Source organism: Capricornis sumatraensis, chromosome 9, assembly GCF_032405125.1.
Source record: "Capricornis sumatraensis isolate serow.1 chromosome 9, serow.2, whole genome shotgun sequence".
Classification (NCBI taxonomy): Eukaryota; Metazoa; Chordata; class Mammalia; order Artiodactyla; family Bovidae; genus Capricornis; species Capricornis sumatraensis.
Window position 1 is genome coordinate 61,913,383 of NC_091077.1, and position 60,948 is coordinate 61,974,330.

Sequence of the window (60,948 nt, forward strand, 5' to 3'; positions counted from 1 at the left end):
GAAAGTTTCAGACTGTATCCAGCCCAGGTGTGACTCTTTATTTACTGTGGGATACTGGACAAATCATTCGGCCTTTCAGAACCTCAGCCTCTTAAATGAGAGGGTTGAATAAGATGGTTTTTAGGGACCCTTTTCCATAACTCTCCCCACAAATGAAGTGAGTTTTAGAGGAAGTGAGAGTCAGTAACTCCATTTCAGATAAACTCAATAAACCTAGTATTTGTCAGGCCAGGTCCTGTTGAAGTTTAATTGGGAGATCTGAGGAATAGAGTTAACACAGCAGGCCTCAGACTGCTATCCTTAGAAAGATCTGTTTGCACAATTGGCCCTGGGTTGACATTCTGGAACTTTGATGTCAAAGGACTTCCACAGTTCCCAGAACTGATAACGGTGGCTCACTTAAGCCTAGACTATTTGGATAAACAATGTGGCTCGTGCTGAACACATGTTTTTCTTCTGGGAGTCTGGCATTTTGGTACATGCTAGGCAGAGGATGCCTACAAGGCCAGCCCCCAATAAAAACTGAGCCCTGGGCTTCCCTGGTAGCCCAGTGGTTGGGTATCTGCCTGCTAATGCAGAGAACATGGGTTCAATCCCTAGTCTCGGAGGATTGCCCATGATGAGGGGCAACTGAGCCCACACGCCCCAACTATTGAGCCAGCACTCTAGAGCCCACGAGCTGCAACTACTGAAGCTTGGCACCTAGAGCCCATGCTCTGCAACCAGAAAGCCACCACAATGAGAAGCCCCTGCTCACCGCAACTAGAGAAAGCCTGCACACAGCAACAAAGACCCAGCGCCACCAAAAATAAATACATAAAGCCGATCACCGAGTCTAATGGGGTTCCTCAGAGGACCCTTTACAGGTATTGTCATAGTCTGCTGCTAGAGAATTAAGTGCATCCTGTGTGATTCAACTGGAGAGGCCTCTCGGAAGTTTGTGCCTGGTTTCCCTGAGTCTTTTTCCCATGCACCTTTTCCTTTTGCTGATTTATTCTGTAATCTTTTGCTGTAATAAATCAGAGTGTGAGTATGATTGTATGCTGAGTTCTGTGAGTCCTGATAGCAAATCATTGAACTGGTAGGTGGTCTTGGGAACCTCAGACAGGGGGTAAGTCTAGATTTCACAGAAACAACTATAATCCTAGCAATCTTTTAGGAATATACAGTTTAAAACTAGCACTATCCAACAGAAATATAGTATCAGTTGCATGTGTAATTCAAAATTTTCTATCAGTCACATTTTACAAAGCCAAAAGACACAAGTGAAATCAATTTCAATATAATTTCTTTAACCCAAATATAAAAATATTAAATGTTATCATGTAATGATATAAAATTTTATTGAGATATTTTAATTCTTTTTTTTCCTTACTAAGTCTTCAAAAACCAATGTATACTTTATACTCATAGCACATCTCCATTTGGACTAGACACATTCCAAGTGCTCACTAGCCACACCCAGCTAATGGCTGACAAGTGGGATAGCACACAGTTAGAGATTAATGACAAGGACTCCAGAGATCAACATCTTGTCAGAATCTTGGTTTTGCCACCTACCAACTGGATGGCCTTAGGCAAAGTCATTTAACTAATCTATTAGTTTCTTCTCTAAAATGGGAATAATGTTAGCTACCTCATGAAGTTACAGGAATTCCAAAAATATGGGGTCGCAAAGAGTTGGACACGACTCAGCGACTGAACTGAGCGCCTGGTATGCATAGGATGTTGGGTGAATGCTGACTGTTACTCTTATCATCCAAAAGGTTGGCCTCTGAGATTAATTTGCTCATCTCCTCATTCCATAGATAAAGAAACTGAGGCCCAGAGTTGGGAAGGCACTGATTTCAAAAGCAGAGGCTCCAGCCACCTCTTTTCCTGTCCTCTGGCTAGCTCTAAAGACTGCATCTGCAGATTATTTAGGAATCCAGCAGCTTCAGGGCCCTACCTGGATTCTGCCATCCCTTCTTGATTCTAAAAATGGGCCACCATTGGAGTTGGCACGAAGTGGTGGGGCCTGGGCCTCCCTTCTGCTGCCTCCCCATCTGGGTTGGGCTGGCTGACCTCATCACTGGGTCCAGTTATTACTCAGCACTGATAGGGTTGGCTTCCATTGTTTTCCCTTTCACTGCCCTTCTTGTTTATTAACTCATGTTCTATCTCCCTCTAAGACACAGAGCATCAGCACTTTTTTTTTAAAACCTCCTTTTAATAATCTACAGTCCCTCTTCACCCACCAAGCAGGTTGGTAGTGAATGTGCCTAAAAAAGAGAAAATGAAGAGGGACTTGGTGCTCACTTATCTGAGATTCAGTAGAGCAGCTTCTCAGGCTGGAAACAAAACTGGCTTATGATTCCTCTGCACATCTGTCTCCACCCTTCCTTTCCTGAAACCCAAATGCAAATCATCTACTCTCCTCTGACAAGCTCACTCAGCATAACTCATGTGTCCCAAATCGTCCCAGCAGCTGGAATCAGACCAGTTTTGTGGGCTCAGAGCTAGACTAAAATTCTACTTATTCAATTTGCCAAATAGTGTTTATTTGGCATTCATTTATTTAATATTTACTGAGCATCTACTGTGTATTAAGCCCTCTGCAAAGCGGTGAGAATGAGACCAACGTGGACCTTATGATTTAGTGTGAAAAGGGGACAAATAAGAAATAATGGTAAAGTAAATGGTAAACAAAAGGTTAATGCATAAAATGTCAAATGCTCTAGGAGGTAGAATAAATCAAGGGGACCTGAACGAAACTGTTTCCTTAAGAAACGACATCTGCACGGAGACCTGAAAATGGTAGGAGAGAACCAGTAAAAGAGAACAGAGAGAGTTCCAGGTAGAGGCAACAACATAGCTGGAGGTGAGAGAGAATGGCCTGTTGGAACAACTGGAGAACAGTCAGTACAGCTGGGTAGAGAGAGCAAGAGGAGTGTGGTGAGAGACAAGGAAGTGGCCAGATTTGGAGGATATTGTCCCAGGGCTAAGGAATTTGGACTTTAACCTGAAGGCCAGGGGAAACAGCCTGGTGCAGAATAACATCTTTCAAAACAGGATTCCAGGGAACAAATCAACCAAATGTGCTAAAAAGGCTGATGGTGAAAAAGTTAGCAAGTATGATATTCATCCTTGTCTTCATGATCTTTGTACTGAGGCTCGAACTGCCTTTGAAAGGAGTACACAACACAAAGGCCCAATCCAATGGCAGGCTATCCTCCTTAACCTCCCACCCACTGTTCATGAGATCAGTACTCTCAAGTCTGGTTCAGCCCAGGTTTTCCTTAGACCCTTGGAGCTGCAGAGCCCACCACGGAGAGATTGTCAAGGGCCCTTGTTTAACAGATGGACCAGAGGGAAAGTCATTTGTCTGTGGCCCTACTGCAAGCCTAAGGCTCTGACTCCTTGTTTTCCCCAAAGAAATTGAACACAAGGGCTAGGATTAGGGTAAGGCAATTCAGGCACTCACTCACGGGTGCCATCTCTGCACTCGCCTCACCCTAGTCCTGGCTCTGCTGGACTCACTTCGAAGGCGGGGATTGTAACTTCCAGAAAACTCTCTGGCATCTTTCATGGTTTTCATTTGTTTAACATTTTTTGTTTCGATGTGGACCATTTTTAAAGTCTTTATTGAACTTGTTACAGTACTGCTTCTGTTGTTTATGTTCTGGTTTGTGGCTGTGAGGCACATGGGATCTTAGCTCCCTGACCAGGGATCGAACCCATGCCTTCTACATTAGAAGGTGAAGTCTTAACCACTGGACCACCAGGGAAGTCCCCTCTTTCATGGTGTTGACAAGGTGCTAGGCACATATTATGAGGAATCCTAGATGCCTACTGATGCAAATGAATACTGCATTTCTGACAAACTATGTATACAGATGTTTGTATCTTTGGGTAAATATGACCTTCAAGATACAACAGAACAAAGTCCAGAGAGCCCAAGAATGTACTCTAGGCCTGGATTCTGGTCCGCTCTCGGCCACCAATTTGCTGTGGGTGAATTGTTCCCCATGTCTAGGCTTCAGCAAAATGAGGCAATTGAATAAATAGTATTTGTTGACTACATACTCTGTGTCAGACACTGTTCAAATGCTTTTGTGCTTTAACTCATTTAAAGTTAAAGGCCTTTGAGACTCTCTTCACTTCAATAGGCTGTGGTTTGAGATAAGGAAGGAGTCATAGAGAATGTGAGATCAAGACAACCCTTCCAAATTCCCACAGGGATCATACCATCTTAAACCATGATAAAGGCATGGTATCTCAAGGCACTTGTCCATCAGAAGACAGAATCACCTGCCTCAGAGTCAGCTCTGGAACATGGCTGAAGGTGGAGTCTCAGCCTTTGCCCCTAGAGATCGTAATGCAGTGATTCTGAAGGGGGGCCTAGTTATCTGTATGAAAAGCTTCTCAGATGACTCTTTTATTTTTTTTTTTTATTTTTTTTTTTAATTTTAAAATCTTTAATTTTTACATGTGTTCCCAAACATGAACCCCCCTCCCACCTCCCTCCCCATAACATCTCAGTGAGTCATCCCCATGCACCAACCCCAAGCATGCTGTATCCTGCGTCAGACATAGACTGGCAATTCAATTCTTACATGATAATATACATGATAGAATGCCATTCTCCAAAATCATCCCACCCTCTCCCTCTCCCTCTGAGTCCAAAAGTCCGTTATACACAGCTGTGTCTTTTTTCCTGTCTTGCATACAGTCAGATGACTCTTTTAGTCTGATTTGTGAAGCACTGACTGCAACACATACTGCTGTCTGTGGATAGAATCATGCATGGACCTCGAACTCCCTGACCTGGTCATCAGCATCTCAAAGCAAAGAAACAAATTGATTTTTTTTTTTTTTTTTTGCATGTGAGATCTTAGTTCTCTGACCAGGGATTGAACCTGCACCCCCTGCACTGGACATACAGACTTTAAACCACTGAAAAAGAAACTGCAGTCACTCAGTCATGTGACCCCATGCACTGTGGCCCGCCAGGCTCCTCTGTTCATGGAATTTTCCAGGTCAAAATACTGGAGTGGGTTGCCGTTTCCTTCTCCAGGGGATCTTCCCAACCCAGGATCGAACCTGGGTCTCCAATTGCAGGCTGATTCTTTACCATCTGAGCCACCAAGGAAGCCTTAAACCACTGAACTATAGGGAAATCCCCAAATCCGTTGCCTGACTAATACCACAAATACTAAGCACCTGATGTGTCCTAGGCCCTGTGCCAGCTGGTGATTATGGTCCCTGCTCTTAAGGGACTCCTGATCTAGGTCTGTCACTTATTTTTAGAAGCAAGTCATCTATCCGGAACCAGAAGGGCCTTAGACAGCATCAACCAATCCCATCATGCAGTTCAGGAAACTGAGACCCAGAGAGGGAAAGCAGTATGTTCAAGACTATACAGGGAGTAAATGTATTTTCTGCTCTCAAACCAGCTGAGGAATCCCAATGTTCTTCTAGGGAATGGGGCTGCATTCAAAAATTCTAGAGCAGTCAACTCGTTGCTTTTTAAGCACTAAGCCTACATAGAGTAAATATTCCTGGAGGTCTCACTCCAGATCTTGCTGACATTTTAAGTCTTTGATATCCCTTCTACCAGATCGGAGGCAGGAGGAAACGGAACACTAGGGGAAGTTCCATCAATTCTTCGGTGCTTTTTAAGCCCCTTCTCTGGCTGGGCTGAGGACACGGCGCTTGCCACTTCCAGCACTTTGGAGTCGAAAGAAGAGGGGGCTGCCTCACGGGTTCACAAGCACCTGGCGCCCATCTCTCTGCCCACACTTGCTTATGTCACTGTCGCCCAGCAGGGGAAGCGGAGGGGAAGTCATGCCCGCCCCTGAAATGCCAGGCGCCTTGCAATTGGCTACAGAGACTCCGGCCCGGCAGCGGATTGGTCATTGCTGAGGGCTTGAAAGGTGGATGAAAGCAGACGACACCTCAGACGGACCGTGGCCCAGGATCAGACAGCGTCTGCGGCGAGCCGAGACGCGTCCCCAGCCCATCATGGCCCGGCTCCTCCGGGCATCCTGCCTTCTCTCCCTGCTCCTGGCCGGCTTCATTCCTCCGAGCCAGGGACAGGAGAAGTCGAAGGTGAGTGAGCCTCGGGGGTGGGGGGCCAGGGGAAAGAACACAGCCCGCAGGTGTCACCATCTCTCGGTGAGGGCTTCCCTCTAGAAGGGTGACACCTAGGTGCGAGAGACGCCCTTAACTCCCCTTGCCTCCGTCTTTGGCGCACTCAGACTGTCGTCAGACTCTTCGCAGTTTCATCTGCTGGAGACCTGGGTGCTCCTGGTGGGCGGAATGAATGAGGGAGGAAGGTTTGTCTCTCCAGAGTTCACACTTTCTTCCCCACCACTACCTCCGGGCCGCCTTGCTACATCCAAACCACCGTCTGTTTCTGAGACCCTTCCCTTCCAGCGGACCCTGAAGAGGGTAGGGGGCCCAGAAAATGGCCTGGAGACTCGGGGTCTGGGTGGCTGCAGAGTTCCCAGGGAGAATGGCAGGCAATATGTGGTGCCCAAATAGCCCAAGCATAAATGCAGGTAGGATTCTGGGACACTGGTAAAAGAGGCTGACAGAACGAGCTCTGGGCTGGCAGCAAAGAATGCCCAGGACACTGACTAGACCTCTCATCCTTTGTGGACCTCAGTTTCTCCATCCGCTGAAGGTGAGAGCACAGGGCACAAAGAGACTGATGACTTCAGAGGAAAAGCTGCAAAGCTTGGAGAAACTGAAAAATCCACACATCATTCTCTGAAGGGTTTCCTATTTGGGGGCAACCTCAGTACCCACCAGCCACAGCCCTTATTGGCCTGCCAGCTCCATAGGAGAGGCAGAATTCTCTTGAGCCTGAGTCTATCCTCAGTAGAGCGTGTGGTCCTTAGCTAGAGTGGGGATGCTGAGGTCAGGAGCAGGGGTGACCTGACATGCTTAGACCTCTCCTCTTCCCCGGGGTGGGGAGTCAGGAGCCAGGCATAGACCCAAAGAGAGAGATTTTTGTTTCCAGCCTCCCAATACACACACACACCGACACACACACACCGACACACACCCCTCACCTGTATAAAATGAAGAAGCTTTGTGCTTCTGTTGTTTCTCAAATCTTCCATTCTAAGATCTTATGACTCCACAATTCTATTTCCATAATCCTATCTATTGTTCAGGAAGCCCATTAAAAATGCAAGGCTACTTCTGCTTGTTTCTATCTCGTCCTGTCCTCAGCCTAAATTCTAATCGGTCTGCCTCTCCTGGGAGTCAGCCTAGAGACTGGATGGTTATGGGGCCACTTCCTCCTAGCCTCTGGCTTTGTATCCAGTCTTGTTCATAATCTCCAATTCAGAAGGTATTTTCCTGGGCAGGGATGGGTCTGAGTTTCGATATTAGGGTGTGGAACTGAAGTGAGGGCAGGCCATGGGTAGGGCAGCATCATGGAGTCAGTCCTATAACCTCAGTTTGCAGAGAAGCAGAGACGGGAAGATGGGGCCCTGTTTCAAGAAGGTGGAGGTAAGAACATGGATCCTATGAATAGCTCATCATAGTCATGTGTTCTCTGTAGAACTCTGGGGAGGAATAGATGGATTCAGAGAAAACAGGATGGGTATGGGCTAGAAAAGCCTTAGAGTGGGGTGTGATCATATCAGATGCAACCAGTTAGGATTTGCTAGCCAATGACAATCTGGTCCTGCCCCATCTTTCCTCCCAGGTCTTGAGAGGGTTGAAATCTCATAGCCTCCATTTCTAGGACTCAATCACTACTTATCTTACCCCCAGCTCCAGGGCCAAGGCAGGGGCCCAGGGGCAAGTGGAGGAAAGGATGGACAAAAGGCAACAGCCCCACAGGAATATTTGCCTCCACCCATTTCAAAGGGAGGGGCTGGGGAACAAAGCCTTTCCTCGCTGTCCCCTCTCCAGTCCATCTTAAGGCTGCCCAGGCTCCCTGTCCTTCCCCTACAAAAGGACTTCAGAGAGGCTAAAGAGAATAACAGCTGCTGACGTGTGTGGGCTCCTAGTAACCGCTGGTTTCTAGGTGACTAAATCAGGCAGATAGAATGAAGGAACCACCGGCTGACAGTCAGAGCTGAAGAGCCCTCTAGACAGCCTTGAATCTGACCCCTTCTCATAATCAAGGAGCCAGAGCCCCAGAGAAGGGACAGGATAGTCACATGTAGTCACATGGGAGGCCCGGCCAGGCCTAGAACTCAGGTCTCCTGCCCCCAGTCCAGCTCTCCTCTCATACCTTCACACTGTTGGGAGTGGTAAGATGAGTGAGGAGAGAGACACAGGACCAGCAATGCAAGCCAGCCGGGGTCCTGGCAGGGTCTCCCCTCCCACTCTCAAGCCGTCTGAACTCTCCCGTCTTATGCAATTGTGGGAGGATTGAGGTAACCTCCCCACCCCCCACCTCCATCTCCTCTGACCTCCTGGTTCAGGTGCAGGGTTCTGGGACTCCAGGGACCCACAAGAGGAGGGGCGGGGCCTAGAAGGAGGTGGGGAGCATGCTCAGTACTGAGAGCAGGCTGTAAATCTTTCCCCTACCATTGTCACTCTCCGACCCCTCTCAGTCTGAACCCACAGCACCAGCATTGCAGGCCCAGTAGGAAGCAGGAGGCTTTGTCACAGGTCCCTTTTCCTGGAAATACTCTGCCCAGTGCATCAGCTTCCTCATACCGACTGGGGAACACCCAAGTCTTCTTCACAGAAACACAGCAACGTCAGGACCCTTTACCCTACCGCTTGATGAGGGGACAGGGGCTGGGTTTCTTTCCAAGAGGCTTTCAAGATGGTTTTAATCTACCAGCAAATTCCCACAGCCATTTTGGGAGACAGGTGGTTTTTCCCTCACCCATCAACAGATGGAAACTCAGATTGAAAGTGACTTGCTCAGGGACACACAGCCAGCAAGACTCAACTCTAATGAGGGGAGATTCCCCTTGCCCCACCCCACCCTGAAAATGGGCTTAAAAGCTGAACCTCCCGCTGTTTTCAAGCTTCTCTTATTTAGACAACCTCTTCGCTTTTTTTTTTTTCCTCCCCATTTCACAGTTTGTTTTTGGGCCAGGGCAGAGTGGAGAGGCAGACAGGAGGCCTGGCTAGGGTGTGTTTGTTGTGTCCTGGCTGTTTGCGTTTGGAGCTGGGGCTGACCGCAGCTGGGGCCCAAGAGGCCCAGGGGCTGGAGGAATGTCAAGCTTAGGTCTCAGGCCTGCCTCTGGCACCCACTAGAAGTCACGGGGCATGGAATATTAGACTCACGTGAAGCAGGGAATTCATACCCGAGCCAAGAAGATCGCTTGCAGCAGTCAGGGAATGGCCATGTGGAAGGAGTCCAGCTCCCCCAGCTCAGCAGGCCTACGGAGTCTCCAAGACAGAGTGGCTTTCTTACACCCCCCCCGGGCTACGCCCTACCAGCCCAGACGGCTCTCTTCACTCGGTTGGGCCCAGGTGCACCTCACCTTAACAGCCAGTCTTCCAGGACTGGCCAGAACAGAGTGCGTGAAGTTGCTTCTCTTAACTCCAACCACCTGTCTCTGGTCTATAATGCTAGCTTGCATTCAGTTTTATTGTCTTCCCGCCTCTCCTCAGATGTCCAGGCCAGGACTGCCAGCCCACCTGCTAATTGTGGTAGTGATGCCATGATGCTCTCTCAAGAGTAAACCCAGATTTTTATAGTCTGCATCAAAAAATGGTAGAGATGAGATGAGGATAGGGTGGGGGGTGGGGTGGATGTAAATTCAGCATCCCACTTGCTGGCAGTAATCCTTTCCCTCTTCTCCCACCGAAAGCAATACTGTCAAGCCATCGTGATTCAGAACAGCTGGTCCAGTGCAAGGTTCTCACTTTATAAATGAGGAAACTGAGGCCCAGAGAAGAAAAAGGGCAAGTCCAAGACCACACAGGGAGTTAGAGGCAGAGCTGGTTCCCCAACTCACAGCCCACTGTTCACTGACTCTACTAGTCTGGAGGCGGACTGCAGAGAGGCAACTGGGCAAAGAGGAAGGCCTTAAGGTCATTGCCACACTGCTCAACGCAGGGAACATCGGATCTATGCCAGGCACTGGTCTTTATCCTGACCATGCCATTTAATCCTCCCAGCAGGCCTGGCCCCATTCCTGGCCCCCATCCTACTTCCCTATTTCTGAACAACAGCCTCAGCTTTCCAGTTCTCCAGATTGGAAACGTCTGAATCACCATTTTCCACACTGATGTTTCCTCATTTCTGAGGAAATTTCAGCTCTTCCTTCACGACGATCTACTTCTGGCTCTCATCACCACTTGCCTGCGTTATTCTAACAGCTTCCCAGTCTCCACCATCCCATCCAATAACACCGGCACGGGGGTAGTCTCCCTCACAGCCTGCCTGGTGGCTGTCTAAACTGACAAGTGATGCAGAAGTAATGACCATAGTTATTTCTCCAAGTTTCCGTAGCACTCACCAGCTTATTCAATGCTCTTAATATTATCTTGTATAATGAATTAGGAGACTTCAGTTCTAGTCCAGTTTGAATTCTTGGGCAAGTCAAGAACACGTGGGCAAAAGTGTTCCGCCACTCCCTGGTATCTTGAAAATGGTGGTGTCCGAGTTCCCTTCAGGCTCTAACTGCTTCCTGGTGCTGGTCTCTTGCAGATGGACTGCCATGCTGGTGTGGGCGGCACCATCTATGAGTACGGGGCCCTCACCATCGATGGGGAGGAGTACATCCCCTTTAAGCGGTATGCTGGCAAATACATCCTCTTCGTCAACGTGGCCAGCTACTGAGGCCTGACGGGCCAGTATGTTGGTAAGAGCCACCTGCTCTTCCCCTGCTGTGTTTGGGGCTGTTTCTGCTAGTTGGGCACATTCCAATCACAGGAGCTTTTCTGGTGCAAGAAGAATGGGGGTGATGGTCATCATGACATTTTAAACCCTGTACCTGAATCCTACTGTTTCGTGGTTCTGTGAAAATAATTATATAACCTGAGGTCTGATCCCCTACAAATATGTTCTAGAAGATTCTCAGTTATCCTTCATCCCTGAGTATCTCAATTGCCCTAAAAGAAGAAGGATGGAGGAGATTGGGTTTGTGCCTGGAACTTCCTTTCATTGGAGTAACAACAGTAGGTTCCTCTTGCTGAGAAATTCTCCCCTGTCCTCAGCCCATCTGCCTCAGTGCTTCTTTTGGCCCCTGGCCTGAGTTCCCAGAGTTTGTGTGTTAGTGACAGAACCAGGTTTCATGATCCCTGGTACCCTCTACTTCTCCTTAGCTGGGTCAGAGTCAAAAGCCAGGGGACAGGCAAGCCCAAGGCATCTGACAGCACCCACCAGAAAATGCTTTGGGGGTGTGGGAGGGAAGCAAGGGCAATCTAACTTAGAATGTTCTGCCTGAGAGTCATGGGCAGATTCCTGGAAGTACAATGACAGTGAACTGGATGGCCCAGTGGGTAGTGAGCGCTCCGTCTAGAATGCTTCCATGTAGCCCTTGGAATAGAGCAGAGTGCGTTTGGGCAAGAGGTGGGCTGACCATGGATGCTGCACCAGAGGCCAGGAGGCACTGAGCGGGGTGAGAGCTGGGCCAGGCTCTCCCCTGGGCCCCTGAATACCCAGAGTATAGGCGGGGTGTGAGGGCTCCATCCCACCCCAGGGACGTCATCTGCCTTCTGCCCAGGGATGGATGGTTCTCACTCCAGGACACTCAGTCCTGACAGTCCTGAAGGAGCCCACAGCCTACAGGCCCAGGTGGTGGGTTTAGGCAGTGGGTATCTGATTATTAATTTGAGAAAGCACATTGCTCTCTTCTCCCCCAGACCTCCAACCCATCCAGGTTGGACTCCATAGGACGGGGCTTGAATGCCAGCAATGCCACACTCAATGGATTATCTTGGGCAAGTTCCTTCCCATCAGGCCTCAGTGATTTCAGCTATACAATGGGGCGGGCAGGTGGATGGTACACGGAAGGTGGGGCTCCTCACCAGGCTATCCCCATCTCTGCTCTCTCCCTGTTCCAGAACTGAATGCACTGCAGGAAGAGCTTGAACCATTCGGTCTGGTCATTCTGGGCTTCCCCTGCAACCAATTTGGAAAACAAGAACCAGGAGAGAACTCGGAGATCCTAGCCACCCTCAAGTGAGTGCTGACTCAGTGTCCTGAGAAAGCTCCTCCAGCACGTCCCTCCCACCGTGCCCCGGCCCAGGCGCCAGGCATCTTTTATGCTGGCCCCTACTCATGAGGGATATTTATCAGCCACCAAGAACTACTCTCTCCTTGCAGGAACTCTGTTTAGTGGAACAAGTGGAAGAGGTACCAGGAGAGACAGGGTCAGGGATGATGGCAGTCAGCCACGTTGGGGTAAGGGGAGGACAGGTTGAGGGCAGGGGTTATTGAGCAGTTACCAAATTGAAGGAAGACTGCTGACCCACATTATACCTGTGCCCATTTAACAGTCACTGGCTCCCACTGCCCATCATAGCATAAAATCCCGATTCCCAACCCCCCTTCCCCAGTTCTGTCCCCTCCTCTTATTTCTGAGCCCATGTCCCTGGGACCCACACAAAAATATTCCTTAGGTATGTTCGACCAGGTGGGGGCTTCACCCCCAACTTCCAGCTGTTTGAGAAAGGCGATGTGAACGGGGAGAAAGAGCAGAAGTTCTACACATTCCTGAAGGTGAGTACACAGCCAAGCCACATTGCTGAAGAGCCTCTCTGCCTGGCTGATGCTGGCTCTGGACGGGGCTGCAGCCGCTCCTGGCCCCAGGCCACATAGACAAGGCCTGTGACACCCTCCTTTCTTCCTGGGCTCTTGGGGAGTTTCCTGGCATCTGATTATTATTCCAACTAGAGGGCTTTGTAGACCCTAGGGGCTCATCAACTCATTTTACAGATAGGCCCCAGAAGGGACAGGCTTAGGGTCTCACAATCTGCTAGAACCAAAGCTGGTGCTGGGATTCAGTTTTCTAACTCCCAACCTGGTACTCTTTTCTCAGTGCCGGGCTATTCTCCTTCCCCCGAAAAGTCCTGGGAAGGAGGAGGGATTACAGAGTGGGAAGGGCCCCAAGCAGAGTTAACACTTCTCTCGTCTCTGCTCCAGAACTCCTGTCCTCCTACCTCGGAGCTCCTAGGCTCACCCGGCCGCCTTTTCTGGGAACCCATGAAGGTCCATGACATCCGGTGGAACTTTGAGAAGTTCCTGGTGGGGCCAGACGGCATCCCCATCATGCGCTGGTACCACCGCACCACGGTCAACTCTGTCAAGATGGACATCCTGACCTACATGCGGCGGCGGGCACTCCTGGAGGCCAAGTGGAAGTAACTGAGGCCCACCCCCCTCCATGTCCACCACACGGGCTAGGGAGGGCTCTGTTCAGGAAGGAACCCATTTCTCCAACTATGCCACACTCCCACGCTAGACCCTTTACTGTGACACAAGGCCCCAGCCTGAGATGAACATTTGTGTCTGTACTGCTCTGCACATGGGTGTTTGCACACATGCCTACAGGCGTGTGTACACACGAGTACAGGGCCACACGTGTCAACCTGCACAAGTGCATGTGTGGCAACAGCTGTGTGCCGTGAAGAATGCCAGAGAGGAACTTCCCTTTCCTTCTAGTTCTCTGTTCCAGTGATAACCATCCACTTTCAGCTGAGTCCAAACTGAAAACCCAGCTCTAGATTCAATTGTTCTGCTTTAACCAGGACCTCACCCTACCGGGCTGGCATCTCTCACTGCCTCCAAACACCACCCACAAGTGCCCGGAAGTTTCTGGGTCCACCGCGCTGCCTGACCCCCTCCTCCACCACACAGCCTCGCTCCTTCCTGAGGGCCCTCCCCCGCCCCCCACCCCACCACCCCCACAGCGTTCCCTGAGAGTCACCAAGGCAGACGTGAGAGCAGGGGCCACGCTCCCCGTGTCAGGGGGCGGCATCGCCATGAAGGAGGGGCCCGAAGCCCGCGTGGGCGGACCTCCCTTGAGCCTGTCTGAGGGGCCAGCCTTTAGTGCATTCAGGCTGAGGCCCCCGGCCAGGGATGCCACCCCACTCCCTCGGGGGGTGTGTCCTCTCCCCTCACCCTGACCTGCTGGCATGAGGCTCACCCCTGTCTGCCTAGTAAAGGCCTTTCTGCAGCAGCTGAGCCTACTGTCGTGCTTCTTCCATGGGGCTGCCCCAGCGCGGGGGCAGGAAAGCTGGAGGTGGCGGGAAGGAATAAACGGAGGGCTCCAGGGCCTTGCTTTATGGTTTCCACCTAGGCCCGCTCTGCTTCCTCACTCAGCATTTGGAGTCTATAAAACCAGCTCCATCTACTGTCACCCCACAGTTCTCTCTAAGGCAGCTAGCACTGAGATGAGGTGTTCCATTTGACAGATGAGGAAACTAAGGCTCACAGAAGGGCCAGGCGTTGCCCAATGTCTCCTGACAAGTGAGGGGCAGGACTGGAGTGTAAACTCAGGCCGCCTGGCCCCCAGCCCCTGGATGCTCCACCCTCACAGAAGCTCTGAGCAGGATCCCAGGGGATGCCTGCCAGGAGTAATGGTGGTGCTCTTATGGGGGTGGATGGGGGGGTGCGTCTGGGAGGAAAAGGGCACAGAGGGAAGAGGGGCCAGGAAAGAAGCACGCTGGTTGACAAGGAGGAGCACATTAGCCAGGGCATAAAAGAAATCCAGTCACAAAATGCTCATCTCTAGCTTGGATTTATGTCCAAGATTTGTGCAAACAGCTGTCCAGGGATCAAGAACCATCCCAGTCCAGGCCTCCACACCACAAGGCTCCAGCTGAGGGCCTGGTGGCTCCAGGCTGGGGCCCCTCGGCCGATGGGGGTCTCTTGACTGGAGATCGGCATCTGCCAGCAGTGTCCACAGAGGACAGCAGGTCCAGGCTGACGGCACCTCTCTCCACTCAGGGGCACAACAGTAGGCTTTTCCCAGTCACTCCAAAGGAGAGGCCCAGATGGACGCCTTCTGGATGGAGCCTCTCCAGTCTGCAGACCGTCCAGGTCGGGGCCAGGGCCCAAGCTGGCCATCCATCTCAGCCTCCGGAGTGGCTGCAGCTCTGGCCACACAGAGCCTGTGGCCTCTAGCTTGCCAGTAATCTGAAGTCAGCTGGCTCTGTGAGACGAAGGTGGAGCAGGGGACTGGTTTCACTGAGGTCCTTCACGGTCATTTTTGGTGGACTCTAAATAAACAAATTTAGGATTTAAAGATGAGGTAGTACAGTAGCTTTCAAAGTCCTATGGAAATGAATACAGTAAGAGTGGGGAAAAAAACCAGGGTTGCTGGGTGTTAATGAGTGCCAGGCCCTGGTCGAAGCACCTTAGGTACGTCATTCAATCCTTGCCCAAACCTAGGAAGCAGGCAGATTATTACCACTTTATGGGGGAGAGAAATGGGGCACAGGGGAGTTTTTAAAAACTTGCTCAAGGTCCCAAGTCTAGGAAGTGTTGGCACCCAGTCAGTCTGGTTCCAGATCCCAGAAATGGAGTAGTTCTGGGAGAAGGGACAGTCCTGCCCGTTTGGCCACCCTCTGCACTCATCAAAGCAGACTCCTATGGCTCCACAAAACCCCTAGGGCTCCATGGGGAGACATGAGAAAGTGCCTGACCAGCTCAACGCCTCCTCCTCCCAACCACGAGATCCTCCAAACCACACCCCCTCCAAGTTGCCCTGCAGCCTCTGCCCACACTATTGCAGAGGGGCCCTCGACCACCAGGCATGGCAGGCTCCATTTCTGCACAGCTGCAACCTTTAGAAAACTCCTCTTTGTGCTGAGATGGACTTGGCCTCCCCATGGCTCCCACTAGTTGCAATTCTGTTTCCAGAAGCCCCCACAGGCAAGGCCCCATAAAAGCCTCACAGAAAGCAAGGGAGAGACTAAGGGACCAGAGTCCTTCCGCAACCAGCAAACAGACCATTTTAAAATGTCCAAGGCCTGCAGGCTATCCTTAGGATAAAGACCAGCCCTCCTGCTGGGGCTTACAAGGCCCTTGTGGTGCGACCTACCAACCTCCCTGACCTTGCCTTGTCTGCCTCCCTTCTCCGTCTTGTTCCTGGCTCCAGCCAAGCCAGACTTCTGTCGATCCTCAAGTCAGCCATAGTTCTTCACTCCCTCCCACCAAGACCTTTGCACTGGTCTTGGCCTCCTCCCCAGCATCTTACACAGAGCATGGCACTTAGAACATTAAACTATAATCAGTGGAAGGAATGGTTTCAACTCCTTCATGATGCAGTCACCACCCCTTTCTTCTCAACACTATTTGAGAAACCTGCACCTCTCCTCCACTGAGATCAGAAGGTAGCAAGACTGCCCCCAAACTGGGACAATCCTGGCAGATTAAAAAATTATCTTTTTATAAACCAAGGCCCATTACCAGGGGTCACACTCACCTGGTTCTGTAGGCCTGGCCGTAGGTAAGTCCATCACTTGGGAGCTCTGATTACGTACCCCTCCAAAGGGCATCCGCCAGGTGTATTCTGGCTGCAACAAAACTGGTGTTTAGTAATCAATAACCATAGTAGCAGCTACTGTGCCAGAACAGTACTAAGTTCATATTAATCAACTATAACTGAATCCTTACAACAACCCAGGTTACCAACCCCATTTTACAGGTTGGCAAACTGAGGTTCAAACGGGGTGGAGTAACTTGTCAAAGGTCATCCAGCTTGGCAAGTGGTCAAGCTTTGATTTGAATCCAAGGCGCTACAGTCACGCAGTACACTCCAGGGTTTAAAGACGCATGTAAGGAATGGTTATGGGGGAGAAGCGGATGGGGTGGGGGGCAGCTGGCACTGACCAGGTTGAGAGATCCCTGAGGGGCTGTGGCAGGGGCACTGAAGAGAATGAGAAAGAGGTCAGAAACTCTGGAGACAGAATGATAAGGAGAAAAAGGGAGGAAAACAGAAAAAGGAAACTGAGAAGGAAAAGAGAAGAAAAGGCAAAGGGAGAGAATGCATGGTGAAGACTTTATACCTGGTGACATGTGGAGGTCATGAAAAAGGTCAAACTCCTGGCCTGGCTGGCCGGAGAGAGCCCTCCTGCTGGCCCTGCTCCCTTACCCAGCCTTTTCTGTCCCATACCAGGGCCCGTGAGCAGCCCTGAGCTGGAAGGTCCTGCCCCGGGGATGGCAGGCTGCATACCAGTCTGTTCCCAAGGGGCCAAGGATGCAGCTTCTGACCCTCTCCGTTGACCTTGCCCTTGGGATGTGTCTGGCTGGCCTGTGTGTGTGTCCTGGAGTGAGGGAGGGGGCATGGACTCACCAGACGGAAGAGGCGTGAGTTGGGAAGTGGGGGTGGGTGCTCCATGGCCGTGGGGGGTGGGGGGTAGCGGATCTGGGACCAGTCCTCAAAGCCGGGGTGCGGCCCAATGGGAGGCATGGGCGGGTAGGCGTAGGGGCAGGCCCCGCAGAGGTGTTCCGGGTGGGGCTCCAGGTGGTAGCGGTCTGCTGAGGTCTGCAAGAAAGGTGGCATCTGGCTCTGGTCTGTGACAGGCTGCATGGGCCACCCCAGTGACATTCATTCATCCCATCTCCCATTCTCCTCTTAGAGTCTCAGTTCTCCGAAGGCTGGCATGTGGCCATGGAAGGCTGCACATGGGCCCAGAATACCAACCATGAGGACAGCTGGTGTGCCCTGGGCACTGGTTCTTTACCATGTACTGTTCTAAATGCTCCAGCTGTGCTTTTTATTTCGTCTGTAAAGCACTTAGCATCACATCTTGAATAAAGGAAGGGCCTGATGTGTAGTCGAGCTCATAATTCATTCTGTCATCTGCTGGGCGTGTGTGTGCTCGGTCACTCAATCGTGTCCGACTCTTTGTGACCCCGTGGACTGTGGCCCAGGCTCCTCTGTCCATGGAATTTTCCAGGTAAGAATACTGGATCAGGTTGTCATTTCCTTCTCCAGGGGATCTTCCTGACCCAGGGATCGAACCCGAGTCTCTTGTGTCTCCTGCACTGGCAGCCGGATTCTTCCCCACTGTGCCACCTGGGGCCTCACTAGTTAGCTGGACGCCTGAGCAACCAGTGCCTCCCGCGTCAGACTGCGGCTCCCTGGAGGAGGTAAAATGCGGTAGGGGCTGCCTCCTCCCTCAAGCCGCCTCACCTTTGCTTTCCTCTTCTGCTGCCTCAGGGCATCTTTCGCCTTTTCCTCATCTTTGAAGGCTTTTAGCTGAGAGAGAGAGGGAGGGAGAGAAGTCTGTCAGCAGAGGCGCTTCCTGGCCAGGCCTGCGTCCAGGGCCTAAGCAGGGTGGACTGGCCAACGCACGAGGCCGCCACTCTGGGCTGTCCTGCCTGGCCCAGCGGTGGGAAAGGGCCCTGGGGGGCAGAGCACGGCCCAGGCCGGGGACTGCAGGTAAGGCCCGCTCACCATGGGCAGTCTGAACACAGGTCAGGACGGCTGCAGGAGCCTCACTGACGCCGTGCTTCAGCGTTCATACCTTTTAGCTTCAGTGTGGGAAAGAGCGGATGGCTCAGAGCTAATTCCTACTTATGCTCTTTAAAGGCATCAAAACCGATTGTGGAAAATCAGGGCTAGAAGTAGAGAAGGGACAGGACTCTCTGAGGGCCACAGAAATGTATCAGCAGAGCTGGAAGGAGAATCGGTGAGTGTCCTGCCAGCCAGTGTCGCCAGGGCCGTCCAACCCATGCGCCCTCCCCCTGGGCACAGCCAGCTGCCCGCTCCTGGGTCCCACTCTTCTCACCTGGGCGTGGGACAGGGTGACCTGGGCTTGCAGTTTCTCCACCTGCTTCTTCAGCTCTTCCTTCTCTTCATTCATGCGCTCCCGGTCGCTACGCTCCCTCTGGAAGTCCTCCTCAAAGATCTTCACCTAAAGGGGAGGTGGAGGGGAAGGGAGAAGGGGGTGAGGGAGGAGGGACAGCTCTGAGTCGGGGCTCAGACCTGCTCAGACCCAGAATCCTGGGCCTCTGATAGGAGTCAGACAGCAAAGCTGGTTTCACCCTGTCTTGAAAATGCCCATGGGGAGAGGAATAGGTGTACCTCTTGTAATATGTGGTTGCGGTTTCCCTCTATAAGGCTATGGTGGGCTCAAGTAATAGAGACTCCTGAGGCTAGAACAACCCCAACTACAAACAGAGTAGTTCTGGGTCCCTTGATCTTATATTTTGGGCTTCAACCTAGGGCTTTATTGGAAAAAAGAATCCATGGCTAAAAAACACAAAACTGGTCAACAGCCATCAAAACTAGTCCCATTCTTCCATTCTGCCAAGACCCACAGAGAGGTGGAGGCCACAGAAACAGTCTGAGTGGAGGACTGGAGTTCAGGCCTCCTGGTGCCAAGAGCAGGGGGCCTACAAAACTCTGCCCAAGGCTCTGGGGTGGGGGCTGGTGCCCTGGCAGGGAAGGGGCGGGCGGGGCCCTGTCTGCAGTTTCACATCCTCACTGCAGATCAGTGAGAAGCTGACCAGGCTTGGGACGATTTAGAAGGATCCGAAGCATGGCAGCAAGTAGCGCAGAAGCACGTGCGAGAACCAAAGCCTTCTCAACTTTCTTCACTCTGTGCCACTCAACGAGAAGGTCTGCATTTTATGCTACTGTTTAAGCACCTCTTTAGTATTTAATTTCCCTTAAATAAAGGGACAGAGGACTCAAGCACAAAGCCATGATCAGGCAGAAGTATCTAGCTAGACTTTAACAACACAGTTTTGCCTTTACTGTATTTATTGCTTATAGTTACTTTCTAATTATGACAAATAATAAACGGTTTTCCCATTTGCAGGAGAAATCTAAAGTTCCCTTTTAAATATATTTATTGAGTTTATTTAAACATATAAATAACTAATAAGGATCTACTCCACAGCACAGGGAACTCTACGCAATACTACACAATGACCTATATGGGAAAAGAGCCTAAAAAAGAGTGGATATATGTATATGTATAACCGATTCACTTTTCTGTACAACAGAAATTAACAGGACATAGTAAATCAAATAAACTCCAGTAACAGCTCATTTTTAAAACATAAATTAAAAAATTTTTGCTTTTGAAATATTAGGGAAATAATAGCAGAGCTGGGGCATAGAAATGTTTAAAACATGACAGTGGTAGAGGAATGACCTAGATAGGGATATACTGCCAGCAAGGATAAACCTATACCAGACAGGAGTCCTGGCCGATGGCCAGACAGTGGACTGCAGATTACAGCTTGCGTGACTCAAGGTCCGTCCTAGGCCCTCAGGGTTGCTCCAACTCCCACTGGGCACCACCTACCTAACCTGTTCCCCTCAAACTCACCTGCTGTTTCAGCAATTCGTTCTGCGTGAGCAGCTCCTGTTTCCTTAGCAGGCCTCCAGCTCCTTCTGGGCTCCCGAATGCTGTTGGAGAGGACGGGGAGGCCTGAATGCTCAGTGCTTCCTCCAGGGCCTAGAATCAAGAAGAAAGGAGATGGGCCTGTCAGCAGAAGCCCTGGGAAGTCAGGTCCCATTGAAAGGGTCAGGCCCACTGAAAGACCCCGATCACGATAAGGATAATAATAATAACCACCACTATTTAATAAATGCCATCTTATAGATGAACACTATATGCACATCATTTTACTGAATCCTCTCCATAGTCCTATGAAGAAAAACTATGACCTTCACTCATTTCATGGATGTGAAAACTGAGGTTCAGAGACCTGAAGGGATTTGTCCAAAGTCAGACAGCTAGTAAGTGACAAAGCAGGTATTCAAAGCCAGTATGTGCTCTTAACCAGCAGCCTAAACTGTGGTCTTCATGTAGAAGGGAGAAATCTCCCTTTCCCTGAGGATAAGTGGCTCAATTCTTAGCACCCAGACCTAGAAAGAATACGAAGTCCTTTGGAGGAAGAAGCTAAATCTCCTGGACCTGCCCAGAGATTCTCCAGCTTCCATAACCCATTCCCACCAAGCCAACCCCCCCCATCCCCAGATCTTCTGTATTTAGATTAGCCTGGACTTTAATTTTGATGTAATTAATTTTTACCTTTCCAACACTGAAAATGGGCTGAAACATCACCAAATAATATTTTGAGATTTTTTTGTAAAAGCTCTGTTTTACTACCTTCACAGAATACTTTTCCTTGCATAAACAGTGTGCTCACATTCTCTTGAAAGTTATTCATTAACCGGTTTTCTCCTTGCACCCTGTTAACATGTTGCTTGAGAACTTTGGAACACCCCTCAAGACTGGCCATCCTCATCACCACCTGGGCAGCAGGGCCTCTGCTGGCCCTGTGACAGCACTGCTCACAGTGCCTCCCTGGACCCTGGGGAAACCTTGCCCAGCTCGGACTCAGGCCCCTCCTTGTCTCCTGGACTCCCCCAGAAACAAGAGGAGACTGCAGAGCCAAGAGTGAATTCAAGGGGCTTTCCTGGTCCAGCAGCTAAGACTCCAAGCTCCCAATGCAGGGGGCCTGGGTTTGATCCCTAGTCAGGAAACTAGATCCCACATGCTGCAACTCAGAGTTCATATGCCAGAACTACAGATCCCGCATGCTGCAACTAAGACATGGTACAGGCAAAGAAAATCAAGTTGATGTACATATATTTAAAGCGTAAATTCAGAATGCTCAAGGGAAGGCTATGACTGCACCTCTCCCTCCATCTGTCCCATTTTTCTGATGAGCAGACTGAGGTCCAGGGACAGGGAGAGCCTTGCGTTAGTCATCCTTACAAGTTTCTGTCCCCAGCTACAGCACAGAAACCTGGAGGGCAGTGATCCTGCCTGGGTCATCTCTACAACCAGCAGTACATAGAACATTGTGCCTGGATTTAGAGCCCCAAGTCCCCTAGCTTGGGATAGATCATTCTTTTCAATGAGAACAAGTCCCAAAGCCCCACACTTGGCATCATCAATGCTTATCCAACACCAAAACCAAGCAGAGTCACCCCAGCAGGGCTGGGACCCAGTGAATACAAACTCACAACAGAGTCTGCTGTGAGCAGAAAGAGCAGGCAGACAGAAGAGGAAGAAAATCTGAGCCTTCAAGAAAGTTTTCTTTCAAAGCCTCTCCATCAGCTCACTCCTTTAACCCCTGCACTAGAAGGTGGGCAGGGCTAGCGTGATTCCAGCCAGGGTTCAGGTGGCAAAACTGAGACCCGGATAGGTTACAGGGGCTATAACTGGGACTAGAACCATCCCCTAGCCCAGCCCACTGCCCCTCACATTGGCTCAAAGCAGAGGGATCCCTTTACCTGGGCTCCCCTAGCCCTAGCCCCACCCCTGCCCCGGGCCATGTCTCCCTGGATCCCCCTTCTCGAGGGTACGAACTCAGGCCAGAGCTCATCCACTCCCTTCGGTTTTTCCTGAACACAGGCTTGGTGCCAGGCGCTGGGGGTATGTGCCCTGGTGAAGACGCACACCTTCCAACATTGGATGCGAGGGTGGCTGTCAGTAAGTAATCACAAGAAAATGCCAGAAGGGTTTGAAAGAAGCTGCTGGTGCTTTAGCTATAGAACAGGGAAACTCGACGGAGACTCGGGAAGGCCTTCCTGGGAAGCGGTGTTAGAGCTAAACCTGAACGATGAGTGGGTGGCACTGCGTGAGCAGACAGCACATCCCAGGGCTTGCCCAGCTCATCCAGCAGGGCACTCAGCATGCGGGGAGCAGGGCAGAGGCAGTAGAAACCCTGGGGCAGCACCCAGGCCCTCAGCACCCTAACCCTGACCCAGGAGTCACCCCTCCTGAGCTGAGGGTTGAGGGTACCGGCCATGGGGTGGGCTCTGCAGCAGGGCTCTGGGAAGCCCTGCCCACCCCCAGACCTTAGCTGCACCCACCTTGTTGAGCCGCTGGATCTCCTTTTCCTGGTACTCCCGCTGCCGGGTGAGTGGGCTCAGCTGGTCCTGCAGATACTTGACCTTCTGGCGCAGCTCCTTGGCCTCTGCTGTCAGATGCTCCCTGTCGGTCTGCAGGGGACACAGGGCTGGTGAGCAGGGAGCCTCTGCAGGAGGCCTGGACCCCCTGACCGCCCGCCTCATCCCCAAATGACCGCACCTCCCTCCCTCGCTCTCACTCCACAGCCCCACGATGCTCATGCACAATGCCCTGTGCAAGGCACCCCTGTGAGAGCAGTCACGTCCACATGGTCCTGTCCTCAAGGACAGGGCAGCCCAGTTGAGTGGAAGGCCCTGGGTTCCATCACCACCTTCTCCAACAGCGAGGTGAGCCCTCGGGCACTGACACAGCCTTCTCTGGTCTAAGCTCATCTATCCACCATGGATAAGGGGTTCATAACAGGGTCACAGGTGGGCTGCAGGAGGTCTGTGAGCCCCCACACCAAGTGCAAAATTTTGACTGCAGTTTATAGAGAGAAAAGCCACAGTTTCTACCAGGCTCACATGGGGTCTTCTACAATGCACAGAAAGTGATGTGATTGACAGTCTCCAAAGGACCTCTCAGCTCTTACAGTCTCTAAGTCTAGCGGAGAAAAGACCTTCAAAGAGATAAACACAGCATGAGGCGGAAAGGGGTCCTCCACAGAGAAATAAAGCTCTGTGAGGTTAAAGAAAGAACACTCCTGCCGAAAAGAAACCAGGGAAGGCTTTAAGGTGGAAGCCCTGCTTCCATACATACTATGGAACAATCCAGGTTCTTTACCACAGTCACAGCTGGAAAGGCCCTCAGAGAGCATCAAGCCCTAGCCCCTTTATAGGACTATCCCGAGGTGACTTATCCAAGGCTACACAGTGAGCTAGAGCTAGACAAGAATCCAGGTCTCCTAACGCTGGTGCTCTTTGTCCCCTTGCAAGGCAAGGGGAGGGTTTAAAATAGAAGAGGGCAGTATGGTGCAAAGGCCAGGCATACCCACATGAAACTATTTCTGTGTGTTTATGTGTGCTGGAGGCCTGGAAAAATACATCCAAATGCAAACAGTGATGACCACTGGGGAGGGCCTGGAACTGGGGGGTGGGGTGGTAAGGAGAGATGGTCTGGGGAAACTCCCAACTGTAACTGTTGTGTGAACATGTCAATATTCTACAAACTAGCTGGTGAGATGCTTTCAGCCGGCTTCAGAGAGCAGCCTTGGCTGGATCTTGTGGGAATTGTTACAGGCTCCCGTGTAAGAGGCTCTGGGTTCGCACGGCCTCTATGGCCCCGTGTCCCTATCCACAGGGCCACAGAAGCTTTGTTCTGAAAATTCCACTTTTCCCCCAGCTGACTGAGAAGAGTGTCAGATACCAGGAACCTAGCTCACCCACTGATGGGAGCCAGGGCCAGGTTGCCTGCCCCAGCTGTGACTGTGCTCTCATGAGAAAAGACTGGCAGTGGCCTCCGTAACACACATCCCCAGGGACGGGGCAGTCACCAGGGCAGGCTGACTGCTCGGAGAAGGCCCCTGCTGACGGGAGGGAACTCTGAAATGCAAACCATGTTGGAAATGGCCATTTCTAAGTCAGGCAAAAGCAGCCTCTGCCTAGTTCTCATGAAGGTGAAAATATGGTGATATAAAATCTCCAGGGAGCCTGGGGGTCAATGGCCTTTCCTCCTGAAGATGCCCCAGGATCAGGGCCTTGGCTGGTGTCAGTCACACACACACTGGTCAGATGCTCCTTCTTCAGGGGACCTGTTCCTGCTCCCCTCCACACACACCCTGAATGAACCTGATCTCCCTTCATGTTCTCTCCCTGCACCTTCTGTGTTGTGTTAACACACGTCTACTCATTTACTTCTGTAATTAGGTGTTCTATGTCTCTTCCCCCCGGGGCGGGGTTGGCCGTTCACTGGTGACTGTGTACCCAGCACTGTGCCTGGTGCACCACTGTTGAACAGTGACCGGATGAAGGATTAAAGGAAGCTCTAATGCTGGAGCCCCTCCCCGACAACAGCCATCACCACTGTGCAGGTTCCACAGTACCCACCCCATCAGGTGTACTAGAGCAGGCCTGGGGAATCTTTTCACATTTTGTGCTTCCCTGTACAGTTCCCTAGACCATGAGACTTTAACAAAAAGCTCTCCGTATGAAAAAAGAGAAAAATGAAAAACATACCTAGTCCAATCTCGATTTTCAGGTGGGAAACTGAGGGAGAGCTCAGGAAAGCGCTTTTGCCTCAGGCCTCACAGCCCTTGAGTACCGGAGTCAGAGAGGGAACCGGGTCTCCCGACTCCCACCCCCAGCTCCTGGCGATGGGGAGAGGAGAGCAGGCCTCTGGAGCTGAGTTTGCGAGACCCACAGTCATACTTGCCTCCTCCATTTCTATCTTGGACTTGGCCAGGAGAAGCTTGCGGTCAAAGTCGCGCTGCTTCTGCTCCCGCTCGGCCTCCAGGTCGGTCACCTGCTTCTGCAAGTCTGCCAGCTTCTGTCGCAGCTCCGTGATCTGGGAGCAGAGGCAGAGAGAGGGAGCGTGTGAGGGCCGGGGTGGACACCCACAGTCCAACGCTGCAGTGAGGGAAGCAGCATGCACGGCGCTGAGGATGCCCGGAGAGCCTAGCGGAGAAGCAGGGGCACGGCCTGGAGTTCCCATCACCCTCACAATACCTTCTGCTCGTACTGTTGTTTCATGGACCGGAAATGCTGGTCCCATTGCTTGTTCACTTCCAGCAGCTGCGGGGGAGAGACTGGGGTTAGCAGGAGACAAGCAGAGGAGGACCAAAGAGAGCCAACGCCACCACCACCAGCTTCATAGGTGCATCGTGCAGCATGTGTGGGTGGTGGGTCCACACGCTGCCTTGATCCCGAGCTTCTCACAACCCTTCCTCAAAGTGAGTCAGCTTTATCAACTGCCACATTTTACCCTCACCAGGAAAGCAAGACTAACACCAAGACACAGAAACAGTACATAATTTTGGTATAGAATTATGGGACCCACACCCATGCAGAGGGCAATTCAGGACTATGTATTAACTTCAAGTTCTCTTTAACCAAATAATTCCACTCTGAAAGATGTAGCCAAAAGAAGCACTTGCACAAGTGTGTAAAAAATATGTGTATTAGTGATCATCTCAACAACGTTTATATTGCAAAAAAAAGGATCGAGGCAAACCTGAGCATCAGAAGTAGGTTAAGGAAATGATAGAATTAAACAGAAACTGGAGCACTGCACAGCTACTCAGAAAGCTGGGCGCCTGATACATCACCTGTGTTCTGAGATGACACTAATTACTTGCCATAATTTTGATATATCAACAATTCTTCAGTGAAGGAAAACAATCCAACATCGTTAAATTAATAAAACAATGGAAAGGGCATCCTTTCCAATTCCAAAAACATTAAATATGATAAAAAGTACTCAGAATTAAAGAATCACAGAGTATGCTTTTATATATAAATATAACAAATACCCTCAAAGATATAGCCAATTTTAAGAAAGGAAAAAGCAATCTGCAATGCGGTATTTTGACATCATTTTTACAAACATCATATATTAGTAAGTATACAGACAAAATTCAGGAATATGCAAAGAACTGTTCTAAACTGTGGTCATTTCCAGGAGGTGAGACGCTCCATCTTTTCGTAATGAGTATTTTTTAATATTATCTTTGTAATAAAAATATATATATACCTTACAGCAATACAGAAAGAAAACTAAATGAATATGCGCCTAAACAAAAGACCAGTGGAGCCTAACTTTCAAATGTGCTGGAGGATGAGGGAGGGCAGAGAGGCCCAGGGATTGGACAAGAACCTGAGCTGCGTGGAGAGGAGCGGCTCAGTCAACGGAGAAGATTAGGCTCCCACCTCTGGTCCAGAAACATCAGGGATGGAATACGCATGAGACACGAGGGAAGAGCCTCAATTTCTGGAGACTCTCGGCTGATTGGGAGCAGTGCTACAAGCAGGTGAGGGGTCTCTCCTTCTGTGACAGACCCTTCCTGAACCAGCTGCGTGGTGACAGGTGACAGGCTCCCCACTGCTGATGCTGCACTTGCCTCCTATCACCACCTCTCGCCACCACTCAGGGTTCACCATGGGAGCCTTTCTAAACTAAACCCCCCTCAACAACGATGGGCCACGCCCTGAAGGCCATGTCCTCAGAGTGACTCCTATGGGCAGGGGGACTGATCAGGAGACAAGGGCCCAGGGCAAGGCAGCGTGCCTCATCCTTGGCAGGTGGTTCAGTGGCCACCACGACAGCTCATCACAGAGACCAGTCAGAGCCAGGGGCCAGGAAGGGCCTTTGTGCTGCGGGCCCCGGAAGTGGGGAAGGATCCTCCCTGGCCCCCAGCACCCCCTCCAGCCACCTACCTCTGTGCGCTGCTGCTCCAGCATCCTCACCTTCTTCTCAGCCGCACCCAGGGCCCCCACCTCTGGGGTTTTACTTGCCGTCACACCAGCCTGCGGAGGAACACAGAGGCGCCTGCAGCAGAGCCTCAAACAGCCCTTCTCTCGCCCACTCAGGGCTCCTCCAAGGCTACTCACCCCTGAGACCCAGGCCCCTGTCTCCTGCCTCTCTACGCTCTCACCCACCAGTCCCAGCCATAACTGAGCCTCTTAGTCCACACAGACCATCGTTCCGCTTCCCTGATCCTCAGTGGCTCCGAGGCCCTTCTTACCCCACCCCCTCCCCATAGACGCTTCTTTCCCTGTTCAGGCTCTATCTCTATGGAACTGCCAGCTGCCCTCCCTTCCTCCACGCATCAGCCAAAAGTCCTCTGAAGGCAAGAGTTAACTATTTTTAAAAATACTTTATAAAGCGTTTATTTTTTAAATGTTTTATTAAAAAATATACAAATAAAGACGTGTGCATGTGTGATCAGTATATGTACTTTGTTGCTCTGGCCTCTGAGAGGGCCTAAAGCAGTGTCACTCAGGTAACAATGAGCACAGATCTTGGTTTCTAAATGGCACTCTCCAACAAAAAGAAACAGGGCTCCTTGGAGAAGTGGTTAATTTCATGGCTGGGGCAGAGAAAATATAAGGTGAGTATGGAGCAACTTGTGACACTATAGAAAGTAAGGAAGTGTTCCATCATCATCAGAATAAGAAAGGCATGTCAAATGGGCACAGGAGGCAACTTGAAAGAACTTCCTATGACCAAAGCAGGAAGAATTTGAACAAGAAAATAAATCACGACGGTGCTGGGTTATAAGCCAAAGGATAAAATATCCCTGAGTCCATATTAATAGGAACAGATGAATAAAAAAATAAATGGGGGAGAAGGGACAAGAAGAATTCCAATTAGTAAACGGAGAAGGAATGAGGGAAATCCAAAATCACCATTAGAGGGCTGTAGTGATAACCATGGCAGTCAAGATCTGCCAGTGTTTGCTGAAATAAGTATAAAGAGAAACAGCACATCTGCAGTCTCAAGTATATCCTCGAAAATAAATATTAATTACAAAAGAAAAATTAGTCCCTTTATTATGGAGAAACCTGACAGACAGACCCTTAGCCAAATGATCAAGATTGGGTGTAAATGGACATACTGACGTCTCATACCCTTGACGTGTTACAAGATGACACTCCTGTGGTCTTGTCCAAATCAACAACATCAATCTAATTATAAGAAAACGCCAGAGGAACCCAAATTGAGGGACATTCTACAAAATAGCTGAAAGCCTCAAGAATCACTGGAGCTGACACAGGCAGAGGGGACTAAAGAGACAGTACAACCAGATGCAATGTGGGACCCTGGATTTAATCCTGGCACAGAAAAGGGGCACGAATGAGAGACAGGGGAAATCCGAACCAAGTCTGCAGTTTAGTTAATAGTATTGTGGCCATGGTCATTTCCTGGTGTTGATCATTGAACCACGGTTACATAAGATGTCAAGGCGACTGGGAGATGGGCCCTCTCGGCACTGTTCGCTACTCTTCTGCACATCTACAGTTCTACCAAAACGAAAAGTTTAAAAAAAAATGTTTTTTGAATATGAAGCACTGAGGTGAAAGAACAGGAGGATGTCATCAACTCAGAAACTGAACAGCAAAAAACAGGAAAGAAAAGAAACCGAACAGCAGTCCTACCTCTAAGGCCCTGCGTGATGTAGGCCAAGGTCCACATTCTCAGTACAAGATCAAACAGGACAGGCCCAACCTCTGACATCCTGTAGGCCTGACAGCATTTGTCCTGGAGTCACTGTCCACATTCTCTCCGTTCCTTGCCTTCCCACTCGCCTCATCACTCTCACACACACACACACACACACACACACACACACACTCCCCTGTGACTTGACAGGGTTGGGCCTGAATGAGCTTGTGAGGCTCAAGCGCCCCTGCAGGCTAAGGTCTGTAAGTACACCACAGAACCCAGAAGTAAGGGGAGAGGGCTAGGGGAGTCCTCCAGGGACACCACCTCCATTAAGAAAAGTGAGAGATGGGCCTGCCCCTAGAAGCCTGATGCCTCCTGGAGGGGAGCTGTGCTTAATATTACTGGGGAAGGAAGAAGAGGGGGTTGCTCCTGGAGGTGCACCCTTAAGCTACACAGAGAATGAGTGAGTGTGAATGACAGTCGCTCCATCATGTCCGACTCTTTGTGACCCCAAGGACTGGACTCCAGGCCAGAATACTGTGTGGGTCCCCTTCTCCAGGGGATCTTCCCAACCCAGGGATCAAACCCAGGTCTCCAGCATTGCAGGTGGATTCTTTACTAGCTGAGCCACCAGGGAAGCCCCTGTCCACAGAGAAGAGAGACCAAATCTGTCATTAAAAGTGACAGTCAGTGTTCAGTTTACCATTTGCCAAGTGCTAAATCTACTTCACAGGCATCACATCACTGAACTCTCCAATCATCCTCTGAGGTAGGTGTTATTATCTCCATCTCACAGAGGAGGAAACAGGTCAGAAAGTTCACGTAACCTGTCCAAGGTGGCAGCATGGACAAGAGGTGGGTTGAGCCTGCATTTAACCCACATGTAACTGCAAGGCACAGGCTTCACCATCACCTGCAATGCAAGCCTCTTATGGGACCTTCCTCCCTGGCAAGGCAGTAAGAGCATCTGGCCTTTCTATACACCAGTGATGTCAAGGGCTTTGGAAAAGCGAAGAGGGCTGCCCATACACCACCGTGAATCCAGAGATCAGGCGAATCCATAAGGCACTTCCACAAGAGGGCAGACAAGGCAGGCCCTGATGTGAGGTGTAAACAGAAGAGGAGAGGGGCTTCATGAGCTGTGAATCAGAAGGCCATTCATCAGCATGTCGGCCTGTTACCCCGTGTCTGCCTGACAGCAGCAGGTGGATACAGGAATCTGGACAGTATGATGTCACACGGCCTCTCCAAACCTCCTGCCATAAACAGCCATGGCAGTCTCATGGAGTAAAGGTCCCTGCCCTGCCTCCCTGACGTGTAGAGAGGAAGTCCAAACCAGATAATGAACTGGCAAATCCTGGGTAAATTCTACCTTGTCACATAGTAATAAGGAATTAAGTTATTAGGATAATTATTGCTATTACACAAGTGTGGGGATTGTTAAAGACACTGATGGCTGTGCAGCCATTAAACCTCATTAGAGAAGAAAAATATGTCAGTAAAAAGCTGGTTCTCAGCTCTGCAGGAGGACACAGACCAGGCGAGGGGCCAGCCAGCTCCCATGCAGGAACTGGATGTGAGCCGGCACTGGGAGCAGCAGTGGGAGGAGGCGAGAGGGCCCAGGGCATTTGCAGGCCTTGCTGAGTCAGCCCACACCCTCTCCACATGTCAGAGGCTCCCGGAGCACGACCACAGGAGCTCAACACAGTCCCCTCGGGGGCTCTCTCAACCTAACATCCTAATTCCACTAGGAGTATCTGAGACATTAAACTGATTCTGGGAGCCACCCTATAAGAGAGACTGACAAACTGGAATGAGTTTAGGGGAGATGCCCAGACAGCACAAATGACTCGACACCGCCTTTATGAGCAATGACTGAAGGAGCTGCAGCTATTCAGCCTGGAGAAGCTATGGGGACCCCACAGAACCACAGTCACAGCCCACAGGCTAAGCGTGTGTTCCAGGGAATGGGACGCTCCCTGTGGCTGGCAGCAGAATATGGGCTGAGAAGTGGAAGCTCCAGGGAGGTGGACTGTCAGAACAAGCCAAGGAAATGCTGTCTAACAACCAGAACCTTCCAGCAGTGGGACTGGCTCACTGCCCTGGAGGCTGGGCACTGGCCATCAGGATCTGGGGAAGGAGTTTCTGACCACATACCTGCTGCAGTGCCGCCGCCCCCTTCTTGCCCGCGCCTTCCATCTTTGGTGAGCCTGGCCGCCCAGAGGCACCGTCTTTACTGCTGCTCATCAACAACTTCCTAAGTTCCAGGTTTTCCTCCCTGGGTTGGAGGCAAACAGAAAGGTCATACTGCCGGCCCCGGGTAGAGAAGACGGGGGGTCTCAGACATCTTACTCGTCTGAATTGCAGCTGAGTCCTGGGGAGTAAGGGGAGTCCCTGAGACCTGCCCTCAGGTGGAACTACAAATGGCATCCTCACGCCACTCTGCATGACCTCTCTGGAATTCTCTGATCTTCACCAACAATCCATCCCCAACTATGGGATGTCTGTATACATGAGATCTTCAGGATACATCCACACTGCATTAAATAACCCTGGATTGGGACGTCTTGGTGGTCCAGTGGTTAAGACTCCAGGCTTCCACTGCGGGGTGCGGGCTTGATCCCTGGTCAGGGAACTTAAGATCCTCCATGCTGCATGGTGCAGCCAAATAAACAAATAACCCTGGATCACACTCTGAGAAAGTTCCACCCTTTCCAATTATCCTCAGACATCCTGCACGGGATAAGTCTCAGTTTGGTGCTCACAGGTCCTGAGTGCCTCTCTAGTGCTGGCAAGTGTCCCATGTTAATTCGCCAGGATTAATCATCTTTCCATTTTTGCTGTTATTTATTGTTGGAGGCATCTTCTATTTATTCCAAGTAATGCTGTTTTCCAGTTACTCTAGTGTAAGTTTTCTTTATAATAATCTTCAGTAAAAACATGATGCAAATTAAATTCTTAAGTAAATACTAAAGTAGGTGATAAAAGATACAAGACAAATGGTGATGTGGATTCACGTACGACTGAAATATGGATTTCTTCATATTCTGTTTGCCAGCTGGGTTCCATGTGAAAATAGCATCAGTTTCCTTCTGCAGGGTGAGGGGTTTGGCCCATGTGATCTCAAAGGGCTGAGCTCTGATGGTCAAGACCAGTGTTTCTCTGGGGTGATCCTGGACCCACTGATACTGTAACTACAGAAAACGTGCTTATGGGCCCACTGGAAAAGGCAGACACCTAGGTCTCACCCCAGACCCACTGAATCAGAATCTCAGCACAGGAGAGAGGGTGCAGAGTGCAAACTTGCAATGCTTTTCCTGACCCTCGGCGATTCTGATGCACAACTAAGTCTGGAACCAGGAGCCAGCCCAGAAGAGCGTTCCCTGACAGTTCTCAGGAAACAGCAGGACAGGATGGTGACCAGCAGAGGGCAGCAAAGTCCAGAGCTCCATCTCCAACAGCCAGCAAGCTGTTGTTAACAGGCAGGTTGCCAAGGAAGGAGTGCACTTTCGTCCAGACCTTCTGAAGCTCTGAAGGCACTTTATACACAAACACTCCTCACGGTATTAAATGGACCAGAGAGGAAATACTTGAGGAGAAGGACCAAGAGACCTGACACCCAAAGCAGAGCTGGGCACAGGGCTCGGCGCTCTCAACCCAGAAATCAGCGCCACACACCACTGCCCACCTCTTGCCCAGCCGGCTCCTCACGCCTTCTCGGCGGAGCCTGGACTTACCGCAGCCTCTCAGCAGCCTGATCCCGCTGTTCCAGGCCCTTATCCAGCTTGGACTTCAGGGCCTCGTTCTCTTTCCGAAGCTGCTCACAGAGCGTCTGTAAGGCAGAGAGAGGGAGATGGGGGCAAAGTAAGGGAAGGAGTGCACCCCAAATGCAGAATGATGCTGAGGTCGGGGGAGGCACTATAACCACACCACGTCCCAACATGATATCCCCATAGCATGGCCTCACCCAATTCCTCTTGGGACAGCAGGAGTCAAGCCAAAGTCGCACCCAGGCTCCTCTCGGCATCAGCTCCCTCAGGAGCCAGCCATAAGGAGGCCTGACCAAGAGCCAGCCACAAGGCCTTCTGGTCCTCCAAGGTCATCCCTCCTCCTCTGTTCCCACCGCCTAAAATGCTCTTCCACACCAGCTGTCCCCTGGCCGGCTTCTACTCCTGCTTCCGGTCTTGGCCTAAATGTCAAACCTCCTCCGAGAAGTCCTCCCTGACTGCCACATGCAGGTAAGCAAGGTCACCTCCGTTATCCTCGCCCACATCCCCTGCTCTCACCCTCCTGGTACCTGTGACAATTACAGCTACAGAATCATCAGTGTCATTACCTTCTTTGTATCCACCCACCCCATCCCTACTAGTCCACAAGCTTCCAGAAGGCTGGGATCCCCTCGCCACTCTCTCGTCCCCTGCAGGACCCCCACCTAGCCCAGGGTCCAGCACAGCTCAACACTTAATCCCGCTGAAGGAACATACAACCGAATGACTGAACTGCCAAATTAATGAAGGACCGTGAAGACCTGAGTCCTAAGAGGCCTAGAGCTTAGGCGATTTGGAGAATGAATGAGGAATCAGAGCGGGGGTGGTTGTGAGGTTGTCAGCTGGCAAATGGGAAGACAGGGTATTGGGTCAAGACCTCACCAATTTCCAGTGTGGCTCAGGATTCCCTCACTTTTGAGGCACATTTCCTTCCCTTACAAAGTGGAAAAACTGCACCTCTCCCGCCTCCCTTACAGGGCTGCTATGAGGACCTACAAAACTGCGAGAACACAAGGGCCTCATCAGCTGCCAGGCCCTCGATAACCTTGGAGGATGCGTGTTTGAAGTGCCGTGAGGTGGGGGACGTGGAAGACGGGGAGCCAGATTCAGGGCCTCACAGATGGAAGGAAGGGAATGGCTAACTAGTAACGGTGATGCACCAGGTCAGGACTAAACGACTCAATCTTTCAACAGATATCTAGTGAGCACCCCACCTGTAGCCCATACACAGTGGGGTGCTCTGCCACTCACCACCTCAGTGGAGCCTCACAGCTTTCCCAAAGCTACACAATTCAGCTCAGTTTTAAATGCTGGCCAGGGAATTCCCTGGTGGCCCAGTGGTTAGGACTCGGCGCTTCCACTGCCATCGCCCAAGGCTCAATCCCTGGTTGGGGAATTAAAATCCTGCAAGCTGAGAAGTATAGCCGAATGTAGGCGCTCGTTCTCTCTCTTTAGTCCCTAAGTCATGTCTGACTCTTGCAACCCCATGGACTGAAGCCTGACAGGCTCTTCTGTGCATGGGATTCTCCAGGCGAGAACACTAGAGTGGGTTGCCATTTCTTTCTCCAAAACGTAGGCTAGTACAGATTAAAAAAAAAGTGCATAAGGTTGCATAGCTCTTAAGAATCACCACTGGGACTAAACGCCATCTGGCAGACCCTAAATAGTGCCTTTCCCCTGTGATGAAAGAGCAGAGAAGGGAGGTGGCACTCTGTGAGTCGGGCTGGAGGCAGAAACAGTAAGTGATATTCACTGGACCTCTCACCCACTCCCTCCTGTTTCCCAGGCTTGTCATGATCATATGACCAGTTATGGCCAATGAAAGCTGAGTGGAAGTGACAAGTGGCACCTCTGGGCTGGCTCATGCACAATTCTCTGGTCTCTTTCTCCCTCTGGCTGCCTCATACTCCAAAGGGCACAAGACAGTGGGGGCCTTGTTTCTGCCACAAAGCAGAAACAAGCCCCTGCCACACAGAACAGGAGGGAAAATGTTTACAGTATGTAGGCAGATTTCAGAGTTGCTTGTTTCCACAGCAAAATCCAGCCCCCTGTGACAGCCTGGAACTCGAGGGCGATCAGATGTGAAGGAGCAGAAAGCCATTATGCTTGACTGCAATGTCCAGCAGAGGCCTCATGCCATGCCTGGCCTTGGAAATGCTAAAGGAACCAAGAAACAAATCAGTGAAAGAATGAGGAGGGACCGGATTAATCCACCTCCACCCACAGGCTGGGAAAATACACAGGATGCCACGGCCCTGGGTGGGGCCTCCAGGGAACAGAACGTCCTGCTTTGGGCACTAAGAGAAGGTCAGGACGAGGCTTCACGTGCTATCCTTCTGGGCAAGAGGCAAATACCCTGGGCAAAAAAGCAGATCAAGAGAGGTCATCACAAAGGTCACTATCTTCCATCAAAGTGGCTAAGAGAGCTCATGTGTGAGTCCATTTGCTCACCCATTCATTCATTTACCAAATGCGCATTCCGCACCTATGAAGTGCCAGACGCTGGCAGTGGTGGACATATCAGACAAGCACCTGCCCCTTTTGTGAGGCCTACATTCTAGCAGGGAGCATAAGGAAAAAAACAAATACAAAAACCCACTTAATAAAATTATTACAAACTATGGTAAGAGCTAAGAAGGAAACAAATAGGAACCTGATTGGAAAATAAGGGATGGGACTTCCTGGAGGCCTAGTGAGTAAGACTCTGAGCTTCCACCGCAGGGGCATGGGTTCGATAACTGGTCAGGGAACTAAGGTCCTGCATGCCGCACAGCATGGCCAAAAAAAAATCTGAGAAAGAATATATGTGTGTGTCTGTGTGTGTGACAATCATTCTGCTGTATGCCTGGCCTAGGAAGGAAATCTAACTTCATTCTCACAGCACAGGGAGGGTTATGAAGGGGAAGCCTCCTCCACTGGGGAGGCAGGCTGGGACGGTAGTTAAGAGCATGGACTTTGGAATAAGACATAGAGGTCCAAATTCTAGCTGCACCATCTACTAACTGGGGGACCTTAGGCAAAAAAAACAAACAAAAAATCACCTCTCAAGGGCTGCAGCGCCCCCTGTGAAGTGGGGATAATGATCCTCCTGCTTCAGGGGGCAGGGGAGTAACATACAAGGGGCCTGTCCCCTCCCTGTCCACACCTGTATGTGAAGACCAAAGGCGAGGACGCTGCCACCCTGCCGCATCCACTGCCTCCACAGTCACCCCAACCATGAAATTTGCATCACCCACCCCACCATTTCCCAATTTCCTTCCTCGTCCCCTCACACAAGTTCCTTACCCCGCTCACCACCTTGAACAAGAAGCCCGAGACCGGTCCCCAGCCACGCCCTCGGAAGTCCCTGTGGTCCCCTAGATGCCCCAGAAGAGCTGGAGGAAGCGGAAGGGGAACCACACAGCCAATCCCGGGCCACCCGCCCCCGGGCCCGGCCTCACCTGTAGGATGGAGGTACGCTGCTCGTTCTTGTGCACCTTGGAGGCCAGCCGGTTGAACTCGAGGGCCATGCGGCCCAGGTGCGTGAAGAGCTGGCTGTGGTCGGGCTCCTCGGCGCACACGCTCAGGGTGGTCTCCAGGCGCTGCAGGTGCAGCATCAGGGTGCTGTCCTCCTGGGGCAGGGGGCCCAGCTCCTGGGGGCAGAGGGTGGGGGCGGACCGCTCTTCACCACGGTCTGAGCAGGCCTCTCCAGCCTTTCTCCCTCTGCTTCCCCATTCCTCATGACTCAGTTTCCCCCTCTGATCCCAGCTCAGCCTGGGGAAATTCTCCAGTTACCCAGGTTCCCTGTCTGGGGCTGACTCACAGGGCAGGCCCCAGGACTCCCGGGCCACTGGCTGTCTCATCAGTAATGGAGCCGCCTTCCTCCCACACTCCGGGCCTCGCCGAGGGCCTCTGGGTCAGTCACGTGTTTATGTGGGCCTCAGAATCCTCATCTCCTGCACGCACACACCCCCTTTCTTCCCTTCCGCCCCACAGGGTTCCCTGCAGGTGAACTGACTGACAAATGAAAGCGGCAAGCCCAGGGAACAATATCACTCTGTCCACAGCACTGCTGCTGCCACTCAGCAAGGCTCGGCCAGCAGACATCACGGCTGTCCGTCATGTCTGTACCAGTGTCTTCTGGGGAATGGTCCAGGCATTCACCAACTTCTCCAAGGATCCGAGACTCAAAACACACTAAGAAGCATAGTTCTAGAACTTCCCTGGTGGTCCAGTGGTTAAGAGTCCGTCTGCCAATTCAGAGGACTCAGGTTTGGTCCCTGGTCTGGGAAGATCCCATATGCTGCAGGGCAACTAAATCCATGTTCCACGGCTACTGAGCCCACGTTCTAGAACCCATGAGCCGCATCTATTGAAGACTGCGTGCTGGGAGCCATGCACTGCAACGAGAAGCTACAGCAGTAAGAAGTCTGTGCACCACAACCAGCGCTTAGTTCCTGCTAACCACAACTAGAGAAAGCCCGTGCGCAGCCATGAAGACCCAGCACAGCCAAAAATAATTAATTTAAAACAGAAAGAATCATAGCTCTATATAGTTCAAAGATACCCAGTCTAGTGGAGAATTAAGATAGAAAGCAAACCATGGGCAAGATAGTCCAGTCTCGGAACCTGTCACTCTCTCTCCTCTGTCTAGAATACAGACAGTGCCTTAGCTATGCCAACACCATGTCCAAGGATCCACAAAGGTACCTGACAGCTGACTGCCTTAAGCCCCCAGCTCCCCAGCCAGGCACCTGAGTTCCCACCTTCCCCTGCCTGAGCCCCTAGGCCCCACATCTCCTCAGCCTTCATTCCCCTGGTGTCCCCTCTGTTCATCCTTCCTGGTCCTGCCCGCCTGTGAGCGGCTCTAGCAAGCCCTCCATCACACTGATGCGAGTCACAGGACGTCAGAGCTACATGAAGCCTCAAGGTTCGGGTCTAGAAACCAAAGTGTGGGGAGAAGAAGGCTGCCCAAAGTTGCCCCATGACTCAGTGGCAGAGCCAGGGCCAGACCTTGGGCTTCCCGATGCTCCATCTGCGGCGACTTCCCTCGTCTGAACTCTGCGGCAGTGGAAATGCCCTGAGGGCCACAGCACGGTGTCCAGTGAATGGCTCCCTAATACTGTCAGCACCTCATTCTAACAGGGGCTGCTGCTGCTTCAATTCTGCCTTCATTCCCGCACTGCCTCTTTCCACACAGGGTCTGAGGCGGCCAATGGTACTCTTTTTACAGCTGGTGACCTGTGTCATCTCTCAGACCTCTCCAACTAGCCTGCAAGCTCCCAGAGGACAGGGAGGCTGTCTTGTCTTTGCTCGGCACAGACTAAGCTCTCGGTGGGGCGAAGGATGAATCTACTGATGAGACGACGTTCAGGGTCATAGAGTGAAATGCTTTCAGAGCAGGCAGTAGGGGGCGGGGTGGGGTGGGGGGGAATCGTGCCTCCTTGGCCAGCTTCTTAGAACCCTCAGGGACACAACAGGACCAGGGGCTGACACTCCCAGGGGATGAAACACAGAACCTTCCCGATACCCAGAGCTGCCCTGTGTCCCCAAAGCCTCGCTAGTGTAAGCTGTGTGGCAGCCTGATGGAGACCTCACCCCGGGGACTGACACACACAAGAGATGATCAGTGAACCAAAGAGCAACCTTTTTGTATCTTGCCTTGCTGATTCAATATTTTTAATTTTTATACATTAATGTATTTTTCGGCATTTAACTTGAAATTTTAACATTTTAATCAACTGCTCATAGCTTAAAGAGTCACATTGTCCTCCAAGGTTTGTAATGGGAACCAGCAGTTTCTGCCTCACTTCCCTCCACTCCCCAGTTCCCACTTCCAAAAGCCTTTCACTTTAAAGAGCAACATTCGTGCCCCAAATAAGGCAGTGGAAAATAAGACATCAGTGAAGGGTTAGACGACCTGCTGCCTGTATAACAATAAAAAAAAATCTCCAAGGGAGGAGGGAGGGAGAAGGAGGAGAGGGTAAGAAGTGGAAGATTTCTGAAGAATGTTCCATGCCTTCCTCAATGGTTCTCCAGTAAGTCTGCCATTTTAAGAGCGAGCAGGGCGACATAGTTGGAATAAAGGCAGCAAAGGAGGGTAAAGTGGGGACCAGGTAGACACCTCAGAGCTGGTGGACTGTGTATGTTTGTGTGTGTGTGAGCGCAAGGTTTAACCTCCTACCTACATGCCCCAAAGGGGAGCCTGCACAAAATGCCAATCCCCTGCCTCAAGCTGCTCTGGGTTCCTCTGACCCTTTCTACTCTACTCGGGCTACAAGCCCACAGGCCCAAAGGCTGAGTCATAGTGTGCAGAGGTGCTGAGCGCTTGGCGGAGGCAGCGGGGCTGGCAACGTGCCTGGACTTTCACAATGGCTGGTACTCGTGTGGCCCACGGGGAAGTCACCAGTCACGGATTTGCATATGTGAGCGAGAAACACCCCCCGGCGGTGGCCCCTCGAGCCTATCCCAAGTGACTCCGAGGTACCCAGGGGATGTGAGCGCGTCCTGTGCCTCTCACCAGGGGCCAGGTGACTGAAACAGAGAGGAGATGCGGGATGTGCCCAGGGACTGGCCGTCCACTCACCATCGTATTTCTGGTGTGGCCGCTGCTCTCTGGTGAAGAAGGTCCCTCGGCGGGGACCACTTCAAATTCAGAGGAGGTGTTCTGTGCAGAAAAAGGGAGTCAGGGGACGCCTGGGAGAAAACCCCTCGCCCCTCCTCTATGGACCCTATAGCTGAGAGTATGGAGGGGGCAGAGAATGGAGGGACAAAAATCCCTTCTTACGTCCAAGTCCTCTGGGCAGCCCCTCCATGTGGGAGAAGCCAGCCCAGGCTGAGCTCACAAACCGTGAAGCAGGAATAAATCCCAACAAGTCTGCTGGGCAGCCCACTGTGTGACTCGAGGTCACATCCTCCGTGGCCAGTTTCCTCATCTGTGAAACAGGGATACTGGGCTAGCTGACCTTCAAAGTACTTAGCATTTTAGGATCTTATCTTTTTTTAATGGCCTTGCACTTATAAAGTATTTTCATGAGGACTTCCCTGGGGGTCCAGTGGTCAGGACTCTGTGCAAGGGGCACAGGTTCTTGGGAACTAACATCCCACATGCTGTGCAGCACAGCCAAAAAAAGAATAAAAATAAAATGTTTTCATGAACTCCATTTTTTCTCCAAGCAACCTATGTGAGTGGTCAGAAGGTTATATGCCCATTGGACAGAGGAGGAAACTGAGGGCCTCTCACTAATAAATGTAAAAGTAGGACTGCATTTCAAGGACCACAAATCCAACATCCCTGTGATGGCACCTGAGCCATGTCCCAGACCCGGGAGTCTCCAACTGGTCATCTGGGAAACACAGGCAGCAGTCAGTGTGGCCGCGGCCACAGGGGTCCTGTACCTGCCTTGCCAACCCAGTCCCAGAGATCCCAGGGGAGTGGACTGATCTGGGCTAAATCTCAGTGAGAAACTGGCAAACTTAGAGAGACTTTTTCAGGACACACGCAAATTTAGGGTGAACCAGAACTCCAGACTTTGCCATGTCTCCCAGTCACTCCAAGGAGCAGATACTGGTTGTGCAACCAATCGATGGGCCGCTGGACCAACAACTGGCTCTGGGATTGCTGCTGAACCTGATTGAACAAAGGTTAATTCAGCCTTCCCTTGTCCCAGGAAAGCGCAGGGATCGAGGGATCTCTGTGCTCAGCTTCTGCTGAGTCCCCTGGCTTTCCAACTTTCCAGGCCTTGGCACTGCCCCAGAAAGTTTCCCTTTCCCCTCTACTCTTTCTCAGCTGTCCTATATGACCTCAGAAAACATTCTTCTCTCTTTGAATCTCATCTGTGGGATGGAGACTCTAAATGATATGACCACCCTGAGTCCCTTCCAGTCCTAGGATACCAAGTCAACCTTCTCAAGGCAAATCTGCAGAAGACAGTTTTGGAGCCCCTGTTGAGAAGGTGAGCTGCCTGTCACATCTGCCTACTTTCCAAGCACTGTGCAGTCGATACATCCTTAACTTTACACAACCTGGCAGATGGGAAGAACTCCTTGTGCATATCAGGGTTTTCCTGGTCAGACTGAACTCTGACCTTCATTTGCAAATGAGGAAACCAAGGCCCCAGAGAAATCAACTCGCCAATATCACCCAGCAAGTCAGAAGTTTCCTGACCCCAAACATCCCTCTTCCTATTCTGCCAGTGGGAACTTGGGATCTAGGCAACTTTCTGTCATGACTCCAAATGCAACTTACACTGGATGGAGGTTTGGGGACTGGCTCTGGCTTGTCGCTTGGGTGTGCCGGGTCAGCAGGGGTTGCTGGGACAGCTGTGTCTTTTCCTGGAGCATTGAGAAAATGTGTGTGAGAAGCAGAAAGAGGAAAAGCCCAGATGCCACCCGCTTAAGAATGGCCTTAGCACGGAGAGTTCTTAGAGTTCCTTCCACGAGTCTGGGGAAATGGGAGGTGGTCCCAGGATGACGGCCCTGGAACAACAGGGCAGAACCTGGGCAGAGACCATCTTCCCTGCTCTCACTGGGAAAATCCCAAGGTGATCATTGTTCCTTGCTACTTTGGACCTACCTCAATAATGACACGGATGACAATTTATAATTAACAAAGTATTTTTATATTTACTATCCTGGCCAATTCTTAAGACAGCTTTGTATCCCCATTTTAAAGGTAAGAAAACAGACACAGAAAGGTCCATTGATCCTGCTGGCAACTGCAGAACTGAGCTCTCCCTCCCTGAATTCCTGGGGCTCTTGCCCCAGGGAGCCCCTTGAGGGTAGCTGCATGGTTCCTTCCTGAGGTGAGCCTGGCATCCATCAAGGACTCAGAAAATACTACTGAATATAGTAGAATTATATGTAAACTTGTTTTGTATTTTCCTAGTCTCCTGTAAATGTGTTATCATACTTTCATAATTTTTTTAAAAAATAAAATACTACTGAATGGACAAGTGGAAGCTGGCAATGCCCGCTGCCTGCAGCACAGCAGACTCTGAGATCATCATCTCCTCCATGTGTCCATTCAGTAAATGTCACCAGCAGCCGAATGGAAGGTTGGCATACTGGCCTGGGCTGAGGCCGCAGGTTGGGCTGCAGCAGGAACCATCTGAGTCCTTTTCTTCCCTAGTTTCAGACCTTGCCCTGGATGTAGAGACATGCCAGAGGAATGCACGTGATCACACACAGGATTTTAACCCTAAATCACAGTCGGCACTTTCCCTTAATAGGTGGTCTGTGGACCTGACATCTGAAAGGCGCTGCTGCAGGCCGAGAGGCAAACCCAGCTCTGCCTCAGCCTCCCCACCTGTAAAATGGAAGCGGGGCAAGGTAGACCAGAAAGCTTCTGACTCAGATGCCAACTCTAGTGACCCGAACGTGTTGCCTGGAGCACGATGCCTGGCATATAGTAACTGTTCATCAAATATGCGCTGAGTAAGTTATATTGATAAAGATCCTGAGCCCACATCCTGGAAGGAGCGGATTGTTGCAATCCATTTCTAATGTCTGCCAGGGTCTCAGGACTGCTGAGTCACCAGCCATTTTTGGACAAGATTATTTTGAGGTCCTTTCCAAATCTGACCTTCTGGGGGATGCTGTAGCCAGAACATGATTGGGAGGACAGCCTGCAGCCTAAAGATAAAGGAAGGAGAGGTGGATTTCGGACTCAGAAGGGAGTCCTCGGTTAAGGGCCTAGAGAGTGAGGGTATGGGCAGAGGACTGCCCGGGCTCCCCTCGTACCTGCGAGCTCAGCCAGGTCATCGAAGGAGGCCAAAGAGGGAGACGGTGGTGGCAGTGGCTCACTGTCCTTGACCAGCTCCTCTGCCTTCTGCCGCAGCCTGGACGCTTCCATCTGGGACTCTTCCAAAAGTTCCCCTGGGGAGACAACGGGCGAAGGAGGAGCAGAATTACTCAGTTAAGCATGCCGGCTCTCCCACCCTGATCCCCTATGCCTGCTTCTGCCTGGGTTTGGTGCTCCAGGTCCTGGGCTTCGCTCCCTGCATCACCTTGTGGGCTCAGTGGGACACATATCATTCCAGCTCACGGCCAGAAACAGCCTGGTAAGGAAGAGGCCCTGCAACCAGGGGGAAAGGAGCAGAGGGGAATCTGGAACAAACTTCTGACCTCCAGCACCTTCTTCCTGCCCCATTCCTGCCACACCTGACTGAGGACTCCACAAAGCCAGGGGCTCTTTCAGACCCACCATCATGGTCCCAAGGGGGGCTACCCACAGCCTACAGACTGCAGTCAGGGGCTCCCTGAAGAGAGGAGACCTTCCAAAACATCAACCACCCACCACCCCTCTGGGCCTTGTTTGCCTTCTTGTGTAAGTGGAGACAGGGAAACACCACCCCTCCTTCGCCAATCTGCCATTCCTAGGAGAGATCTGCCAAGCAGGGAGAAAGCATTTGGGAATTGGGAGCTATACTAAACTCCCAAAGCCCAAGGCCAGAGAAGAGGGCAGTGAGGTGAAGGAAGAGCTTTAGGAATCTGGAGGAAAGGGTCCCCTCTGCATGGGGAAATCAGTGAACACCTCGCATGGAGGAAGAGTCAGCATCTGAGCTGGGTGCTGACAGACGGGGACCGGTCAGCCATGTGGAGAGAAGAGGGCTGGTCCTGGGCAGTGGTGACAGCTTGGGTGACAGCCAGGAATCAAGGGGTCTCCTCCTGCCCTGCTTCAAGCCAAGCCGGACTCCCTGCTCTAACACTTGGGGACTGGACCGTGGTTGCCCTGGTGATGCCAGTTCTCCCCATTTTTGGTGCTTCTGGTAGATGGCCTATACATGGCTATTCCCCATGTCTGCTAACTGAGCCTGCCGGCTCCCTCTCCGCCACCCCACGCCTCCTTCTCAGTCCCTCACAGTGTTCTGAGTCTGGTCATCAGGGTGCTGGGGTGCTGGGGACGCAGGGCTGGGAAGACTGCCACCTTGCTAGAGGAGTGCACAGAGACACAGCTGTAAGGCAGGAGCCCATGCTGGGACGGGAGGGAGGGGGCCTGGGCAGAAGCATGCGCCAGTCAGCACTGCAGGCTGAGGGAGGAGCTCTGCAGGGAGAGGGCAGGGTCTGCTTTACCTAACATCTTTATCCCTTGCATTTTTTCCTTCAGTCGGGAATTCTCCTCCACTAGGCGCTCAAAAGCTGAGGATGCCTCTCCCAGAGGCACGCCGCCCCCAGGGTCGTAGATCCGGTATGGTCCTCTCCCTTCCATGAGGGTGGCTCAGCCCCTGCCGTGGTACCCGCCTGGCTGGAAGGACAACAGCAGTAGGTCAGGGGGCTGGCCGAGCCACTGAAGCGTCCTAGACAATCAAAGCCCTGGAAGGCAGTCCCCAGAGCCCAGAAGAGAACACAGCGCCACAGGCTGGTCTGCCCGGGGTACGGCAGGGCAGGACAGTCACTTCCTTTGATCTGGACCCTCTGCCTCTTTTCGTGTGACCTAAGAACACCATCAGTTTCTTTTAGCAGCCTCGCTGCACCACCAGTTCATTTGGAACAGCAGTCAACTGTGAGGTGCAATGTGGAGTATAAGAAAAAGCATTGGCCTGGGAGTCAAAACACATGAGCTTCATGTCCTACTGATGGGGTCCGGAAGAAGCGGGACCCTGAATCATTGCATCCCCAGTGCCCAGCAGGGTATTAGCTCTGATGGGAATGTCCAGCAAACACTTATCGAATGAATAAATAGTCTAACTATTAACTCACTGTGGGATCGTGGGCAGTCCCTTCCCCTCCCTGCGGAGGGGAAATGAAAGTCTTACACTAAATCAGTGATTTTTAAAGTGAAATGTTGTGCCCAAAGGGATAAGCAAGTCATCCAATCCGAAGTTCCATTTATATGTACACTAGCTTTTCTAAAAGAAAGAAGAAAAAGAAAGCCCCCTGACTAATATTTAATATACGAATTGACACTGTCACCCTCCTCCTTCCAGTTCTAATGAACAGATGTACTTTCCATCAAAGCACCATCTGCTTGCACAGCAAGTGCTCTGCATTACTCTGTTCAGTTTCACTGGCTTTATTTCATCTGAAACCCCTCTGCAAAGTGATTTCAGAATTCCAACTTTTGTGACTTAGTAGAGAAGCTTCTTTCTTGCATTCATTCATTCAACAATTATTGATTGAGCATCTGTTCTGTGCTGGATGCTAGTCTAGGTGCTAGGTAACTGTCAGCAAACAAAACAGACCAAAAGAAAAATCCTTTTGGAGCTTACATGGTAGTGATGGAAGAAGATAGACAATGAGAGAGATAAGCACAGTATTAGGGGTAATGGAAATATCTACGGACAGAAATTAAGCAGGAAGTATGAGGTAGGGCCTTAATTTTAAATGATGGTGTCAGGAAAGGGCTCACAGGGAAGGAGGGCTCATCTTCAGGGCCCACCTGAAGGAGGTAAGGGAACTAGCCATGCAGATATCTGGGGGAATATTTCAGGCAGAGAGAACAGTAAGGGCAAAGGCCCTGAGGCTGAAAAACTGATTCAGCCTCCAGCCCTACAAAGAGCTGACCAACCACAGAAGAGCTCCAAAGGTTTCCACCACCAGGGGCTCCAGAAAGACTTGAAGCCCTGATACCTCCCTCCCAAGATCACCACTGCCAGGGCCAAAATGATTCCAGTCACAAGTCCTCAAAGATCCTTTGAGCACCCACAAGTGTTTTGCTAAAAGAGTACAAAAAAAAAAGACTAATAATAATAGCTCATTCATTAACCTACTTGCCAAGCACTGCATTAAATCGTTTGGCTGCATTATCTCAGTTAAGCTGTACAACAGCCCGAAAAAACATAGCATTATCCTCACTTTATAATGGAGGCTCAGTGAGGTTAGGAAACTCAGCCAGGATTACACAGCCAGCAAGCGAGGCAAGATGCAGATCCAGGTCCACCTGGGAAAGCTGAGTCGATCGCCTGCTATCCTCACACAGCTCCAACAAGACTCAGGCCAGAGGGGCGACAGGCAAGTTCAAGCCTGTTTGCAAGATAACATGGAGCTATCTATCCAGTCACTCTGGGCTGTTTCCCTTGCCCTATAGCACAAGAGATAACAAGGATTCTGGCCACAGGGTCCCCATTACCCTGGGATGCCATAAGCCAGAAAGAAAAAGTTCTGGTGAGTGAGACCCCTGTCCCCCAAAGACTGCCAAGAGAAACACACACTTGCAAGCCACCCACACCCTCACTGAGCCCCAGGGGCACAGGACAGCTGCCCACACACCCAACACAGAAGTCACCAGCTTATGGGGGACTTATTTTTAACTCAAAAGATCAACATTACACAGCAGAGCAAAGAAAGCTCTGAAGTGTTCACTGAGTTAGAAGGCAGTGTGGGTGAGGCACCGGGCAGTGGCTGGTATGGAGTAAGGAGCTCCAAACATTGGTAGATGTTGGGGGGTTCCTACCTCTGCCCTCCCCTTTCTCCTGTGTGCCTCTCCAGCAGGCCCTTACGCCCAGAATGGGATATGTATGACTGGAGTAAATCTTTATGTATCTGACTGAAAATCTCCTGGAGGCGGGAGCATGCTCTCCTCGTCTGCAGTGCCAGTGCAGGCCTGGCACTTGGAGAGCGAGAGGTGACTGACAGCTGCATGGAGTCCACAGATGGAAAGCCTGAGACCTGAAAGGAACCCTAAGCACCTCTGGTGATAAGTGACAGCAGACGTCTGGGTTCCTGCTCACCACTCCATACTCACCCTACATGGAACTCACAGTTGACAATATGTGATAATTTGGGAATATCTTTACTCCACATCTGGCTTGCCCAATAGATTAGAAGCTCCAGGAGAGCAGGTGCCGAGTCCATCTGGTCTACCAAGGTGTCATCAGAGTGGTCCAAAACAGAGCCCCAGGAAATCTCTAATTAGAGCAGAGAGACGGAAAGGACCAGAGGAGCCCTTGATCCTATGCCTGCTTCCTGAGAAGCCATGTGCAAACATCCTGAGAGCCTAACTGTGACCCACTGACCAGAGACACCGGGACAGCCATACACTTCTAGAATTGAGCCTGGCACAACTAAGCTCCCTTGGAGATGCCCAGATGTCACACCAAGCAACAGAGCAGGATGCAGGACCCAGGAATTGAAACCCCACCTTCCCATTCTCCAAACCATGCATGCTCTCCCTCAGCACTGGGGAGCCTCCAGGGAAGGGGGCTCAGAGGAAGCAGCTGAGAGGCAGGCAGGCCATTCTCTCGACTCCAGCCTGGGTGGGCAGAGCTGGGGGCAGGGGGAGAGTACAGGCTGCGGGCAGAGGGAGCCCAGACCAAATAGCTTACTGTGAGAAAGTCCTCTCTGGAGACCAGAAGAGCTACCCAAAGGATGGCTTGGACTTCTGGAGGCAAGAAACACAAAGAGGGGAACAGGGAATTTCCACATCCCGCTGACCTCATGCCCAGATGGTCAGCGGCAGTTTCAGGATGACTTCGGGGCAGATGGGAACTCTGCTCCTGGTCTGTGTGGTTCTGAGATCTTTCCTAGAGAGGGGACTCATTCCCAGGATGACAGAGCTGGACAGGAATTTCCAAGGACAAGGAGGCCAAGTCCATTACCAGGTGCCCCAAGGCTCCTGGAATGAGGGCCTGCGTCATCATCCTGTCTCCCACGCTGATGGCACATTTCCCTCCATCACAGACAGAGGGATGGGTGTGGACAGGGGAAAGGAGGTGCTGACCCCACCCCCACGCCTCGCTTGGGGCAGTACTGGAGCTCAGCGCCTAGGCATCCCGGGACACGAGCTCATCTGACCCTCACCCAGGGTGTGAGGGCAGCAGGCAGGCCCCGGAGCATGAAGACCAAGGTCACACACAATGTCAGGGTGGAGCCAGAAGGGCCCCTGCTCTCCCTCCAGTCTGCCACTGTCCCATCTCCATTTCTGCTCCTGCACTCACTCACTGCACTGCAGACCCCCCTCTCTGGGTTCTTGCCAAGTCCAGCATGGACTCTGTGTCCACCTGGGCCTGGGTCTAGCAGCTACAGATCAGGTGACCCACCAGCAGGAGACACCAACCCACTGTGCAAAACAGAAACAGCTGTGGGTGAAGATACAGGCACCTCAGACCTTCTTCCAAAACAAGATCCTGGTTTCAGGTTGAGGGGGGTCCCCACAGCCCACCCTGAAAAACCGGGGGGCACTCACTGGAACCAGAAAGGCCTGGTTTGGTCCCAGACAGATGGCAAGTCAGGCAGTGACCACAGAGTGTAAAGATGGAGATGATGCTGTTGAAACTGAAGGAGCCAGAAGAGGAGAAGGAGGAGACAGCAGCTGGGGGGATGGAGGTGGGGTGAGGAGGGAGGGGTGGGTAGGGGTCGGAGGGTAGGGATGGGAGGATGGGAAGGAGTCGGGGTGAGGGGTGCAGTGAGGAGAGGTGGGGGGGGCATGGGCCCAGATCGCAACCTCCACCCAAGACGAAGGTTGAAAAAGGCTAGATTCAAATGAAGCCTCTGCACTGAGACACTTCAGCCCATTAGAGGCTGTCTTTCAATTAGCTGTGTGCTGCTGCTAGGAGCAGGGGCTCCCAGGGTTCCCAAATGATATGAATTTGCTTAGGTAGTAACATTTGCAAAATCGCTACGATTCCTCAAGCATGTTTTTCCACTGGATTGTCACAAGAGCCGTGGGAAGGAGGCAGGGCTGACATCTGTTCCACAGGTGAGGAAACTAAGGCCCACTTGGGGGCTTAGCCTGATCTAATGCCACTGGGCACTGGCTGCATCCTGAGGCCAGCCAGACCCTGTGTCTCTGGGGGAAATGAAGTTCTCGCTAGCCCAGGGAGGACAGCCTGAGTAGGTCTCTGGCACTGGAAAGTGGGAGGACACAGCGGCCACAAGAGACCTCCCCAGGGAACGGCAGGGGCTGCCACGGAAGCTGGTGGGTGTGGGGGACAGTGTGGCGAAGGGAAGGGTCTCCAGAAAGAAGGCAAGGACAGAAAGTCGTAAGTCCTGGCATCTACTCTGCTGCACACTCTGACGGCCAAGGGCAAGCTGTCCATTCTGCGTTCCTCAGCTCCCTCATAGGCACAGAGAGAGGAAGCCTGGACTAGAGACAAACTGCGTGATGTCTTCATGCTGGCCTAAGGATCCACGGAGACCCAAACTTTGGGAGCCAGCCACAGGGCAAGAAAGAGGAGGGGACCCCGCACACGCACAGAAGACAGTCCAGCCCTGGATCAGGAAGAAAGGGTCCCAACAGGGCAGGATCAGAGACGGAAGCAGATGGGACATGCTGGGTGCAACAAAGAAGGGGGAGCCCAAGCGCACGATGAGACCCTGAGCCGGAACCCTTCTCACACGTCGCCCCAGGGCTTTGCCCTGGTCCCAGCTTGGCCCACCCCTGCAAGCTGGGTGACACTGACCATCCCCTCACCTTTTCTGAGCCTCATCTGCAAAACAGAAAAAAATAACAGAAACCATGGATGTCAGATTAAAGAAACTAAATGAAACAATATGTGTACAATTGGAAGGGAGTTCTCACTTATTTCCTGACTATTTGATTCAATAAAGAAATGTATTCATTTTGTAATAAGATTTCCTAAACGATAATAATTATAATACCTCACGAAGTACCTGGCACTTAGTAGGTTCTTACTAAAAGGCTGAGGCAGCCCCTAACAGCCCAGCTGATGGGTTGTAGCATCCACTTAGTTCTTGTGAATTGCAAATAACTGTAAGCAGGAACACTGGGACAACACCACAGCTGGTGAAACTGAAGCTATGAGAAGCCCTTGGACCAAGGCCACGTTCAGGAAAGATCAGGAATCATCTGAGCCTCAATTTCCTCAACAGTAAATGGGAATATCCTGCAAGTCCCCCAAGGGCTGACGGGAAGTGAGGCATTATGAAACATCTCGCAAGCTAAAACAAAAATCTTCCCACTTCCACACCTCACAATGACCTCCAGACCACTCCACCCATTTCACAATCAGGGAAACTGTGGCTTCAGTTCCATCCATCAGAGAGCGGGCCGAGTCCTCTGATGACTGTCAGCAGAGACACTGCACCTACCTTAGACAGTGTGTACCCAAGGAGCCCACCCCGGCATCTCACTAGTGAGAAGCCTAAGATGTAATCAGTCTTTCCAAACAATTCAGTAAGAAAGAGGCTACAGGCACAGAGTGTAATATGAGGAATGGGCGGGGCTCAGGAATCATGGGATCTAGTGGAGGCTGCTGTAGTCACTAAGTCATGTCTGACTCTTTGTGACCCCACGGACTATAGCCCGCCAGGCTCCTCTGTCCATGGGATTTCCCAGGCAAGAATACTGGAGTGGGTTGTCATTTCCTCCTCCAACAGATCTTCCCGACCCAGGGATCGAACCCACGTCTCCTGCATTGGCAGGCAGATTCTTTACCACTGACCCACCAGGGAAGCCCTCTAGTCTAGATACACCATGGCAAACATTTTCCATCACCTGGCCTCAGTTTTCTAAAAGGAGGGGTTGTTGATGATAGCAATAATACAATATGAGGGGGCAGACTAGACAATTTTTAAGGCCTTTTCTAGTTCTAACATTCCAGAACTTGCAATATATTGCCATCCATTTCTAAAATCTTCTGATCTTAAAAAGGCTACTCTCCCCAGCTCAGAACCTTCCCAGGTGGTTCTGTGGTAAAGAATCCACCTGTCAGTGCAGGAGATGCAGGAGACAGGGATTCGATCCCTGGAGTAGGAAATGGCAACCCATTTCAGTATTCTTGCCTGGAAAATCCCATGGACAGAGGAGCCTGATGGGTTACAGTCCATGGGGTTGCAAAGAGTAGGGCATGACTGAGCACGCACACCCTAGCTCCCATCCCTCCCAACGCCCAAGTTGCTGTCCTGCCTCATGAACCCTCCTGCAGTGCTCTCAGGGGTGTGTCGCCTTCCCAAGAGCAGTTGGAAACCCCCAAACGATGTCTTGCAGCCCTTCCCCGGGTCCTGCCCTCCTCCCTGGTCTGCACCCAGGTTCCAGGTCAGCCTGAGTGTCATGTCTCTCAAGCACAGCTGGCATCTCCCATGTCCTTCCTCCCCACACCACTGATTCACCCACAGAGAGAGCCCCACTGGCCCTACTTAGCCTCCAAGATCCAAGCTCTACATTACCAGCCTAGGCACAGTGGGGAGGACCGGGCCATTAGTTGGCTGAAAACTCTGCATAAGAGGACCAAGGAGCATCTAACTAAAGCTGGGATGGGCCCTGACAGCCCTGTGCTCCCATAAGCCAGGCACTGCACTGCGTCATTATGCACAGTATTCCCGCATTTTCGTCTTACCACACAGAGATGAACATTCTTATCCCTGTTTTCCAGCAAGGAAACCAATCCTCTTGGCTGGATGGCATCATCTCTATTTTTCAGATGAGGAGGCAGACTCAGACAAGTCAAGTCACTTGCCTGAGGAAACACAGCTGGTTGGTGGCAGAATGAAGAACCCAGCCTCATTCTATCAGACTCCACCCCAGTGCCCTTTCCACTGGCCTGCGCTGGCGGAGAGGCACAGGCTGAAGCTCAGGGGGAGGACGCCAGTCCTGTTGTTCCACTGCCTGAAACGCCCCCAGGTTCCCAGCCGCTGCCTCTATGTGTCACTCACCTTGCATAAGGTCAGGTGTCGGTCTGCCCTGGACCGCCAGTAGTCACCAGGGTTCAGAGTCTCAGGTTGAAAGGAAGCTCAGGGGAGATTCAGACCCATGCTTATCCAGTCCCCAGGGGAGCCAGGGGACTCTGGTTGACCATCTTTAGTGACCCAGACCAACTTCCTCCCCAAGGAGCACCCCCGGGCAGCCAGCACTAACTGCAGTGAAGCTACTCCCAGCTCTGGTTCCACTGCCCCTGCTCTGCCCTCTGGGGTCCCTGAGAATAAGGAATAAGATGCCCCTCTTCTCCATCTCAGCCCTGAGCAGATTCAGAACCTGCAGCACTCAAGAAGCAGACTAGCCCTTGTTCCCTGCACTGTTCACAGGGACAGGCTTCTGGACCCCTCCCCACCCCGTCCCCTCCACTCCCACCCTATCTGTATCTGACCTTGAAAATGGACAACACTCCAGATGTGGCTTGCCTGACCAAACAGAGGAACTTTCACCCCCACCTTTTAGGTGTTATGTTTCTACTGATGTAGCTGTGTGGACATTTGCTTTTCTTATACCTGGGTCACCCACGGTAAAGAATGTCCTTTCTCAATTATGTCAACAATCAGGTTCGGTAAAGCAACTATACTTCAATAAAAATTAATTTTAAAAAAATCAGGTTTGTATGGCTGAGATGAAAGTTATCTTATAAAAAAGTATGCTTGAGGAAGTTTCAATTATTTAAAGGGCCAGAAGTAAGTCATTCAGTGACCACCTATTTAAGAAGCTAGAAATCTGTCTCACTGTACAGAGACTGGACAAAGATGCACACTGACACACGGCTTCCAATAGCAAAAATGTCCTGAATGTTCATCAAGAGGGGGCTAGTTTAATAAACTGTGGTGCATTCATTCAATGGAATAGTACACAGACATCGAAAAGAATGGGCAGACTGCTTTGCAATGACAGAAAGGTGCCCATAAAATACTGTTAAGGAAAAAGGCAACGCATTGATGTATAATGAGATATTATTTATCCTGTTACACACATTCATACACACACAACTATGTGTGCGAGTGTATGCGTGTGTGTGTGTGTGTGTTAGTTGCTCAGTTGTGTCCGACTCTTTGCAAAGCCATGGACTGTAGCCCACCAGGCTCCTCTGTCTATGGGATTTCCCAGGCAAGAATAATGGAGTGGGTGTGTAGCTATTCCCTTCTCCAGGGGATCTTCCCGACCCAGAGATCAAAATCACGTCTCCTGCATTGCAGCCAGAGAGCTTCACCATTTCAGCCACCAAGGGAAGCCCTGTAAGTGTGCATAAACATATACATATACTATAAAATCTTACATATGCATAAGAAAAGGTCTGGAAAGATACACACCAAACCACGGCTAGTAGTCAGCTCTAGAGAAGGACTTGGGCTAGGGGATTGGAATCAAAGGAAATCTTTATTTTAAAACTTAGATTTTTTAACTCTTTACAAGAGAAATCTAGCCTGTTCTATTTTTTAAATTGATTTTTAAAAAACAGGTAGAAGAGAAGACGGAGAAAAAAAGACAACTTTCATTTTCTACTTTATACCTTTAGCATCCCTTGAGTTTCTGGAGTTTTTTTTCTCCAATGAGCACATGTTATTTTGTAACTCTTCTGAAGGGAGAGTTCACTTTGTTTTTAAGTTGCTTGACAAAGTCAGAACAATAAGGAAGGGCGATTGTTCTGGCACCAAATGAGGCTGGTTGGCAGAGGGCAGGGATGAGAGCCTCCTTATTATGAATCTGCCTCCTATGCACAGACAGGTTATAGGGACTAGTTCACAAATCAGAAGGGACTTCATCACCTGAACCAAAGAACTTATTCATTAGTAAAATCAATATTTCTATGGTCTTTCTCAATTCTAACAGTCTGTGATGTATATTGTTTCATGATAAATAATTTACATATATGCAGGAAATTCCTGTACTCTAATTTCACTCTGGGAAATATTTGACCAAAGTGAAATTAATAGAGAAAAAAATGTAGATGACTAGTTATCATACAAAGACTTAAAAAGCAGCGAACAAAATGTTTTAAAAAAAAAAAATCAAGAGGTAAAGTCCAGGGTCGAGTTTTCTAGTCAAGGAATTTGGCAAATGGAGAGTTGGTAACTGTAGATTGTTTCAACCTGGAACCTTCCAGAAAGGATCTACCTTCAGGAAGGTCAAGGCTGGGTCGGAGGCAACAAAGGTGGGAAGAAAAGCACCAGACTTTGGTGTGGGAGCAAAGGTGAAGCTTCCCATCCACTACCCGTGGGCCCTCACATGGGGCCTTATACCTGCTTTGCTGGAGAGGAAGCCGAGTCCAGACGGGTGCAGAGCTGGGCTCAAGGTGGCCCAGTTCCCAAGGACCAAGCAGAATGGCCCCCTCTTGATCATCAGTCCCCAGCCTGTACTCACCACTGCCAACAGCCCCCTAAGAAGGGCTGAGAAGGCAGCCCAAGCAACTCCAGCCTGCGAGCCTTCGCCTCCTCACAGCTCCTGGGATAAACTGGTGCACCTACCGCCGTGCCTAGAAGCCTGGCTTCCCCACCCACCCGCCCCCCAACCCAGCAGCTGGCACTGTTGACCCAGGAGGAGCCCCTCGCCTATCAGCTATAGGGTCAAAGGGCACTAGGCCAACCCTGGACCTAAAGGGAAGGGAGACTCAACTGTCCTCCTGTGTACTTGTGCCCAAAATGCCCACCAAAGGCTTTCTCCAACCCTGTAACTTTTCTCCATGGGGGAAGATGACAACTTTTGAGAATTCCCCTCATACCAAATATGGTGAAAAGAGGGTTTCTGGGAAACCAGGGCTCAGATCCTGGTTCCACTCCCTCACCAAGTGACCCTGAGCAGACCTCACTTTCCTGGTTTCCTCTCCCCAAGGAAATGCTGCAAGGACAGATCCGCAGAACCCCCTGTAGACCTTGAAGTGCTAACCCAACAGGGGCCACAGTGGCTGGGAAGAGAACAGCTTCCAGGGACCACCAACCAGATAAAAGCCACAGATGCCCTGTTTCAACAGCAAAGACTGGAAGCAAGCTAATGAAGAAGAAAATGAATAAAGACACCGGGGCCATTTCATACCAGCGAATGTTAGTACTATGCTGTTCAGGCACTAAGTCGTGTCTGACTCTTTGTGACCCCATGGACTCTAGTCTTCGAGGCTCCTCTGTCCATGAGACTGTTCAGGCGAGAATGATGGAGTGGGGCGCCATTTCCCTCTCCTGGGTATCTTCCCAACCCAGGGATCAAATCCACATCTCCTGTCTGACAGGCAGATTCTGCACCACTGAGGTGCTAGCGAAGCCCCTATTAATGCTATACAGTTGTGAAAAACAAATAGGCCAGAGCTAGAGATCCAAACAGAAATGAATCTCTCAAACATAATAAAAAGCAAAACAAGCAAGCTGCAGAAGAACACAGCTGGAAACATTTAAGTAACATCTTAAAACATATAAAACAATATTAAATATTATTTAGGGATGTATATATTTGTAATATCCATAAAACTGTAGAGAAATACAAGAGAATAAACTCTAAATTTAGAACCCTTGTTACTTCTGGAAGAGTGGGGAAGGAGATGATCAGGGAGAAATTTCAAATGAACAGAATATGTTATTTCTTAAGCTGAATGGTGGCTCTCCCAAGTGTCTGCATGTTACTCTCTGCGTCTGAAAGATTCCTTTGCATTTTCTAAAAGTTAATCCTGCCATCTTCAGACCCCTGTTCCTCTTCCCAGAGACTGGGATTGGGGGGGCTACACCCCAGAGGCAGAAGTGGGGCTGTGGCAAGACCAGTGTTCCTCAGACCACAGAGATGAAGCTGACCAAGATCATGGTCTGCTGGCCAGCCGAGAGTGGTGTAAGCCTCCTCCACTGTGGGTGGAGACCAAACCAAGCGCCCCTGACTCATGGGACACCCCCACGCCCGCCCTAAAAATACCAGCTCTGACCACTGAGTAGGACGCCTTGGTGACATGACTCCCATAGCATCCCCAGCCCTCCCCCACTACCCCCATCGCCCCCACACACACCCCTGCCTGGGCCACCGGCCTGTCCACCAGCAGGTGCTCAAGGACACAAGGAACAGCCTTGGGGTGAGGTCCCTGGGGAGACAAGAGTTCAGCCCTGCCTGGGGACAGCCCTTGGACAAAGAGCCACCACTCCTCAGCCCAGTCATCCGTTCCTATCAGAGGAGTGACTGACTGTCCTGGGCTGGTCACAGGGGGGGCACAGAAAAACTTCCTGCCAGCAGCCAGGCCGTGGTGGCTCTGCCTTTCTTCTGGCAACTTCACGGAGCTGCTGACACTCTCCAAAGAGGAGAAGGATAAAGGAGGGGCAGACAGGGGGCCAGCAGCAAGAAGCCAGGAGGTGGAGCACAGAAAGGCCTGGCCCAGCAGCAGACTCAGAGACCTCCGGGCAGAGAAGGCAGCCCAGTCACTGGGCTACGGCCCTGAGACACCTGTCAGTGCAATTCCCTCGTTCTCCAGCTGGGACACCAAAGCCGGCCAAGGGAGGGAGACTCGCCAACGGCTGCAGGGGACGGTGGAGACAGAGAGGCGAGGAAACCCAGATCCTCTGTTGGCCAGCTGTCCACTCTTTTTACCATACCTCCTACTCCTCCCTCTCCCTCCCTCCAAGGGGTCAAGTGAGCCATGAGCAGAGGGGTAAACAAGAGGGCAAGAGAGGAGGTGGGCCCACCACAGCGAGCCACCTGTAACAGCACTGGAAGGGCTGCCCACAGAGCGCTCCCTGATGCTGTGCCGGGGTCCAGGGCAGGCTGGCTCATCACCTGTGGGGTGCTGGGTGCTGCTGAGGAAATTTGGGCCAGATGTCCTCTGTGGCCCTCCCACGTATATACTTCCACTGTTCCAAACAGGGATGGAAGGGCGTCTGAGATACCACAGTGGACGATCCATTCACAGAGGACACAGAATGGTCCAGAGGTGGCAGAGGAAGAAGGGCAAGTTATGCCGAAGCCTGGAACATCTGACCTTCCTCATCGTCTCCTCCTGAAATCCCTTCAACATCCTCAAGATCGGCATCGTTAATAAGACTGAATGGTGTTCAGCAGCTGGCAGCGACGGGTCACTTACACCACAGCAGCCCCACGCCAGCCCTGCGCTGAGTGCTTGACAGGCACTGTCTCCTTCATGGCGCCCCTCTGGAGGCAGCGCTTACGTCAGAGAATCTTACAGATGAGGAAGCAGGCGCAGCCCCCGTCCAGGTGTGCTAACTCTAAATCAGGCACGCCACACCACGGGTTCTCAAAGAGCAGCTGGTCTGGCGGCCCCAGCACCGCTGCCACCAGCTGGCTGAGCCACTCTGGGGACGCCGCCCTGCAGTCTAACAAGCCACCCAGGGGATTCTGATGCATGTTCAGGTTTACCAACCAGCTGCTCTGATCACTTCCCAGTGCTGCCGACGGAGCAGGGAAAAACTGACACTTCTCTGCCTGGCAGTCAAGACTTTAGGGTTTTTCCTAGCCCAGCTGGTCAGCTCCCCCAGCCCAGGAGAGCCTTATCCCAAATCCTCTGCCCAGTTTCCTAAGTTCCAGAAGGAGCTCAGGCCTAGCTCTGTACCTCCTCATCTTGGCTGGGCCTGGCCTTGAAGTCACTTCCCTACAGAAGCCCCCTGACCACCTGGCACCCCCAAAATTGCATCACACCCCACTGAGACTCAGTGCCAGGCAACTGCTGGCACACTATGCCTTCCAGCTAGCACTCAGGGCACATTTCTGCCCAGTCTACCACATGTTCCTGGAGGACAGAGAACCGTGAGCACCATGCCACTCCACACAGCACCACGCCAGAGGACTGTCAGGACCTGTTTGCTGACTATCAGGAGGGAAAATAATGTCGTGGGAAGCAACTTCTGGCTCTCACCCCAACTCTGCCACTAATTCTCTGGGACAAGGGCCTTCCCATCTCTAGGTCTCAATTTCCTTATCTGTGAAATGCACCATTATTCTAGTTTCTTCTACTCTACTCATCGCTTGAACAAACCCAGCAGTCTTACCCCAGACACTCTTATCTAGTAGCAGGAATGCACATGTGAAGACTAAAGAGGTCGTGGCTCTCACCCTTTCACTCCAGGAAAAGAGAAAGACAACAAACAAGCAAACACTAAAAATTACTGTTTCCCAGACATATACAGTGTCTCTACACACACTTTCTCATTTGCAAATAAGCACGGTCATTTCAAGGCATGATGAATGTATTAAAAATACATATAATAGTAATATGACAGAAAGTGAAAAAATGAGTTACTTTGCATAGAAAGGTCAGGGAAGGCCCCTCTGAGGAGGTGACATTTGATCTGAGACTTGACAGATAAGGATGAACCAGCGTGGAAAGAGCTGGGGAAAGGTGTTCCAGGCAGAAGCAATATCCACAAGGGCCTCAAGCAAGAATAAACTTGCCATATTGAACACGGAGAAAAAAGCAGGCTGCTGTGGTTAAATCACAGTGAGTGTGAGAGTAAAACAGTACCCAGGAGTACCCAGAGAGGGAGGCCAATAGCCAACCTCTTACAATTCTGAGGTGTTCAAATCAGGTCGGCCAACCCAACCCAGGACATCCGGGCCCAAGTCACAGGCAGGACTGGGGGGTAAGGGTATGAGTCAGACCCCACGGCTTCCTGGGGCCCCGAAGGCCCTGGTGTGGGAATAGGGGCAGGCAGCAACCCTCAGCAGGAGTGCCATGCCATACCCACGGATGCCCACAGGTGGGGGAAAACAGATTCACCTAAGTATGTAGAACACAGGACACTCAGGGCTGCTGTCTCCAGAGGGACATGATCAGGTGCTTCCGTGAAGTGCCAGACCCTGATCACATTACTTTTCCAGGACACAGCCAGGATAGTGGAAAGGAAATAGTGCTCAGGATTCAAGGCTTACTAGTCTTGGGCAAGTCTTAACCTTTTTGGTACTCCGTTTCCTCATCTGAAAATTGAGGCTACTAATAGTGACTCTCTCCTAGGGTTGTTGAAAGTTTAAAAGAGATACTAAACGTAAAGCACTGTGCCTGGCACATGATAAGTGCTGATAAACGTAAGCTGTAACTCTTACCATTATTGGTTTTTCACTACCTCAGTTCTCTCTGCTGTAAAACAAGGATATTAATACATCATAGGATTGCTATAAGCCTGTGCTAATAAATATTCCAGCCTCCTAATGCAGTATCCATTGTCAGGAATGAAAAAAAAAGAGAGAGACAGTTCTCTTTCCGGATCTCTCATCAGGTGCTGAATTCCCCTCTACCATACCACATTGTTTGGAAAATGAGTAAGAGCTGATTAAATTACATTTTGACAATACTGTGAAATAAAAGTGATGCATTAGGAATCCACAGATTTCTCTGTACTGTCATTCTGCAAGGGGGTGGGGATAAACATTGCTGATTCTTCTGCATCACCCACAAAAGTCCCCCCCCAACCAAAACGGTCTCACCCAGTCGCACAAAATTCCCACCCACAAAATTCCCATACAATTAATGAATGTATAATACAATCACTTTCATGTACACACAAACTCGCACTCTCCTGCAGATAAATATTCTACAGTGGAAAACTCACACACGTAGAAACTCCACACCCAAAAATCCCTCCCCCAAACTCACTACAGCTGCCCTGCAAATGCACCCAAATGTTGCCTCCAACAGAGGGCAAAATATTTTCAACAGAAACAGTAAGTTCACAAGGAAATCTGGAATCAAACGCGCCGAGTTCAAATCCTAATTGTGCAACTCTCTAACTGTATGACCCCAATCTCCAAATGCCTCAGTTTCCTAAACTGTAAAATACGGATAATAATAATCAAATTCATTTTGAGGGTGACAATGACAAATGAGTTTAAAACATGTAACGAGTTAAGATCAGCACTTGGAAAGCGCCCAATAAGCTATTTTCCTCTTCATTACGTGTGCACACTGCCTCCAAAACTGGTCTCCCATACTGTAAACAGATCCACGCCCGCACACACACACACACACACACACACACCCCACCGGTCTGCACGCCTTGCACATCGACTGCACGCTCGTTCCAGACGCACTCGCCCACTCAGTGCGCACGCGCGCCCACCACCCTCCGCGCGGGTCAGGGATTCCCCACTCAGCCGGACCTCGCCACCCTCGGAGGCGCCGCGTGCCTCGAGGCTAGCCCTTGAGCCAAGAAGCCAGGCCACCAGGCCGGGCCTGACCTCCCCGCGCCACGCCCGGTCACTGCCGAGACTCGGAACGGCCCAGTCTCGGGCTCCCTTCCGTTCCATTCCCGCTCCGCCCAACCGGCTTACCTGAGGGTGGGGGCCCTGAGGGACAGCGCCCCGTTCTCCGCGTCCAGTCCCGAGTCCAGGGACAGGGTAGAGGCCCGCGCCAGGCTCTGGCCTCACAGCACTCAGCAGGATCCCAGCTCCTGGCTGGGGGACCTGGCCAGGGACTAGGAAGTGCTGGGGGCCGGGCCGCCCCACCCCTGGGAAAGTCCCCAGCGATTGACAGGCCGCTTGCCCAATCACGCGGCACCGTCTGGGCTGGCCAGCAGCCGCCGGGGTGGGACGCAGCGAAGTAAACAGCAGCCACCGGAGGTCAGGGGGCGGGAGAGAGTCTGCAGATTGGCCGCAAGCGTCCCATCCCGCAGGCCGGCCCCTAGGTAGCCTCTGGGCCACCCCTCGCGGCACTCCCAGCTGCGGAAACTCCGGGCGCCAGAAAGGGGCCACCCCGAAAGCCGGAATTTCAGAGCAGAGACGAGCGCAGAGACCACCCACCCCTTCCTTGGGACGAGGGGCACGCGGCCCAGAGCTCGGGGAGGGGATTTGCCAAAAGGTAGTAAGCATTTGTAGCTGAGCCAAAGCTAGAGCTCCGGGTCCTAGAGTTCGGTCCAGGGCGATCCCGAGACTTACAGAGCTCATGGAAATTCTGAGCTGAAAGTACCCTTAAAGAATCTTATTGTCACAGTTGACGTTTTTTGCGCCCTTACTGCTCCAGACTTGGTAAGCTTTATTTAATTTGCTCAGCCACGCTAGTGAGATGGTTTTCTATCCCCAGCCCCCACTTTTATTTTTAACCATAAATTAAGATACTAGGGACGGGGAGGTTAGAAGACCTCAGTAAGTGGCTGAACCAAAATTCAAACCCAAGTGGGCAAATCCGGAGCCCACCTCCTACCATCTACCTATACCTGGGTCAGATCATGCAAACAGGTTGTGAGAGTCCCCAGACCTGGCAGGAGCAGTAACATGGTAAAGGTTAGGAACACTTGTTTTTTTAAGGCCATCATTTTATTTAAAAGAGGGTAAATTTTAATTTCAAAAAGTGGAAGGGCCTGGACTTCCCTGGCAGTCCAATGGTTAAGACTCAGAGCTTCCATTGCAGGGGGCACAGGTTCCATCCCTGGTAGGGAAATTGAAATCTCACACACTGACTGGCCAAAAAAAAATTTTTTTAAGTAAAATTAAATTAAAAAAAAAAGTGGAAAGGTCTGTAATAAAGAATAGCTTGGATAAAGAACAACTTTATAACAGAAATAAAGAACAGCTCTTTAAATTGAGGTAATATCGCTTTATGAAAAACTTATTCTAAAAGACTCATTTCACTGGAACTATGGAAAATTTAGTGATTGACAGGCCCTCATCCTTGGAAAGGATCTGAGGACCTATTCCATATAGGCCCTCATTTTACAGGAAAGCCCTGTAAATTAACTGTGACTGTACGTGAAAACACACACACACACCCCTACCCAAGTACTCTCAGGCTTTGTGACATCCTATGATGCTTTTAGTTACTTCAAAGGGGTTATCAAATTCTCAAAACAATGT

General features: G+C 51.1%; 2 protein-coding genes across 5 annotated transcripts; one reads left to right on the top strand and one right to left on the bottom strand.

The window, feature by feature from the left end:
* Positions 1 to 5,956: 5,956 nt before the first annotated feature.
* Positions 5,957 to 14,079, top strand: GPX3 (glutathione peroxidase 3). The gene is made up of 5 exons (XM_068979874.1): positions 5,957 to 6,090; positions 10,622 to 10,775; positions 11,980 to 12,097; positions 12,538 to 12,637; positions 13,061 to 14,079. The coding sequence occupies exons 1-5, from the start codon at positions 6,004 to 6,006 to the stop codon at positions 13,280 to 13,282; spliced, it is 681 nt and encodes a 226-aa protein (XP_068835975.1). The 5' UTR covers positions 5,957 to 6,003; the 3' UTR covers positions 13,283 to 14,079.
* A 581-nt stretch (positions 14,080 to 14,660) lies between these two features.
* On the bottom strand, positions 14,661 to 59,552 carry TNIP1 (TNFAIP3 interacting protein 1). 4 transcript variants are annotated; one of them, XM_068980949.1, is made up of 18 exons: positions 59,431 to 59,548; positions 43,665 to 43,836; positions 42,333 to 42,467; positions 40,840 to 40,925; positions 39,178 to 39,258; positions 36,053 to 36,241; positions 32,583 to 32,677; positions 31,003 to 31,123; positions 27,117 to 27,206; positions 25,410 to 25,475; positions 25,117 to 25,248; positions 22,710 to 22,838; positions 20,209 to 20,337; positions 18,658 to 18,783; positions 18,060 to 18,125; positions 17,217 to 17,408; positions 16,347 to 16,437; positions 14,661 to 15,138 (listed from the first exon to the last, which is right to left on the bottom strand). In XM_068980949.1, exons 2-18 carry the CDS (start codon positions 43,798 to 43,800, stop codon positions 15,104 to 15,106), a joined length of 1,899 nt encoding a protein of 632 aa, XP_068837050.1. In that variant the 5' UTR covers positions 43,801 to 43,836; positions 59,431 to 59,548; the 3' UTR covers positions 14,661 to 15,103. The 4 variants fall into 4 exon arrangements, with proteins under 4 accessions (XP_068837050.1, XP_068837051.1, XP_068837049.1 ...); XM_068980950.1 differs by having other exon boundaries at positions 16,347 to 16,433; positions 36,053 to 36,244; XM_068980948.1 differs by having other exon boundaries at positions 36,053 to 36,244.
* Positions 59,553 to 60,948: the final 1,396 nt, after the last annotated feature.

Excerpts from the sequence above, each read along its gene's own strand:
- TNIP1 (XM_068980948.1), bottom strand. The coding sequence starts at position 43,800 with ATGGAAGGGAGAGGACCATACCGGATCTACGACCCTGGGGGCGGCGTG. Across the intron at positions 42,468-43,664 it reads GCAAGGGATAAAGATGTTAG|GGGAACTTTTGGAAGAGTCC; the intron begins GTAAAGCAGACC and ends TTGTCTCCCCAG. Across the intron at positions 32,678-36,052 it reads AGCGTACCTCCATCCTACAG|ACGCTCTGTGAGCAGCTTCG; the intron begins GTGAGGCCGGGC and ends TCTGCCTTACAG.